This window comes from Mercenaria mercenaria, chromosome 7 (genome assembly GCF_021730395.1).
Source record: "Mercenaria mercenaria strain notata chromosome 7, MADL_Memer_1, whole genome shotgun sequence".
Lineage (NCBI taxonomy): Eukaryota > Metazoa > Mollusca > Bivalvia > Venerida > Veneridae > Mercenaria > Mercenaria mercenaria.
In genome coordinates this window covers 54,224,780-54,290,365 of record NC_069367.1, presented here as the reverse complement: position 1 = coordinate 54,290,365, position 65,586 = coordinate 54,224,780, and the positions used below count along the sequence as shown (strand labels likewise).

The window sequence follows — 65,586 nt, the reverse complement described above, 5'->3', positions numbered from 1 at the left end:
GTCCCCCTTGATGCATTCAGTAATTGCACAGGAAACAAAAATTATTTGCTCACTGTATACAAAAGTCCTACAGTTCTGGTTCAATGTGACCTTGACCTTTGACCTGTTGACCTCAAAATCAACAGGGGTCATCTGCTGTTCATGATCAACCTCCCTATTAAGTTTCGTGATCCTACATACCCAACTTTTTTCTTCTTAGGCGTCTTATCAAGCTATCCGCAGCGGGGTGCGGGAACAGCCGCCGCAGAGACTTTCTGATATCAGACAGACCTCTGATTTACATTGAAATATAGAAGGATTAAATTTTGTTTTGACCATTCTTATTTCCTGCTTTGATATTTAAATTTATCACTGTTCCTACCATAAAATTCATTTTCTTATCTTTCCACTGGTGTATTTTTTATTAATGTAACACTATTTCTTCTTGCTTCCAATTTCATTTGAAGTCAGCCATAGTATTTCCCTATGTCACCTATATAAAATGCAAGCAAACCACGTCTTTCGCTAACTTTAAAGGACATTTAATACTGTTTCTCCTCAGAAACAAATTTTATCACTGTTATGACGTGAAAGTATAACAAACAAAGAGAATGATGATACAAAAATATTCAAAGTAATTAATTAGCATCTTGCTTCCATTTTCATTTAAAAACGGCGTTCTCAAATTATTGTCCAGAAAGGGTTTAACTGTTCTGGGTCAATGTGACCTTGCCCTTTGGCCTACTGATCTCAAAATCTAAAGAGATCATCTACTGGTCATGACCAATCTCCGTATCAAGTTTCATGATCCTAGGCCCGAGCGTTCTCAAGTAATCGTCTGGAAACGGTTTAACTGTTCCGGGTCACTGTACCCTTGACCTTTGACCTACTGACCTCAAAATCAACAGGAATCATCTGCCGGTGCTGATTAACCTCTCTATCCACTTTCATGATCCTTGGCCAAAGCGTTCTTGATTTATTTTCCGGAAACCGTTCAACTGTTCCTGGCCAATGTGACCTTGAACTTTGACGTTATGACCTCAAAATCAATAGGAGTCATCTGCTTGTCATGACCAACCTCCCTATAATTTGTTTTGGTCCTAGGCCCAATCGTTCTTGAAATATCGTCCGGAAACTGTTTTACTGTTCCTGGTCACTGTGACCTTGACCTTTGACCTACTGATCTCAAAATCAATAGGGGTCATCTGCTGGTGATGACCAAACTCGCTATCAACTTTCACAATCCTATGCCCAAGTATTCTTGAGTTATCGTCCGGAAACCGTTTTACTGTTCTGGGCCACTGTGACCTTGATCTTTGACCTACTGACCTCAAAATCAATAAGGGTCATCTGCTGGTCATGACCAACCTCTCTATTGTCTTTCATGATTCTAGACCCAAGCGTTCTTGAGTTATCATCCGGAAACCGTTTAACTGTTCCGGGTCACTGTGATTTTGACCTTTGACCTACCGATCTCAAAATCAATAGGGGTCATCTAGTGGTGATGACCTACCTCCCTATCAACTTTCATGGTCCTAGGCCCAAGTGTTCTTGAGTTATCATCCGGAAACGGATTGGTCTACATACCGACCATCCGACCCGACCGACCGACCGACATCTGCAAAACAATATACCCCTCCTTCTTCGAAGGGGTGGGGGTGGGGGGTGGAGGCATGGTAACTTGATGGACTCGTACTTCATACTTAAAATATTTATTCCTCATCCTCACCCTCATCATAAGGCACAGTGTCCATAATTCTGGAACGAAGTTTTCATGAATTATGCCCCTTTTTGCATAGAATTTCAGGTTAAATTTGATGCACTGTTTTGACCAAGGGGATATGATTCAAATTTAAAATAACTGTTCTATACATCTGGCACATGAGCCGTAACCCTGACATTATCCCCCTTTTTACTTAAAACATGCTTTTGCACGATATCTCTGCTGTTATTATATTGAGTTGATTCAAAATTGACGTGTTGTTCCATATCATCGTCTGCTTCATATGACACAAGGTCCATAACCCTGGTATTAATATGTTATGAATCATGCACACCCCCCCCCCCACAACTTTTTTCATAGAATTTCAGTTTTAGCCGTGTTGCTCTGTCTCAGTTATTACGTAGTAGATTTAATTCAAACTGCATGATATGAAAAAATAGTGCATAACACTTGCAGAAATTTTCCACGAATTATGTCCCTTTTATACTTACTTTATTTTTTGATACATTTTATCTCTATTATAATACATTTTGACACATACTTAAACTATTGTCCAGTATCAATACTATCCATATTGGAGTCATTAAACACTCCAGTGACAGCTCCAGCTTCCTCAGATGCGCCCAATTTCACTATTCACCACCGAAATAGTGGAGCGCACTGTCTTCTGTGACAGCTCTTGTTGTTTTCTAGCGCGCCGCTACGCTATGGGTTTTGACGATATGAAGCTGTAATTGTGACGTAAATTAATATCAACGTACTTTCAGTCTTCTCTGTTTATTAGGAAAACATACATTGTATTCATATTCACCATGTATTTTGAACGTTTATTTAAGAAATAATTTATAGCAAAAGAGTGCTTTAACACTATTTATGCACGATGGGCGGTTTTACGACGTATTACCGCCCGAGTGTATAAGTAGTGTTAAAACATGGTTTTGCTGTAAATTATTTCAATTCTAATATGCCTTTAATCTAAAACAGTAGATAAAATATAGTAGCGCTCTTTCTTGGTCGCAACAAAAACTTTGACGTCACCGCACGTTAACGTGACGTCATTCTAGCGTTAGCGTGTTTTAACAGAGACAAGCATATTAGAAATCCTTTTAAAACCATTCTGGCTAGGTTTGGACGTCGTTGGAATAAAATGGCGCCGTTCAATAATCTTTGAAAATCGGCAGTCAGAATTTCAAAAAGAACATTTAATTGTAGCTTACCTCAAACACCAAAATTTCTAAACAAAGCATTATATCAGCCAAGAGTCGCTAGCGCGATTCACGGATTTACAAGAAGTTATGCCAACATTAAAGCGCCCCTGTTTTGCAACAAATGTTCTGTGCATTGAGATTTAGAGAGAAAATCATGTTTTTCTTACTGCGACATGTTGTACGCGATATATGAGGCAAAACTGATGAAAAACTATTCTTTTACTGCCAACTCTTACTATCTCGAACGGCAGCATATTGGCATACAGACACTAAATAGGAAAATGGCGCGAAAAAAATGGCGCATAATGGCGGATACAAAATTAATAGTCCTCAGTTTTTTTTTTGCTCTGTAGAGCTATTTTCCTTATTTTCTTTGCAATTTTTTTTGCTATAATCACATGACAGATCTATGCTTGACATGTAGGTAGCATTTTCATAATGAAATAACAAAATGACAGAATTTTTTAATGGAAACTTAGATCATACATCACCACTACAATTCGGGGTCTCATTTTTAGCTGATTTTGCAGTTTGTGTGTTTGACTGAAAATACTTTTCTTGCATCAAACATGACCCCCATTTTTCGTTTGATTTTTATTCATCAATGACAATATTCTTCAAGAAAATGTAAGTTACAGACATTTAAAAACGAAATTCTGATATTTCAAGAAATTTTAAAATTTGCATGTTAAAATATCTCGATATCAATTAAAAGGAAATGTAAAGTTAGAAATATTATGAAATCGAAACAGACTGAATCGTCCACAAAACTGTTACTATTTAACAGGGCATCAACTAAGGTGTTCCGTTAGGGCGTCGTTATTTAGTCCCTTCGACCTGTAGATTGATAAGGGGGACAGTGTGATAATACGATGATATGATGCTGTGCATCGATAATATGGCGCGAAAACGCGATGCAATATCTATATCGCACTCTAGCCACTGGCACGAGTATCGGACCTGGGACAAAAAATATGACCAGACTGATAAAAAACCCTGGTTTCCATCCTAAATGAGTCCACAATAAAAATATGTAGTGGAATATGAGCCCCCTTCAAACGATACATATGTATCAAGGGTTCATATTCTTTCCCCAGGTCCGATACTCGTGCCTGTGACTTTAGCAACGAACTTTCTCATCATATGATCGCTGGAATACGATATTACGATGTGAAAGTGCTATCGCACTATCGTGTTTTTGCGCCTTCGCATATTTAGAAAGTACGTTTAAGTAAGCTTGAAAATGTACATGTTATTTTTCGCCGAGCAATATGCATATATGTAGTAGAAACTGTTGATAAATTAAAAGTTTGTATTTATTTATTGTTTTCCTAAAATTTTGTCTTTTCCTAGTGAAATGTAGAATAAAACTTCTGTATTTTTCCGGACAATATGAATATGCACAAAATCCAAACATGTTTAAAAGTTCCTAGCAAAAGGCACGATATTGAAACTACAGAAGTGCCTGTGTAAAATTCTATTCAGACGTTATAAGTTTACAAAATGCATAAGTTTGGCATGGTACATGTAAGTCTACGGGCTGACAAAATGCTCATGCCGGCGAGGTGTATAGCGCCGACGAGAAGGGGTAGGTACGGGAGGGGGTCGTCTGTTCGTGTAGGAGAGGGTGGGGATGAGCGGGGTCTCCCCCCTGAAAGTTTTTGATATACATGTATGAACTGATGGCCTTAGGTGCATTGTTTGTCTAAATTTTGAGGGACTGGAGGATTACCCCCCATTTTTTTTTGGAGGAGGGGGCGGAGGTGAGGGGGGGGGGGGGGGGGGGTCAGGGGGCTCTACCCCTGGACAAATATGAAATGCCGGGATCTAGTTCATTTTTTTGTCTAAATTGTGAGGTATGTGAGGGGGTATCCCAGTCATTGCAGGGGGGTCAGGGGGCTCTATGAAATGTTGGAGTTTAGTGCATTTTTTGGGGTCTAAATTTTGAGGTATGGGAGGGGTATCCCTGCCATTTAAGGGGGGGGGGGCGGGGTCAGGGGGCTCTCCCCCAGGATAATTGTGAAATACAGGTATAAAATGGTGGCATCTGGTGCATTTATGGTCTAAATTTTGAGGTACTGGGAGGTGTTCTTCCCTCATTTTATGGTGATCAGGGTGTTCTCCCCTGGAAAATTTTGAAATATAGGTATGAAATGGGGGCCTCTGGTGCATTTTTGGGTTTGAAGTTTGAGAAAAAAAATCCTTTACAAAATAGTTGGGTGCAACTTTGATGAGTATAGCTCACTTCTCAGCCAACTGAGGACACGGGCCCGCTCGGCCCGGCCCTGGATTCGGGCCAGAGGTGTCATCCGGATAGAAAATGTGCAATTATTTTTAGATTTTACAAGGGACCATTTATTCTAGATCTAGATCTATGTCCCGACAACATTTGCCAATTCACGCCAAAGTGGTAGACTATAATTCTATAAAATCACTCGTAAACTGTGAGAGAAGTTACCCAGACAAGATCTCTAAACGCCACAGCGTGCATGTTTTAACAATAGTTACCCAGACAAGATTTCTAAACGCTGCATGTTTTGACAGTAGGCCTATGCTCAATTTCACTTCATTGCGATACATTTAGACTGTAAGTTTTTGTCAGATCCTTTGAATTGTTCATTCGATACGTAAAACCCATAGAAGTATTACTTAATATCCGACAACATTTGAAAATATTGATAACTTCAAAAACCTGACAAAAATCGTTGCAGGTCAGCTCATTCCCAGCTAGATCTAGATCTAGCGGGCTTTTATTTTAGTTTTATCAAGACTTTAAAAGACGGGCTATAATTTGACAGAATCTACTTTTTAGCGACACTCGTTTGGAAAACCTATAGCATACGCAAATGCCAATTAAGGTCTTGCAACTATTGTTCAGGTAGCTATGTTAGTTCTAAGTCAGTCCTCACAGACTTTTAGTTTTATTTTATTGTACAGATGGCCTACCATACAACCCACTACCAGCGCGCGCGATATGACGTCACACTTCGAGTTTCACGGTTTCCGCCTCGGCCAGATTATAAATTTTGGACAATAAAATAAAAATCTATTATGCAGAGAATATTTATTAGATAAAAATAATTTTAAGATAAGTAATCGATGGTATGTAACACGATATATCGTCAAAATTATATTTTATTTTTCTCCAATCAGCTATCAAATCAAATTTTCTCCATCTTGAAACAAACCGGAAGTTTTGGAAAGAAATGTCAAACTTTGACAGGTCAATATTTTTTTTGAGTGTTATGGAAATAGGACGAGCGATGCAATGATAACAACCCAGGTAAGTTTTATGCTTATTTTCTATCCAACAAACTCACCTTTATGCTTTGTGTTTTCTTCAGAATCCCATTGATTCCATTCAAATTTCCCGGGCCCTCATCCAGGTAGTTTTGGACTCTCTTCAACATTTTAATGCCATAAAATCAGTACTGATTACACTATAACAAAACAGTTGTTTTTTTTGATCAACAGACAAGTGATAATTTTAATGGGGAGTTAACTTCATGTCCTAGATTTTGACACGAAACAACCTTTTATTTTTTGTGCAAACCTGTCAACAGCTATATCATGTAGTTGCATTTTTCTGCTAGGTCTACATTATATTTGATTTATTTTGTCTTTTTACAAATTAGAAATCTACTAGGGGTCAAGTTTCCTTTGGTTTTAAAGAGAGAGAGAGAGAGTACGAAGACATTCAATAATTCAATAAAAAAATGCAAATAAAATTATAGATGGTACTTTCAGTTTGGAAATCCGTAGTTTCCAATCAGCACCATTTTATGCCTTAAAATTATGAGCTTGAAAGTCGATTGTGAACATTTCATTTTTTTGTGGACACATTTTTTGAAATCCGGAATCAAGGATCTCTAATGAAGAAGTTCATTCTTATATTTTAGAATAATAATAATTATAATAATAATAATAATAATAATAATAATAATAATATTTTATTAGACTCTAAACTTTGCAGTTTCTGGTCTATAACAATATACAATGTAAATAAAAGCAATATCAAAATCTCATCATGTTATTGAAACTTCAGTGCGGTAACTCCGTGCAACACATGAAGTATTACAAAAAAAGAGAGAAAAAAATGTAAAAATAAAATATAAATGAAGGTGCCGCTTCATCCTGACCCAGTCCGACCGATAAAAAGCCTCTTTATTGTTTCAATGCTGTATACAGACTTACATATATAATAATATAAGAATGAATGTTTTGTTAGTTAAATTATATAATGCATCTTCGCACAGCTGGGAAATATGTTTTAGTTTCAAACTAACACTGATAATAAACGAATAATTTGGTTTATACGGTGCCATTTAATTGTATTTGAGGTCTGGTGTTGAATATTTCACGATCGATGTCATTTGTCTCGAAAAGACAAACGAACAGTAACTGTTATTGCATTCCTTAAAATGATTCCAATGCTAGACTAACCGCATACGTTTCCGATCTAAAAAGAACGGATTTACTGTCAAAATCAAAATTTGTCACTCACAGGAAAAGACGATATCAGAGCAGTACGGTATCAGAGAGCATTGGAATGTTGAGACGTTATAATATCTCATTATCAAATGATTTCCACATAAATTTCACTTGCAAAGAAATCTTTATATTGTACATGTATTTTGACAGGGAATCTTACGAGGGAGATCTATAAACCATTGCAGTTCCCTTGACTTCTGACTTCTTTAGTTTATTTGAGCATTATGGATTTGTTTTTCTGAAAGGCACTGACTTCCAGATAGTACGATTTTCTTTAGATATCGGGAAATTATTGCTGTATTTAAGAAGGCTTGAAATTTAATTACTGGCAGTTTATATGTTACGGATACACATGAGAATACGTTGTTTTTACATTTTTTTCCATTCAAATTTGAAAAGCGTTTGTAACAGGTTACCGGAGGTAAACTGCCTTAATTATAATATAATATAATTAACACCCGTAAATATGTATTCCTCAGTAGCGGTTTGCTCAAGAGTGCTGGAAAGTTTTTATTGCCGCGGCGGCCCGGTTTCGATTCCTGACTCGGGCATGTTTTCTTCTTCTTGATGTGGCATTTTTAAGACAGTTTAGAAACAAAAACTTCTGTTTTAAAGAAAGATAATTTTTAGCCAAAATCTGGAGGTAAGTGCCTTTACAGTCAGGTTCTTTATTTGAGTGAAACCCCGATTCAACAATATACATGTAGATTAGATAAAAAAAATCCGTCATGTCATGTTAACTTTAAACTTTAACGAAAAGACACGTACGTCCTTTTTTCTGACCATGTCTCAATCTTTTTGAGCCCATCAGTGAAAAAAACCCTCAAAAGTCTGTTGTTTTTTTTGGAGTAGAGGTGTTTCGGACTACAAGGGTATTTTTACAAACGAGTAATTTATCGGTTTAGAGAGTTTTTTTGGATTAGAGAGGGTCGGATTAAGGAGGTTTCATTGTACGTCCTTTTCTTTCTGACATTCCCCCCATCTTTTTTAGCCCATCCGTGATTGCAAATGTCTGATTCATAATCGTCCATTAGCGCCTTATGGACATGAACAGAAAGCGACATTAATCATTTCCTAAGCTCAGGAAATAGTGGCCACTTCTTGCGCAGAAATATCCGCACATCGGAAACACAGATGAAATAATAGTAATGAAAATTGAATATTACACTGTAATACGAAAATCATACTACTGTTTGGTTGACTTATTCCGTGAAATTGTTGCCCATGGATTTCATTCTTATTTGTAAGATTTGTAAAGAAGTTATTCATGTTTTTCAAATGTGGTAACAGTAACTTTTTGACTTTTGACCGCTGCATTGGAACTTTATAATAACCCACTAGTGGGAAGGGATTGACTCTGTTGTGAAATGGGACGTATTATAGAAACACCTTCGGCGGCGGCAGTGGCGGTGGCCGGGGTGGATGGGTGGACGGCATCCACAAAAGTTGTCCGCTCTCTAACTTGAGTAGTTCTTATCCAGTGTTCATAAAACTTGGTTGAAATGTGTATGGCCATAATATATCGATCAGGTTTCATAATTAACTGGCTCATCTGAGTCTTATAGGAGTTATGGTCCTTAGTTAACCAAAACTGCGAAAATTGACAGTTTCTACTCTCAAACATGAGCAGTTCTCACCCAGTGTTCACTAAACTTTGTCACGATGTTTATGGGCGTAATATTGGCTAAGTTTGCAAGTTGGATAACCACCCAGGTTGTGTAAGTTGCTCTGGTGTTATGTCCCTTGAATTACTAATATTTACGAAAGATGAGTGTCCGCCGTCTGACTTAAGTGTTCGCCAATTTTGGTGACTTTGTTTATGGGCATAATATCTGGAGCAAATTCGATAACCAGCTGGAAAGTCCTAGTAAGTCTTGAGTTTTGGCCCTCGAATTACTTAAAATTGCGAAAATAGACGACTTTCGCTTCGTAACTTAACCATCAAAATGTTTATGGACGGCATATTATCTCTGCCAATTCCGATAATATTGTCAGATAGTTTTTGTTGATCTGGAGTAAGAGTTGAGAAAATTGGCTAGTCTGCTAAATAAGTAGAGTATTTTAAAGTCAAAAGTAATTTGCCGTGACTGGTGTATAGTGTTAGTTTGACATCTTGTTTCAAGTAGTTATTTTTAGTGAAGTTTATTTTTGTTCTGCTGCTGTCTCAGTAACCACTTGTGGGAAATGGATTGTAACTTTTTGTTCACCGAGATAATATGACAAGCAACACACAAGTTTAAAATCACAAAGCCGTCGGCACATTTTCGGCCTTGCGGTTTTCAGTTAAGTTTTTGTGTAAGTTTTGTATGTCATTTATTTTTTGATGGGTTTAATGTCACAACGACACAATTATAGGTCATATGGCGACTTTCCAGCTTTGATAGTGGAGAAAGGCCCCATGTGCCACTTCGTATACGGGTGTGCACCTGGAAACACCAGCCTTTTGGAAGCTAGCTGGAGGGCTTCCTCACATGAAGAATTCAACGCCCCGAGTGAGGCTCGAACCATCATCATAATCGGTGAGGGGCAAGTGATTCAAAGCCAGCGACCTTAACCATCTAGTCACGGAGGCCCCTGGTGTCATTTAGAGTCACAATATAGGAAATTTGTATATCTCTTTCTTACATTGAAGGAAAATTGTTGCCCCTTTTACACTTGTTTAAGTTTATGTCATTGTTTTCATTCAATAGACTTCTTTTTGCACAAAGGCTTTTGATGAGTCCAACGATGCTGTCTTTCGGTTACTCTTGTTGGGCTGCTACTTTTTCATTTGAAAATTTTCGGTCTATGACAGTTAAAAAACGTGATTAGCGAAACACGTTTATTGCTTTTACATGTTCCTTCTATGCTAACTACAAGACAGATTTGTAAGAGTACAAAAATAAATTGAGTCAACTGGAAAAATATCTTAGGACTGGTATTTGAAATAGAAAATACCCCCATCAGATATTCTAACTCATTGATCAGCTATACAGATATTTTCAAGTACTAATTAAAATGACAGAAAAAAATTGTTAAACAATGTGTGACTCAGACATTAACTGTAAATGATTACACGACTTAAAAGGGAATGAGTCTGATCTCAATCTTTGAACTCGGTCACCCTGTGAAGAATGCTGGAAATTTATGATTCATTTGTTATGGATGTTTTTGAACATACCGCAACATTTTTCAAATCCCCCTGGTACGTGTAGAATCAGGAATTCAATATCTTAAGAGTTGGCTTGACGTGCTTTATTTAGTGACTAAATGAACTTCATACCATCCCAAATAAAACATTCAGTACAGACACATTATAGAGGCTTGCATCAGATTTACGTCATTTGTTTCCATATCGATTGAAACTTCTAAATAAAAGTTTTATTCTGCATGTATGTAAAAGATGTTTTAAAGAGTGGTATCGAATGCCATAGTAAAATTTTGCTATTAAATAAAAAATTTGAAATATTAGCATGGTATCCGAGAACTGAACAAAATAATAATTTTAATTCGGAAGTTAAGACTAGTCTCTTTAGAAATAATTGTTTTATTTTGGAAAGCCACCGGCATCGTTAAAGCCGTGGACCTGTGATGACACTTGGCAGTTTCCGTGTAATTTTGTATTCTCGTTTGACAGCAAATATGGCTCAACTCGTGTTTTTAACTGTCAGTAAAAACCGGAAAATACCGAAATTTCGTACGGAAAATACGTAACTTGCCGATTATAATTACAACTCGAGTAAATTCGCACGTGCTGAACCAGCTGCGTACGGGCAGTGCGAATCGAAAATGGCCGATTTCGCGCTATGTGTTATCTCAGTTTGAAAAGGATAAAGACGAAATGATGAATTTAAGGACAGGAAAGAGGCCATAGCGGCGACTCAAAACTAGAACGATTATCTGAAGTAAAGAAGGGCAAAATGTTCTTTGATACTCTTTCTTGAACGCATTAGATAACAAATATAGATGCTTGGAAAGAAAAGGAAAGGGAAATCTATCGATTACAGTTGAGAAAATTATCCCGTATAGGGCAATAAACCCTTTTTCAAACCTGCCAATCGACCCAGTAATTTTGTACCAGTCTAGTCGAGAAGCCTAGCTTTGTTGAGAAATGTCTATCTAGTAATATGAAATATATTTCATTAAGTCATTTTAGAGATTTGTCTGTGTCTGTATGTACCTCTTTCTTTACAAATTACATAAATTTACAGACTGTTTTCTGAATACAACTGTCAGAGGAAGGAAGAAAATAGCTATTTTTCATACAGTCTTTAGACATTCTGCATTGAAAATCTGTAATGTTATCGTGGCTACTATAGAAAATTGATGCAAAATAGAATCGACATTAACGAATATGTTTGTTCCGGCCATGTATCCGTGAATTGTAAATTCATGAATACGCCTAATTTCAGGAGTTTTTATTGTTCTTTCATTCACAATGGTTTCTTCGATTTTTCAGAAATCAGGAGAAAAGTAATAATTAAAGCATTATAGTATTTAATTAATGTGAATTTACGAAAGAGAGGAAAGATCTGGTTTGTAAACTATCGAAATCGTCCCCTGATATCATATGAGTTATAATATAAGCGTAGAAACAGCGAACTGCTCTTGCGTTACTTACGCACTAGAGATCGTTTCACTTAATCAGTTCCCATTTTAGAAAATATGAGACTTACCCACAGAGAGATGTTAATTGAATATGTTCTGGCTTTGACATAAAAGTTATAGTTCAATTCAGTGGTCTTTGAAGACTTTATGAAGAAGACATATAGTTGTCAAAAAAGTATGAGGTCAAGTTTGGACAAGACAGTCGGGTAATTATATCCTCTCCCGTTTCCTTTATAATTTGAGTCTTAAATTACGGTTGCTTGGAAGGTTGTACAGTACACAGCTAAATGAAATCGGGCACTTAAACGTATTCTTTAAAGAATGCATACCTCGTATCTATTTGGTCTTTTTGACCAAACGTTTTTAGCTCGACTATTCATAGAATAATAGAGCTATTGGACTTGCCCGCGTCGGCGTTGACGTCCCGATTTGGTTAAGGTTTTGTACGTAAGCTGGTATCTCAGTAACCACTTGTGGGAATGGATTGAAACTTCACACACTTATTCAGTGTGTTAAACTGACTTACATGGCACAGGTTCCATAATTCTATTTTGCTTCTTTACAAAATTATGCCCCTTTTTTCGACTTAGAAATTTTGGTTTTTTATGTAAGCTGGTATCTCAGTAATCACTTGTGGGAATGGATTAAAACTTCACACACTTGTTCACTGTGATAAACTGACTTACATTGCACAGGTTCCATAACTCTATTTTGCTTTTTTTACAAAATTTTGCCCCTTTTTCGACTTAGAAATTTTTGGTTAAGGTTTTGTATGTAAGCTGGTATCGCAGTACTCACTAATGGGAATGGATTGAAACTTCACACACTTGTTCACTGTCATGATCTGACATGCACTAAGCAAGTCCCATAACTCTACTTTTTTTTCAAACTTATGCCCCTTTTTCGACTTAACAGTTTTTGGTTAAGTTTTTGAATGTAAGCTGGTATCTCAGTACTCACTAACGGGAATGGATTGAAACTTCACACACTTGTTCACTGTCATGATATAACATGCACTGTGCAGGCCCCATTACTGCACTTTGCATTTTTACAAAATTATGCCCCTTTTTCGACTTAGAAGTTTTTGGTTAAGTTTTTGAGTGTAAGCTGGTATCTCAGTACCCTCACTAATGGTAATGAATTGAAACTTCACACACTTGTTCACTGTCATGATATAACATGCACTGTGAAGGTCCCATAACTGTACTTTGCATTTTTACAAAATTATGCCCCTTTTTCGACTTAGCAGTTTTTGGTTAAGTTCTTGTATGTGTATCCACTAATGGGAAAGAATTGAAACTTCACACACGTGTTCACTGTCGTGATATAACATGCAGTGCAGAGGTTCAATAACTACTTTGAACTTTACAAAATTTTGCCCATTTTTCAGCTTTTGTTATTCATTCAATTGACAAGGCTGTTGAATAGTCGAGCGTTGCTGTCCTCCGACAGCTCTTGTTTTAATAGGTTTATGAAAATTTGCTATGCTTTCAAATCAGAATTGGGAATGTTCGGACCAAAGACGGATAAACGTGACAGATATCGAACCGGTGTGTTGCCGACAAGATGTCGGTCAGGCAAAAAACCTATTGGTACAGTGATATCAGTCAGATGTCAATTTTGTAAATAAATCTATCCGATGAACTAGATAAGCTGGTTGAACGATGCTGCTGGCTAGGCTGGGGACCATTTCTAACAAATTTAAATAGCTGCTTTTTACTTCATGCTCATATTTTTGCGTAGTTTACTACTATGAACAAACAGTCATATTTGACAGTGATCCCCTTGTGGTTTCTTGAAGAATTTGTTTCTTTTCACCATATTCCCCGTAAATTAAGATATGGCATGGCATATTACCCATCGGACATCTTAGCTAATCTTTGTACGCATATTCAGTCGAGATAGCCGGCTGATGTTTTCTGTAGTCTAATTGACAGTTCATAACTTACCATATACGTATCTTGACAACGTATCAAGTTTACTTTGGGAGGAGTCTCAACTCAAAGTAAAGCTGCGGGCTCAGTTCCGATACTGTGATATAGGTAAATCGATACAAGATGCTGTATTCGGCTCAAGTGGATTTTGTCAGATCGGATCTCACGAGGCGCGCAAGCGCCTTGTGTGATCCGTGCTTGCGAAATCCACGATTCCAGATCTAGCTAATGTTGTAATGACCTTTTTATTATATACCTCCACCTTTTTAGCTCACCTGTCACAAAGTGACAAGGTGAGCTTTTGTGATCGGGCAGCGTCCGTCGTCCGTCCGTGCATGCGTAAACTTTTGCTTGTGACCACTCTAGAGGTCACATTTTTCATGGGATCTTTATGAAAGTTGGTCAGAATGTTCACCTTGATGATATCTAGGTCAGTTTCGAAACTGGGTCACATGCGGTCAAAAACTAGGTCAGCAGGTCTAAAAATAGAAAAACCTTGTGACCTCTCTAGAGGCCATGTATTTAAAAAAAAAAATCTTCATGAAAATTGGTCAGAACGTTCACCTTGATGATATCTAGGTCAAGTTTGAAACTGGGTCACGTGCCCTCAAAAACTAGGTCAGTAGGTCAAATAATAGAAAAACCTTGTGACCTCTCTAAAGGCCATATTTTTCATGGCATCTGTATGAATATTGGTGAATGTTCATCTTGATGATATCTAGGTCAAGTTCGAAACTGGGTCATGTGCGGTCAAAAACTAGGTCAGTAGGTCTAAAAATAGAAAAACCTTGTGACCTCTCTAGAGGCCATACTAGTGAATGGAGCTTCATAAAAAATGGTCAGAATGTTCATCTTGATGATATCTAGGTCAGGTTCGAAAGTGGGTCACGTGTCCTCAAAAAGTAGGTCAGTAGGTCAAATAATGGAAAAACCTTGTGACCTCTCTAGAGGCCATATTTTTTATGGGATCTGTATGAAAGTTGGTCTGAATGTTTATCTTGATGATATATAGGTCAAGTTTGAAACTGGGTCAACTGCGATCAAAAACTAGGTCAGTAGGTCTTAAAATAGAAAAGCCTTGTGACCTCTCTAGAGGCCATACCCTTGAATTGATCTTCATGAAAATTGGTCAGAATGTTCATCTTGATGATATCTAGACCAGATTTGAAACTGGGTCACGTGCCGTCAAAAACTAGGTCAGTAGGTCAAATAATAAAAAAAACCTTGTGACCTCTCTAGAGGCCATACTTTTCACGAGATCTGTATGAAAGTTGGTCTGAATGTTCATCTTGATGATATCTAGGTCAAGTTTGAAACTGGGTCAACTGCGGTCAAAAATTAGGTCAGTAGGTCTAAAATTTGAAAAATCTTTTGACCTCTTTGACCTCTCTAGGGGCCATATTTTTCAATGGATCTTCATGAAAATTGGTCAGAATTTTTATCTTGATGATATCTAGGTCAAGTTCAAAACTGGGTCACATGAGCTCAAAAACTAGGTCACTTTGTCAAATAATAGAAAAAACGACGTCATACCCAAAACTGGGTCATGTGGGAACAGGTGAGCGATTCAGGACCATCATGGTCCTCTTGTTTGTTTTGTTATCATTAAAATAGAAATGAGTGAAGTTTTTGTGTGCGCTATTTATAGAACTGTGCATAGTCCGGCAACAGACAATACAAAGGGAACAATACGGACTTTTTTTTGCCTGTTCAGATTTACTTATGAAGTACAAACCTTATTTTTGATAGAATTTATATAAGTATATAATAAACCTGGACATTTGCTTGCTCATCAACAAGTGTTCTAGTTTAACGAAGACCAGTGTATAGTTCAGGACTCCCAGCATAGGAATGTGAATCAGATGGTCCCGAGTTCGATTCCTAACTGAGACCAATATTCCCCGAGGACAAAATAAAAAATACGGTCAATTTTCGCTTTGATTTGCCACATTGTTTGTTGGTGTTCAGCGATGGAATGTGAGCGTGTTATTTTGATCATGTAATTTTTTTCTTTTAAAGTTCACAAACATGCGTAGTTGGCATTATGTAAAATATCACTGTTGAACGCACTAAAACAATTTAAATGTCGCCAGGAAATACTAGTTTAAGGCATATTTCAGTTTTAAACACCGTGCAACGTAGGTATGTCGGACTGATAGTTGGTATTATCATAATGGCCGATTCAAATAGTCCTCATTTTATTTGGTCTGAAAAACTATTTTTCTGAAATTCTTTGCAATCAAGTGACAGATCTATGCTTTACATGTAGGTAACATTTTCGTAATGAAATAATAGCATGACAGAATTCGGGGTCTCATTTTTAGCTGATTTTGCAGTTTGTGTGTTTGACCGGCTGAAAATATATTTCTTGCTTCAAATATGACCTTCGCTTTTCTTTTGTTTTTTATTCAGCACTGACAACATTCTTCAGGAAAATGTAAGTTCTAGACATTTAAAATAGGTCCTGATGTGTGCTACAGCCTTTGGAAATATGTCAGTTGTATATAGAAAGAGCATCTATTTAGTGTGTTGTAACCTATAAAGGAACATAGGTAAAAATTGAAATCTGGCCAGATGAGGGTGGAAATGTGCTACTTTGATTAGAATTTGATAGAAAGTGACTACTTTATTGCAATTTTGCTGTAAATATGGATAAAACACAAAAATGTCAGATGTTCACTGTTTTGGGTGTATTTCTTTAAATAAACATTTGTAGCTAATTTCTAGCAGTCATAGGTAAAATTGAACATATTATTACAGTTTAAATGTGTAATTTGTTTGCAGATAGAGTAGAAAATGGGAAAACAGGGCAAAACTAGCCTACATTCAAGAGTTAGGATAATTGATAGAAAATTATGTCGCGACAGCTACTTTCGACAAAATTGTCTTACGTTATTGAAAATGCCATAAACTGGCACAATGTTAGAGAAAAATTGTTTTTCTTATAAAGAATACCTTGAGCACAATCCGTTACACTGACTATTTTAATTTATTTTGTGCAGCGCTAGATTTGCACCCGCGCAATAGCAATGTTTACGACTCTTGAACCAAAGTACACCATACGCACGTACCTTGTAGGATCTGGTACAAATTACATTTGCTGTCGAGCAAATTTTGCACAGATTTACTTTTTTCATCATGTGAACTAACAATAAGATACCTTGCGTAAACTGGTTTGAAATTTATTATTTCCGGCTGATTATTCAACGTATTATATTAACAAAAACTACTTTACAGCTGAAGAAGTGAATATTAAAATTAACGGCCAAGCTATGATATTTCTAAAGTTTTCTTTATTGAAAAAATGTAATAATTTTGAAGTGTTGCTTTACATATAAGTACCATTATAACGGCAAAATAATGAGAAACATTTCATACATCCGTCACTAAATAAAGTAATAAATTCCATAAGCCAAAGATTTAAGTAAATATATTTGAACCCAAGACCTTTTATTGAATGCTATCCAAATCTCTATACATATATTTACGCCTACGCAAATACCGCGCTGTCGGAAAGTTTTGCATACGGTGTAACTGGACTTTGGTGCCGTCGCTGCGACACACGTTGGTTTGAAATTTAGGTTCAGTTATGTCACAAGATATTTAGTTCTTGGATTATTTGCGAAGTTCACCATTTTTCTATTCCAGTTTTTAAGTTTTAACTCGACTGTTGGATTAAGTAGGAAGGTTATTGTACATGCACAGATGTACACGCCGCCATCTCTTTTCATGTCTTCAGTTTCACTTTATCGTGTGAACGTTTGCCCCTAAAATAGTATCATAAAGCTCCACACGAGATTAGTCCTTATACGGTTCATGCATATTCTGGATAAGGCACATGTACCCCAAAGGTCAAGGTCGTTGGGTTCAGATATGGTAACAGTGTTTGTTAAAATTCAGTCGCACTGTTCTGTGTCACTATATGTTTTTAACTCAACATAATTACACCCAACTACCAACATCCGCTACCTCTGAAAGTAAAATTTGTTAAACATGTTTTTATCATGCTCATTCTATCATTTCCAGTGTCTCTAGGGGCATCCGTGACCGATCGGTTATCGTTGCTAACTTCGATGTGAGGAAATCATTCAGCTGGCATATGGACGGTCACCCTAGGTTCCTGTCCGTGCCTGAAACAATTTTCCGAGAGTCTTTTGGGATCTTCCTCCACTATCAAAAGCTGGAATAAACTGTGTTCATGTGACACTAAACCCAACAATAAACTTTTTTATTTCTCCATATTGTTTCTGTTTCCCGAAAAAAAGTCTGTATGTGAGTTCCCCTTTCCATCTACTGTTTTTTTTGCACGGTCGTTGTCACTTGTCTACTGGCAATTGTTTTCAACTTGTGGTATATTTAATAATGAAAACATTTTCATACAAAGGGCATCCTTATTTACATGTTATTATTATTCACAGGTCAAAAGATACTTAAAAATTTGAACTGGAATTGAAACAGATGTTTTTTTAGAGACAGAAATTCTCTGCTAATGAAACTCGAGTTTGAATTATTATTTAGTCAAATTCATGTCTCATATGAGAAGGAATGAAATTAACATACATTTTGTTAGAATTTAGACCAACAACCGGAGCATGTAATTTCTGACCGCTGAGATATTATTGCAGTGGCTTATTGACAATTTTATGCTTAAAGGCGCAAAGTCTATCGCAGTACTAGGGGAGATGAACACTCGTTGCTATAGATCTGTACGATTGACAGCTCCAGCGCAGCTGTGTGAAAAAATGCTGCGCTGTTTGCCAATATATTTTTCATATCTTGGATTCTTATTGTTTCACGTTGGAGTATATTGGAGATGTGTTTAGTCTGATACTGGAATAATTTACCAAGCCGATAACTAAAAATAATGTGCAAATTGGTTATGAACGTCAATTATTAATTTACTGATATATTATAATACTAAAGCTATATATACACACAGGAAAAATTAACTGCTGTTAAAGATGTGTTTGGATGCCTACAATGGAAAACTTTTGAAGTTTCGCTGAAAGTATACGTTGTATGTAGCTTTATTACATTTCTATCATATTAATATATTTTTCCTTAAGAAATACCGTTTGGCTATTTACGTTTTTTTTTTTTAGAATAAATGCCACTATTCACGTGTTTTAATAGAAAATATGAATTCAACTATAGACTAAATACGATAAGCTATAATGAAATACGTTGAAAATCATTAACATGAGCATGCTTTTCGTTGAAAAGTTGCTTTGCTTTAAATTCATATCGGTAATAACTATTTATTATTTCACCGGCAACTTGTCTGAAATTAGGGCATTTGCCATTAAACCATGTTTCGAAGATACTTTTTATACAATGCATTTCACGGAAGATCACATATTTCAGTCAAACTCGGCGTAAATATGGCACCTGCAACTCCTAAGAGCCATCCAAAATGTGACCAGTATTAATGCGCAGAGAAACCGGTTCAGGATTTTTGTCCATATTGATACAATTAAATAGAGTTTTAGAAAATACGGAAATCTGTTGTTTTTAACTAGTGTTTCTTTTGCAATGACTTAAATTAACCGTTTCATCCTTAAAATATATGGGGAAGATAATAACAAACTTCTCTCCATGGAACAAGAGCGATTTCAACGATAACCACAATCTTCAGACCGGTTTTGACCTACCCACCGTGTCTCTTTTAAACTTTTCGCATCTTTCCCCCTGAGAGCTGGCCACGCTCGAAATGCTAATTATAACTAGCTTTAGCTATTTCAAAAAAACATATTCTCTAAAATATACACTTTTTGTCTTGTATAGTGCAATTAAATTGAGTTGACTGCTTTAGAAAATATAGCATTGACTTCCATTTCGTAAATAAATTTTCGCTGTTTATTTTTGCATTGATACTAGAATTTTATATAAAGTGGAACGATTTGGCTTAAGATAAGGTGGTATTTTTCTTGTTTTCCTTTTTCCTCGTATCCCGTCTTTGCCCCAGTCTGTTTTGGTGACCGAATAAATTTTCCTAGAATAATTATATATACAACCATTCGAATAACCCAGACGCGATTCCATTTCGTTTCCGGACTAACTGCTATGGTTTTTAAACTTTACACCAGAACTTTTTATCACCAGTTGAAGATCATTGATCATTTTTTTGGGCCAGTAGCTCTAAAGGTAAAGGCCCCAGGAACCTAAATTTTGCTATCGTTGCTTTGCTATGACTTTCAAAGGTTTCATACTAGGGGAAAATCCCTATTGTTCTTGTTGTCAGTGGCTCAAATGTCAAGGAGAGGCCTGTTTGGCCGAGTGTTTTAAAGTCGCTGACTTCGAATCCCCGCTGTGAGTTCGAATCCCCGCTTGGTATAAAGAATTCTTGCATGTGAGGAAGCCATCTAGCTGGCCTACGGAAGGTCGACGGTTCTACCCAGGTTACCCTCCCCTCAAATATTGGAAATCTGTTTGCAACTCTAGATTTCCAGACATTAATTTGTGGACTAATACAATTTTTCTTTTAGGGTAAAAGTTAATGGTCGCAAGGGTTAACATTACTTCCATTTAACACTTTTTTGTCTCGCTCACTTTTAGTGGAAGCGAGAATAACTTGGATCCGGCGGCTGCGGCGACGGGGACGGCATCAACAATTGAGAATAACCAAAAACCGTTACATATATTTCTTTTAAACCTTGTAGGATGATTTAGAAACGAATTTTACAACCCCGTTATGAGTCCTGGTCCCATAGTGACCTTCACCTTGAAGAAATCCTTAGCAGGTTTAGAATTTTTTATGCCTTTGAAAATTCACAAAAATGACAATTTCCCAAAAGCCTTACCATATATTGCTTTGAAACCTTGTAAGACGGTTAAAAAATCATTTTACACCCCATGGTGAGTTCTGGTCCTCTAATGATATGACCTTGAAGAGAGAAGCATTTTTATACGCCCGTCTCTGAAAGAGCGGGGCGTATTATGTAAACACCCGTGGCGGTCGGCTTCCAAAAGCATGTCCGCTCTCTAAGTCAAATAGTTTTCATCCGATCTTCACCGAACTTGGCGACAATGTTTGTTGGCATAATATCTCGGCCAAGTTCGATAACCAGCAAAGTCGCCCCAGGCACTCTTTGGTTATGGCCCTTGAATTACTCAAAATCTGCAAATTTAGCCTTGTCCGCCCTCTAAACTCTAAATCTCACAGTTTTCATACGATCTTCATTAAACTTGGTGACAATGTTTGTGGGCATAATATCTCGGCAACGTTCGATAACCAGCCAAATCGCTCAGGCACTCTTGGATTACGGCCCATGAATTACTTGAAAAGCTGCGAATTTAGCCTTGTTCGCTCTCTATTTATTTATTTATTTGGGTTTTTCGGCGCACCAACACAGTATAGGTTATATGGCGCCAAACAGGACTACAAATTTTGGTTTCACATCTCATTTTCATCGAAATAAAAACATGAGGTATGGAATCAAAATTTGCATACCTGCTGGAATCACACAGTTACAGCAAAACCAAGTTTGTCCGCTCTCTTAAGTCGAACAGTTTTCATCCGATCTTCCACAAACTTGCAGATAATGTTTGTGGGCAAAATATCTCGGCCAAGTTCGATAACCAACCAAATCGCCCCAGGCACTCGTGGATTATGGCCCTTCAATTACTCGAAGTCTAGGAATTTAGCCTTGTCCGCTCTCCAAGTCGAACAGTTTTCACTCGATCTTCACCAAACTTGCTGACAATGTTTATGGGCATAATATCTCTGCCAGTTTTGATAACCAGCCAAATCGCGCCAGACACTCTTGGATTATGGCCCTTGAATTAGGCCAAGTTCGATGACGGGCGTATTTTGTGAAAGTCTGCCACTCTTGTTTAAAGATTTTTTGACGCCTTTGAAAATTCACAAAAAAATGAAAATTTCTTAAATTCTGTTACATACATTGCTTTCAAACCTTGTAGGATGGTTCAGTCACTCATTTTACACCACATGGTGTGTACTGGCCCCCTGCTGACATTGACCTTGAAGAAATTAGCATTTTTTAGATTTTTTGACGCCTTTGAAAATTCACAAATATTACGATGTTTCAAAAACCGTTACATATATTGCTTTGAAACCTTGTAGGGTGGTTCAAAAACTCACTTTACACCCCATAGGGTGAGTCCTGTCCCCTTGTGACATTGACCTTGAAGAAATGAGCAATTTTCAGTTTTTTTGACGCCTTTGAAAATTAGTTTTGTAATTAGTTGTCCTATGTTTTCAGCATATACTGCCATTTTTAGCAATAAAGGTGCCTATTTCTACGGCAACAACTTGTACGCAACTCAACATTCAGCATACCTGTGTCAGTGTGCACTATAACACAATTAGGCTCTTTCTTAAATTTAAAGCCATAATATCTGTTCATCAGTCTGTGAGTCTCTCTGTTTTTGTGTGTGTATGTATGTCTGTAATGCTTCTTACCTAATTGTGTGCTGCACTTATCTCTAAAACTATATATTCTAGAGTCCTGATATTTAACAATTTCATTTTATCAGAATGTGAAGTTGTGCACCTCCACTTACCAAAATTCTAATTTTTGCAATAGTTTTAAAAGATATAACGCGAGTATAAAACCACCTAGCATAAGTCCAAATGCAGGGGATGGCCTTGCTTTAATTTCGTTGCAGTTGTTATCTTCTGTCTTCTTTAATTTATATAATATCTGTTATTATTAGAAAATAGTTGACAATTTTAGGTAACCAGACATGCAATGTCAAATCAATACATTTCTCATTATACTTGTGTATAAGCAAGGAAAAATATGAATATTAAAAACATCACCTACAGTTCTCATTGCATTTCGTCCCTTATCATGGAACAAATTTTTGTTACAATATTTTCTTCTATTTTTCTCTCCAAAACCTTGCCAGTTATATGTTTACGTATTAGTAAGTATCAGTTGGGAAATGTAAATAACAATTACCCCACTTTAATTTTGGATCTATGATTATTATGGCCCATGTAGGCTACTCGTTTTGATTTCTTCGCATGTTTGATATATAAATTTGCCATAGTCAATCGTAAGACGGCATCGTAAGGCGTGGAATCTTATTATGTTTTGATTTTTTCATTTTTTGTGCGTTAAGATGACAAATCTTCATTATTGCCAGTGATGTGTGTGCGTGAGTGTTTGTTTCAGTTATCAATGATATGAATATTGTCGAGTCTATAAGACTGAAAGTTCCAGAATGTTTTTAGTTTGATGTCAAAAACGAATACAGCAGCTATCCAAATGGAGAATACGCATAGTTACATGGTCAGAAAGATATCAATTTCAATATTGCACGTGAACCTGAACAGTTACAGTCATAAAGGAAGATAATAGAAAACAATGGTTTAAGTAATAATTTCTACTCTGTTAATCAGTAGACAGACTGACAGATATTTGAGAAAACAGTTATATCAAAAGTAAGATTTAACAAGAAAGTAGTATATTATATTGATCATATTAATTTGATGTTCATAATAAAGAAGATGCATCAGCCTCGTTATAAGCAAAGGCATTTTGACCATTTTAACATTTTTTTTTGTAGCCTAAGCAACTTTTTTGTTTATGCCAACAAAAATGATAGAACTTTGGTATTCCTGTTTTGACAGATGCGATCAATTATTATTTTCTAATGGAATATATTTAATTGAGCCAGCTTTGCGAAGATTTTTATACGATAAAACGATGTATAAATATAAACGTGTAATTCACACAGTTCAGTTCCTGAAGAAAATTCGATTAAAAATCGATTCACCTGCCCCTTGCCAGTACTAACCCTTATGATCTGCATTGTTCGCCATTCAGGCAGTATCTTTTTGATAAGCACCCCTTTTAACAGTTAATGGCACTGTCCAAATTGAAAGATGGACAATCTCATTATAGAAATTGAGCAGGGTAAGGGCTGAGGTAGTGGACTCCTAATGATAATTGGCTAGTTGCTTATCCTCAGTTTGTGATTCAGCATTCACCGGTTTCTAAGGAAAGTCACATGCGCTTTTAGCTGTATTTACGTCCGAAGAATATTGAATTATACCACGGAAGTACGTGGCCTTTAATGGTCAATTACTTTAAAGTCCTGCTCCGCGGCTGTTCAAATTCTGTTGTGTGTATGCAACCCATGATTACAATAGGTAGCAGTTAACGGCCACGAGCCACGCTTTAGCATGCAAAACCACAGGTATTTTATATAGAATTTTATATAAAATGCACTCTATGTTGACAGGCGTCACTGTTCATAGTCAAGATTTTCGTGCTTTTTCAGTGACAATTTAAGGTTGAAAGGTAGGACTGGAGCAGGTCTTAAAGTTCATGTTCATTACTACTGCATATTATCATGCTGAGTTGGTTGGGAGGTTTCTGCACTATTAAAGCTTGATGGTTTCGAATAAATTAAAAAATCATAAGCAGATAAGTCTTAGTCGAAAGTACAAAGATGAAATTTTGAAATTGTGATTTTGAAAAGTCGAAACGAAAATTGAGACAACAAAACAAGAAATGCAAAATAAGAAATTATTTGAGCCGTGCCATGAGAAAACCAACATAGTGGCTTTGCGACCAGCATGCATCCAGACCAGCCTGCGCATCTGCGCAGTCTGGTCAGGATCCATTTTGTTCGCTTTCAGAGTCTATTGGAATTAGAGATACTGTTAGCGAACAGCATGGATCCTGACCAGACTGCGCGGATGCGCAGGCTGGTCTGGATCCATGCTGGTCGCAAAGCCACTATGTTGGTTTTCTCATGACACGGCTCATTTCTATTATCCTGTCTCTAAAGAAACAATATTTTGATTATCCATTTAATTTCTTGTAATTTAACTCGGTCAAATACGAAACTTATTTTGTTTGGCTTTCCGTAGCATGGTCTGTCTAGGTAAGTTCAACATGACCTTGTTTTGAAAAATATTTAGATATCTCATGTTATGTTAAATTATATGTTATTGATATTTACTTTTCCTTACAGAATGATCTTACAGTTCAGTAGAATCACCCCGTCGTTAGACATAAGGACTGTTTTCATCGCTGCAAGGTGAGTTGAAAAACATCTTCAGAATTTGCCGAAAAATAAGTATTTATCTACCCATCCACCTAATTTGATCACGTGGTTAACTGACCAGGTGAAACCATGTTAATATTTCATACCCCAATTATCTCCGTATGTTGCACTGGTGGGGGTCTTAAAACAACATTTTATGATAATGGTAGTCCGAAATGATTCTGCCGATGGTTTAAATGACCGTTGAAACTGTTCCAGTGACCGCATTCAGATATTTACGTCGTTGTTAATAAGAGGAAAGTAGTAATAAAAATACCAAAATAAATTAACTTTTAAGCAGGAATATAACCATTATCATTAGCAGATAAGATATATGGAGAAATGAATTTACTTCGTAGGTTCAAGGATTCACTGGCAAAATCCGCTGGGTGAAAGTGACGCATGTTTGTAATTGATAATCTGAAAATGTGTTCATTATGAGACAGGATTTATCTGTACCGCGTAATGTTGTTAGCGTAATGGATTTTTGACAAGTATTTATTTTCTTACGTAATACAGATGCTTTCTTACAGACTGTATGAAAATACTGTTGGTCTGTTTTGCATACGAATCCAGTATCAGACGACTGTTGTATTATTTTATTGCGCTTTGCACGAATGGGCCGGAATAAAAATTTACTCGAACGTTTTAAGCATATTTGTTAGTGAAATTAGGAATTGAAGTAATATGGAAACATAAAAAGTAGACATTACCATATCTTTTCGCAGCTGGTCAACTTCTTTATTGAACATTTCAGATGTATCAATGACCTACTGTTTTCCAAGGACCAGTTTTTAAGGGCTGTCCATCCGAGTGCTTCTGGGTATTTAATATTGACCAGGACCCTTCTTCAAATCAGTGACTCATGAACGGATCATCTGCATATTTTGGATATGAAATCGATATGAATACGTCGTCTGGCGGCGAGATCGCCCCACAACATAACTGGGAGGTACTGTTGCTGCTGCCCTTGGTGATATTTGGCGTGGCGGGAAACATTCTGGTTTCCATGGCGGTTACTATGGAAAAGCGTCTACAGAGCGTGACCAACTACTTCCTGTTATCACTTGCAATCACGGACCTTCTCGTCTGCATTATCGTATGGCCGTTCAGCATTCTCAATGAATTTTTAGGTAAGTGTACCGATTTATGTATTGTCAGACACACCAGGGGTTTCAGTAGAAGAACTGTCTTGCACCCACACACTTTCACAGATTAAATTTATCCCATCTAATGCTTGCTGTATATCAGAACTGGATCGGCAACCAGTCCCTGGAATTCTTTTTTGATCTAATGGTTTACCGATATGACTTGGTATATCTATGAAATATCTCTGATTTTTGCGTTTGAACAATGCTCTTCGGGGGAAGAAATGATACATTTAACCAAAACTTTCCAGCATACACTATCATATAAATTATGATATATATATAACTGTACACGTTTTAAAATTTGAAATTTGCTAAAACCTTGACGAAGCAATGCACTTAAACGTGGGACACTGGGGACTTAGAAACAGAAGCAGCTTTACTTTTCATCATTCAGATGGCATGCCGTAACAATATCTAACTCGAATAGAGTACGCACTAAGCACTTATCAAGATTTTTGATCATTTATCAACTTAAAGTTGTCAGATGAGAAAATTACACGTACATTATATCGCCGAACAGCAATAGCCTACAAATCCACTTTCATTTAAGTTGTTCGTTTTTAGCGCATCTGATTTTTTGAAAAAAAAGATGAGTTATTGTCATCACTTGATCGGCGTCGGTGTTGGCTGGTAAAGTTGTATGTTTAGGTCAACTTTTCTCCTAAACTGTCAAAGGTATTGCTTTAAAACTTGCAACACTTGTTCACCATCATAAGGTGACTCTGTACAACAAGAAACATAACTCCATCCTGCTTTTTGCAAGAATTATGGCCCCTTTTGGACTTAGAAAATCAGATTTCTTGGTTAAGTTTTATGTTTAGGTCAACTTTTCTCCTAAACTATCAAAGCTATTGCTTTGAAACGTACAACACTTGTTCACCATCAGAAGCTGACTCTGTACAACAAGAAACATAACTCCATCCTGCTTTTTGCAAGAATTATGGCCCCTTTTGGACTTAGAAAATCAGATTTCTTGGTTAAGTTAGCTTTTCTCCTAAACTATCAAAGCTATTGCTGTAAAACTTGAAACACTTGTTTACCATCCAAAGCGGACTCTGTACAGCAAGAAGCATAACTCCATCCTGCTTTTTGCAAGAATTATGGCCCCTTTTTGACTTAGAAAATCAGATTTCTTGGTTAAGTTTTATGTTTAGGTAAGCTTTTCTCCTAAACTATCAAAGCTATTGCTTTGAAACGTGCAACACTTGTTCACCATCAGAAGCTGACTCTGTACAACAAGAAACATAACTCCATCCTGCTTTTTGCAAGAATTATGGCCCCTTTTGGACTTAGAAAATCAGGTTTCTTGGTTAAGTCAGCTTTTCTCCTAAACTATCAAAGCTATTGCTGTAAAACTTGCAACACTTGTTTACCATCCAAAGCGGACTCTGTACAGCAAGAAACATAACTCCATCCTGCTTTTTGCAAGAATTATGGCCCCTTTTGGACTTAGAAAATATCAGATTTCTTGGTTATGTTTTATGTTTAGGTCAATTTTTCTCTTTAACGGTCAAATCTATTGCTTTAAAACTTAAAGCGGTTATTTGCCATTAAAGGCTAACTCTGCACAACAAGTACCATAACTCTACATTGCTTTTTGCAAAACTTATGGCCCTTTTTAGACTTAGAAAATCATGGTAGGACAGTATACAGAGACAAAAAAATCAGATGAGCGTCTGCACCCGCAAGGCGATGCTCTTGTTTGTCTTAGGAATTATCTCAGTTATATGGTATATTTATGCCCGGTATCAAAGTGTCAAACAAATGTAGCTGATAGAATCAATGTGCAGCTTTAACGGATGTGCAGCTTTAATACACAGGCAATGTCACCACATATGAAACTGATATGCTTCTCTTATGCTTCTCATAGAAGACCTTTCATATGCTAATCATAAAAAAGAGCCGAATATGTTAAGCATATGGTAGCAATTTAAGATTTTCATTTGGCAATTTTATCAATTTCATATGAAATGATTAGCATCATAATTTCTTACACAAGTTGAATGTCATTGGATATCATATGGATATGGTACTAATATGGCAATGATTAGCGTATTAATATTTTTTATACAAATTGAATGTCCTTGGATATCAAATGGATATAATACTGACATTGCAATTTTATCAGTTTCATATGAAATGATTAGCATAATAATTTTTATACAAATTGAATGTCATTGGATATCATATGGATATGGTACTAATATGGCAATTTTGTCAGTTTCATATGAAATGATTAGCATAATAATTTTTATACAAATTGAATGTCATTGGATATCATATGGATATAATACAGACTTTGCAATTTTATCAGTTTCATATGAAATGATTAGCATACTAATTTTTATACAATTTGAATGTCCTTGGATATCAAATTGATATGTACTTATATGGCAATTTCATCAGTTTCATATGAAATGATTGGCATAGTAATATAATGTTATTAATCAAGCAATTTCATATTGGCCTTGTTATTTGTCCAAGGGTTGTCGTATTGGCCCGAGGCCGTAGGCCGAGGGCCAATACGATTGCCCGAGGACAAATAACTAGGCCAATATGAAGTCGCTTGATTAATGATAATATTATTATTCAACTTTCAACTGTTGACGGTAACACCGTAAGAACTCTGTGAGTTACCTTATGACAGCTATGTACGTTGAGGTGAAAATCTTGACAAGTTTTTTAGCTCGACTATTCGAAGAATAAGTAGAGCTATCCTACTCACCACGGCGTCGGCGTCGGTGTCGGCGTCGGCGTCGGCGTCACACCTTGGTTAAGTTTTTCGTACCAGTCCACATTTTGACAAAGTCTTTTGAGATAAAGCTTTGAAACTTTCAACACTTGTTTACCATCATCATGGCCAGTTATAGACAAGAGCACATAACTCCATCAAGGATTTTGGCTGAATTATGGCCCCTTTTGACTTAGAAATCATGGTTAAGTTTTTCGTACCAGTTCATATTTTGACAAAGTCTTTTAAGATAAAGCTTTGAAACTTTCAACACTTGTTTACCATCACCATGGCCAGTTATAGGCAAGAGTACAGAACTCCATCAAGGATTTTGGCTGAATTATGGCCCCTTTTGACTTAGAAATCTTGGTTAAGTTTTTCGTACCAGTTCATATTTTTTGTAAAGTGTTTGACATATGGCTTTGAAACTTTTATCACTTGTTTAGTATAATAGTCTCTATCTGTAGGAAAGAGAAAATAACTCTGTCATCTATTTTGGCTGAATTATGGCCCTTTTTGGACTTTGAAATTGGTTCTGTTTTCATACAAGTCCATGTTTTGTCAAAACTATTTGACATATGGCTTTTAAACTTTGAACACTTGTTTATCATTATGATTTCCATCTGTAGGCAAGAGTACATAACTATTTTGACTGAATTATGGCCCTTTTTGGACTTTGAAATTGCCTCATATATTGCCATTTAGTGCAAGACTTATCGAAATCAAAGTAATACAGGAACATTGTTTGTCTAATCTATTTATTTCTTTTGTCTGAATATCCGTGGAAATATTTTGACCCCATTCTTCAATCAATTCTTCGAATAGTCGAGCGCGCTGTCATCAGACAGCTCCTGTTAGACGTATTTTAGAAATCAAGATCATTTTCGCCAGTAAAACAGAATGAGTTGTACGTAGGTACTTGAGAATAATTCTGAGAGATATTTTTAATGCTACATAATCAAGAGTAACTAGAACTTACCATATTTTTTGGAATTCCTATTTATTTTCTTTAGCGAGTATCTTATCATTTGAACTGTGATAAAAAAACTGCTTTAAAGGTCATTTCCTTTTAAGCTGCAAGCAACGAGACACAAAATTATACACATATGTGTTGATCAAGATAATACAACCAACCAAGCACATATTATATAGTCCCATGCCTCGTTTAATTCTTATCCGAAATTGTTTGCAGTTCACAACTGACACTCTTGTTCGCCAATTTATTCATCCACTTTCCAGCATTTGAATCGCTATTTATCATTGCACAAATAGTCCACACTATCAAAATGTCTGTTAAAGATAAGTCTCATCCTTTTAATTAATCTGAGTTTCAATATTTTCTTATTATTTTCCTTGACAGCTGCCAGAATTTCTGACAGGAAACACCTGCATTTTACGCAATACCAAAATAAGGGAAAGTATCGTTGTAATCTCTGAAGAGACATACATTCCGCTCAGTCATACTTGGTTATTAAATGAACATGTTGGATGATTTTTTGTCAAAATGTGAAAAAAATGTAATCTACAACTCTGATGTAAAACAAAATGGCGTCATTTAAAAATCTAACGGAAGTGGCTTCTCCGTATTGGCCCTCTCTTTTGAACCAATCAAAATGCTTGAATTCCGTATTGGCCCTGTTTTTCTCATATTGGCCCTGTTTTTCTCATATTGGCTCAGTTATGTTTTGTATTAGCTCTGTCTGTTTCATATGATGTTTGCAATTGATCTAATACAGTGTGTAATATTGTAAAGTTGAATAATAATTTTTTATACAAATTGAATGTCCTTGGATATCATATGGATAGAATACTGACTTTGCAATTTTATCAGTTTCATATGAAATGATTAGCATAATAATTTTTATACAATTTGAATGTCCTTGGATATCAAATGGATATATACTGATTTGGCAATTTTATTAGTTTCATATGAAATGATTAGCATCATAATGTTTTTTTTTACAAATTGAATGTCATTGGGATATGGATATGATACTTATATGGCAATTTCATCAGTTTCATATGAAATGATTGGCATAATAATTTTTTATACAAATTGAATGTCCTTGGATATCATATGGATATGATACTGATATGGCAATTTTTTCAGTTTCATATGAAATAATTAGCATAATTATGCTTTTTTTTATAAATTGAATGTCATTGGATATAATATGGATATGATACTTATATGGCAATTTCATCAGTTTCATATGAAATGATTGGCATAATAATTTTTTATACAAATTGAATGTCCTTGGATATCATATGGATATGATACCGACATGAAAGTTGTATGCTAGATACTCTCATATACGCTACTTATATGATTCTCGTTTTATGTGTTTTCAGTTAATAGCGCTTTTCATATGCGGCACATATGTTGCTCTTTTTATGCCCCCGAAGGGAGGCATATAGTTTTTGAACCGTCTGTCGGTCTGTCTGTCCGCAATTTTCGTGTCCGGTCCATATCTTTGTCATCGATGGATGGATTTTCAAATAACTTGGCATGAATGTGTACCACAGTAAGACGACGTGTCGCGCGCAAGACCCAGGTCCGTAGCTCAAAGGTCAAGGTCACACTTAGACGTTAAAGGATAGTGCATTTTAATGGGCGTGTCCGGTCCATATCTTTGTCATCGATGGATATATTTTCAAATCACTTGGCATGAATGTGTACCACAGTTAAACGACGTGTCGCGCGCAAGACCCAGGTCCGTAGCTCAAAGGTCAAGGTCACACTTAGACGTTAAAGGATAGTGCATTGATTGGCATGTCCGGTCCATATCTTTGTCATCCATGGATGGATTTTCAAATAAATTGGCATGAATGTGTACCACAGTAAGACGACGTGTCGCGCGCAAGACCCAGGTCCGTAGCTCAAAGGTCAAGGTCACACTTAGACGTTAAAGGTCATTTTTCATGATAGTGCATTGATGGGCGTGTCCGGTCCATATCTTTGTCATTCATGCATGGATTTTAAAATAACTACGCATGAATGTGTGGCACAGTAAGACGACGTGTCGCGCGCAAGACCCAGCTCCGTAGGTCAAAGGTCCTAAACTCTAACATCGGCCATAACTATTCATTCAAAGTGCCATCGGGGGCATGTGTCATCCTATGGAGACAGCTCTTGTTATATGCTAGTCATTTGTAATTCCCTTTCATATGCAGTCCACAATTTGGTCAAAGGTCATATCTTGAAAAGTCGTGTCCCTCTTTAGTTCAAGGTAACTCGATCCTTGTACAAAATCTTCTTTATAAAAAACAAAAACAATTGAATATTGATAGATCTACCTTTGATTTTTTTCCACAAAGAAGTCATTGCTATTTGTTTACATTTAATCATGAGAATATATGATAATTACATTCAGTTACAAACATTTAAAATGACAGCATGTGATACATATGCTAAAATTTAGGGAAAGAAACACCCCTTAGTGACACACACACAAGAAGTTCAAAATATACAAATATCTACATTTCATTTAATAATTGGTTGAGGTTTCAGTCAAGAAAAAAAATGACCATCAGGGAGCCGTGGGCTTATGCAAAATGGTTGTACCCCTTCTTTATTTCATATAAGTTACAACGGTTTTGCGCTAAGCCCGCGAGACGAAGCCAGGTCAGTAGTTTACAACGAGAGTCAATAGTCATTTTCTGAGAATACATTGGCAGTCTGAAAGGTTGGTTAGTTGAATATAGTTCAACCTGTCTACTGCAGACACCACTGAAATTAAATGACCTAAAATTTTTGAACAGGAGATGTTGCTCTATAGGAGAAAGCATGTGCTTTTATATATAGAGAGGTGTTTGCTGTTTTGACATGTCGTTTACAGAAACTATATTGATACTGTAAAAATAGTTACCAAGGAAGATTTACATATTTATAAGATTTCATCAACATTTTCGTACAATAATAACTTCCAACAGCAATATGACATCCAAGTATCATAAAAACAAAAATAGTTACTATCAAAGTAATATTGCAGTACTACGGTAAATAATTGTGTATCAAATATGCATGAAAGAAACTAACGATATTACTCGTTAAATCGGTCATAACGGCCGCTGTTGACTTATCCATACTAGTCAGATGATTTTAGCGGCAAAAGTGCCCTAGAAAGCATCCAATGAGGGCTGACATATTAATGCCCGAAGACAATACTATTTGTTGAAGCTTACTTTGATAGTCGTTTCCAATAGTATAACAGTTATGTAAATTAGAGGGGTCAAATAATCATGCTATGAAATTCTGCTTTTGCGAATTTTCTGTGTAGCTTATATTTCAATAATGTACTCGCGTCTTTTCTGGATTTTTTCCCCATAAAATGTATTATGAAACTAATTTTTAGTCATTTGTATCATAGCTTGGTGTTTTTTCTTAACAAATTTGGTGCAGGTAATTCGTATACACTGAGTACAGGGTGCGGTAACTAAAAGTGTGCAGGTATTAAATACCCACACGCTAGTTACCGCACTGTTGGATAGGAAATTGTGCCAGCGTGTCTGGAAAAGTAGACAGCGAAGTGTATTTTATTGATTTTCTGCTCTAGCATTGGTTTATTTTACCTGGGCTTTACACATTTGAACTGCTGTATATGGCAATGTGGAACGCCTACAACTACCATATATGGACGGCTATGATACAAAACAGAAAGAACATTAAAACTCTCGGGTAAACGATTTATACTTGGGGGCTACGCCCCCTCGTACAAATCGTTTACCCTCGAGTTTCAATGCTCTTTCTATTACTTAGAATTTATGCAATTCTATAACAGAACATGACAAATAGAAGAAAAAAAAATGTCTGAAATTAGGGTCAAAGGTCATGCACTTTATCTATTCACGTTGAGACAATGTCAGTCTATAGATGCGATTAATTAATTTAATAATAATAATAATAACATCTTTATTTTTAGAAGGTAGCACATGAAAATATAGATCAGTACAAAGTACAAATGATACATCTTAAGTTTAAATGTGGCCTTCTGAAAAACAACAACAACCAAATAAACTGTCACATAACCTAATTAAATATCACATTCATCCTTATTAATATCACATTCATTCTAAGACAAATACCCCTAAAAATAGATATTGCCTTTAAGTATCCAATTTACACAATTTTCATTTAGGCAATCAATTATAATAATCATATTATAATGGCATAGTTATAATTCAGCCGATATAAACAAAGGGATTCTTTAGGTAGTCAACTGCAAGATATACTTTTTATATTTCTTTTTAGCTCATCTGATTTAAAAAAAAAATGATGAGTTATTGTCATCACATGATCGGTGTCGGCGTCGGAGTTGCCTGGTTAAGCTTTATGTTTAAGTCAACGTTTCTCCTAAACTATCAAATCTATTGCTTTGAAACTTGCAACACTTGTTCACCATCAGAAGCTGACCCTGAACATTAAGAAACGTAACTCCATCCTGTATTTTTCAAGAATTATTGCCCCTTTTGGACTTAGAAAATCAGATTTCTTGGTTAAGTTTTATGTTTAGGTCAGCCTTTCTCATAAACTATCAAAGCTATTGCTTTAAAACTTGCAACGCTTGTTCACCATCATAAGCTGACCATGTACAGCAAGAAACATAACTCCATCCTGCTTTTTGCAAGAATTATGGCCCCTTTTGGACTTAGAAAATATCAGATTTATTGGTTAAGTTTTATATTTAAGTCAGCTTTTCTTCTAAACTATTCAAGCTATTGCTTTGAAACTTGCAACACTTGTTCACCATCATAAGCTAACTCTGTACATCAAGAAACATAACTCCATCCTGCTTTTTGCAAGAATTATGGCCCTTTTTGGACTTGAAAATCATGGGTAGGACAATTTTTCTATTATACAAAAAAAAATCAGATGAGCGTCAGCACCCGAAAGGTGGTGCTCTTGTTAAAAGATGTTAGAGAACATGTGGAGCGAATTTCATTTGGTATTGAATTCCAAACATTTGCACCATTGTAACAAAAGGTTTTTTACCATAATTTGTACGATATTTAGGTATAACTATGTCATTATGAGCAGCAAATCTTAGATTGTTTGTTTCATTGCTGGAAAAGGTTAAAATTTCAGAATATATGAAGCTGCTAAATTGTTACAAGCTTTGTAAATAAGACAGTCCGTGTGGAAGTTACATCTTCCATTAAATGACATCCACCCAAATTCTTTCAACATATCAGTTTTTGTTGTTTGCAACGTTTTATTCAAAATTATTCATGCAGCTCTACCTTGAATTTCCATTATTTTCTTTAAAGAGCTCTTATTTCCTTGATACCATACAGTACAACAATAATCAAATATTGACATTATATATGCATTATAGAATAACTTTTTCATTTCATCTGTCAGATAGTACGATATACGTCTCAACAATGCTATATTTGAGTTAAGTTTAGTGCAAATTGTTTCAGTTTGAACATTCCACGACAATGTCTATATAAATGACTAATAGGAAGTCCGATGCTTATGGTTTATCTATACTGATGCTGACTACGGTCAAAACTGATACAGCTTAAAAAAAAATAGTTTTTGCACCTTGACATTTTGTATTACTTGCTTGGAAATAGTTCTTTACAATTGTTACTTTTTTGTTTAGTACACACACAAAAAACCTCTGCATTTTGTTTTGTTTGGATTAAGTGACATTGTCTGCTCCTGAGTATATTATGTTTTGTTTAGTTTATCATTTAAAACCTACGTTACATTATAGCACTTAGACTGACAAAAACTTTTATAGATACAAAATGAGCATGAAGTTTCAGTGCTTAGTTAACAAGCATATCTAAAGTTAATGATATTTGAATAATTCTTCATGGAAGATGTTTTAAAGTGCATCCTTTTGCCAGATGCAGCTTAATCTTACATACGTTACTTATTTAGATTATATCAAAACACGTAATTGTTGTATTATATAACCTAGGTGACTTTTCATGTAGGAACGGAGTTAAATACTTCCGACGGATTTATATGAATTCTTTGACAATACTGGATATTGTATTGTAAAAATGAGTTAACTAGTACATGTACATGTTTTTAGCGACTCTCACATACAGCCGACATCAACTCTCATGGAAAACTTAAACAGTATATTTATCTGCTCGCAATTTTTGTTGATATATTCCCAGATGCCACTTAAAAAGATACGTTACCATACAGATGTATTTTCAATGTTTATGTTACATGATCGTTACTGCGAAAAAAATACAGTTTCAAATCCTTTTATTGTATGATAAACATTTAATAGCAGCAATCAGTTACTTGTTTCCATGGACGTATGCTTTTCGACTTTCGTGGTATAAAAGGTGCAGACAAAAAATATTTTTAACATAATAGCCATTCCATTCAGAAGAAATTGCATATCGATGCTAATTACGTCTGATGTTGTTATCTTGTTCCTTTAATGAATACGCTGATACTTGAATGAGATTTAATGCAACAGACTTAGAGAAAACTGTTCTAGATATAGACATTTTGGTATTTTTAGCTCACCAGAGCCAAAGGCTCAGGATGAGCTGATCACTCACTGTCCGGCGTCCGTTGTCCGTCGTCCGTAAACTTTTAATTTAAAGGATATCTCCTCATAAACTGCTTGGCCAATTTCATCCAAACTTCACAGGAATATTCCTTGGATGAAGCTCTACAAAAATTGTTCAAAGAATTGAATTCTATGCAGAACTCTAGTTGCCATGGCAACCGAAAGGAAAAACTTTAAAAATCTTCTTCCCAAAAAACAGAAGCCCTAGAGCTTAGATATTTGGTGTGAAGCATTGCCTATAGGACCTCTACCAAATTTGTTCAAATCATGACCCCCCGGGGTCAAAATTGACCCCGCCCCAGGGGTCACTTGATTTTACATAGGAAAATCTTAAAACAGCTTCTCAAAAACCAGAAGCCCTAGAGCTTAGATATTTGACATGTAGCATTGCCTAGTGGACCTCTACTAAAATTGTTCAAATCATGACCCCGGGGTCAAAATTGACCCCGCCCCAGGGGTCACTTGATTTTACATAGATTTCAGTAGGAAAATCTTCAAAAATTTTTGAAAAATAAACCAGAAGGCCTTGAGCTTAGATATTTGACATGTAGCATTGCCTAGTGGACCTCTACAAATTATATTCAAATTATGACCCCCAGGGTCAAAATTGACCCCGCCCCAGGGGTCACTTGATTTTACATAGGAAAATCTAAAAAAATCTTCTCAAAAACCAGAAGCCCTAGAGCTTAGATATTTGACATGTAGCATTGCCTAGTGGACCTCTACTAAAGTTGTTCAAATCATGACCCCGGGGTCAAAATTGACCCCGCCCCAGGGGTCACTTGATTTTACATAGATTTCTATAGGAAAATCTTCATTTTTTTTTTTGAAAAATAAACAAGAAGGCCTAGAGCTTAGATATTTGACATATAGCATTGCCTATTGGACCTCTACAAAAAATGTTCAAATTATGACCCCCGGGGTCAAAATTGACCCCGCCCCAGGGGTCACTTGAATCTTCAAAAGTTTTCTAAAAATAAACCAGAAGGCCCAGAGCTTAGATATTTCACATGTAGCATTGCCTAGTAGACCTCTACAAAATTTGTTCAAATTATGACCCCCGGGATCAGATTGACCCCGCCCCATTGGGTTACACTACCGTCCATGAACAGGCTCAATCAAACCGAGCCTGCAACATTTTCGTTTTTGTCGTGTTGAGCGACCTGTGAAGTTTCCACTTTTCTCTATTTTATTATCACAGCAGCGTTGTTTGCCGTAAAAAGTCTCCCCGTACATTCAATCAGGGCTGTTATATTTCAATCTTTCAGATCCCCTTCCTAAATTCCAGTTTGTTTAGTTCTGCCCATTGTTTTCTCGTTTGGGGCAAACCCATTATTTTATCTGGGGACCAGACGCCGCTCTTCATGGAATTACACGCCTCAACACGTGTATCATTGAAGGTTCCATGTTCACCGCCGTTTGAATACATCTGCGGATGTCTCTAAATTGCTTTTTGTACTTTTAGCATGTGTAAATGTTGGGTTCTGCTCAACCCGGGGCTAGAGGGCGTGAACGGTAGTATGCATTTCCACTACCGTCCATCAATCAAACCGAGCCTGCAACATTTTCGTTTTTGTCGTGTTGAGCGACCTGTGAAGTTTCCACTTTTCTCTATTTTACTTGATTGTACACAGAAAAATCTTCATTTAAAAAAAAAATAAACCAGAAGGCCTAGAGCTTAGATATTTGACATGTAGTATGGCCTAGTGGACCTCTACAAAATTTATTCAATCATGACCCCCGGGGTCAAAATTGACCTTGCCCTAGGGGTCACTTGATTTTACATAGGAAAATCTTCAAACATTTTCTAAAAAAAAACCCCAGAAGACCTAGAGCTTAGATATTTCACATGTAGCATTGCCAAGTGGACCTCTACAAAATTTGTTCAAATCATGACCCCCGCGGTCAAAATTGACCCCGCTCCAGGGGTCACTTGATTTTACATAGGGAACTCTTCAAAATGTTTCTAAAAATAAACCAGAAGGCCTAGATCTAAGATATTTAGATAGATAGATAGATAGATTTATTTCTGCATAAAATGTATACAAAACATGGTAAAATGGCAAATATTTGACATGTGGCTTTGCCTAGTAGACTTCTACAAAATTTGTTCAAATCATGACCCCGGGGTCAAATTGACCCCGCCCCATGGGGTTACTTGATTGTACATAGAAAATTTTTCAAAATTTTCTAAACATAAACCGGGAGGCCTAGAGCTTAGATATTTGACATGTAGCATTGCCTAGTGGACCTCTACAAAATGTGTTCAAATCTTGACCCCCACAGGGTCAAATTGACCCAGCCCCAGGGTTACTTGATTGTACATAGGGAAATCTTCATTAATTTGCATAACATAAACCAGAAGGCCTAGATCTTAGATATTTGATATGTAACATTGCCTAGTAGACTTCTACAAACTTTGTTCAAATCATGACTCCCGGGATAAAATTGGCCCCGCCCCAGTGGTTACTTGATTGTACATCTGAAAATCTTCCAAAAAAATTTCTAAAAATCATCAGTTTGACATTTGAAACATGTAGCTCTTATTACTCAGGTGAGCGATCCAGGGTCATCATGACCCTTTTGTTGTAATTTTAATGCATGGATGTATATTTACATAATTATTATATTGGCATAGATATTCACTATTACAAATAATGTAAAGGTAAAGGTCACATGTGGCTTAATACAGTTTCTTTTTGTTGATACATGAAATTACTTCAATGTTAAAACATACATGACAAAACATGTGTTTTTGATCAGTTTCCCACTTACTCAAAAATGATATTATGATTGGAATTGATGATATATATAAAAAGCTATTAACAATTATTGATTTCCAGAATATGGACACAGACACAAGTCACAACTTCATTGTATATAAAGATAAATAGGTAATACAGCATTATTACGATTGCAATATAAAACACGGTGTGTATGCATATCGGATCCCTCTCTGTGACACGGTGCATATCCATATCGGCGGACTCTTTGCGAAATCTGCTATATCGGCGATTTCTTAGCGTCGGCACCGGTGATTCTTTGCTAAAAAACAATGTCCAAGTGGGTAGAGGAGGCGAAAAATCGAGCTGCCATCCATGATCATAAGTATTCTGCTCAAAAATAAGTATAGCACGGAACATTAGAATGTCTTTACTATGTGTTGTAGTGTTTACATTTTAATTGTCATCTATTTTGCTCGCAAACACGGTGAAATTAGTTGATGGTGTACAGACATGGAAAGGTTCAATAACTCTACTTTGCATTTTGTCAAAACAATGCCCCTTTTTCGACTTAGCAGTTTTTGTATGTAAGCTGGTATCTCAGTATCCATTAATGGGAAAGGATTGAAACTTAACATACTTGTTCACTGTCATGATATGACACGAGTGCAAAGGTTCAATAACTCTACTTTGCAGTTTTACAAAATAATGCCCCTTTTTCAACTTAGCAGTTTTTTGGTTAAATTCTTATGTTATCAGTACCCACTAATGGGAAAGGATTGAAACTTCACACTTTGTTCACTGTCATGAGCTGACAAACACTGTGCAGGTTCCATAACCCTGTTTCCCATTTTTACAAACTTATGCACCTTTTTCGACTTTTGTATTTATTCAGTTGACAAGGCTGTTGAATAGTCGAGCATTGCTGTCCTCCGACAGCTCTTGTAATTTTACGAATTTCCTGTGGACGTCTTTTTTCTAGTTCCTGACTTTGAGATAACTCCAATGCTGAGAAGTTTGTTTTAGAAATATGTTTAAAAATGCTGTATGTTTTGAATTTTTTCACATATGTTCTGAATTTTGACACCAATATGCTTTTTGGCTAAGATAAGGTAAAATACCAAACGTAGACTACAAAAGTGACAACTTAAAATATCTTTTTTTTCCCTGACATTTATGCTATAGTATACTAACAGTAAAACAATACAGTCATCGATATGGGTTCGAGCCTCATTTGGGGTGTTGAATTCTTCATGTTGGGAAGCCATCCAGCTGGCTTACGGAAGATCGGTGCCCGCTCGTGATGAAATAATGCACGGAGGGGTACCTGGGGTCTTCCTCTACCATCAAACCTGGAAAGTCGCCATATGATCTATAATTGTGTCGGTGCGACGTTAAAACCAACAAAATAAATAAAAACAATATAGGGTATGGTACACAGTAATGACCATAACACGTATTAAAAGTTACTTCAGAATTCCAGATGCAGTACGATTATTATGATATTTTTGTGTGTTTTATTTTCTGATATACTATTAATTCCATACCAAAACGTTTATGTTGGAATAAGTTCAACCACAAATGTTACACTGACCAGCATAGCTGATGTTTATTAGTCCCCTACTGGTTGAAAACCAGTTTTGGGGACTATAGGAATGCACTTTTCCGTCACTCTGTCATTCTGTCATTCCGTCATTCCGTCCGTCCGCAATTTCGTGTCCGGTCCATAACTCTTTTATCGATGAAGGGATTTTATTATTACTTGGCACAAACGTTCCCCATGATGAGACGACGTGTCATGTGCAAAACCCGGACCCCTAGCTCAAAGGTCAAGGTCACAATTGGAGGACAAAGGTCAACAGGGCTTTTTTCCTGTCATGTCCATTACTCTCCCATCCATGAAGGGATTTTAATATCACTTGGCACAATTGTACCTCATTATAAGACAATATGTCTTGCACAACTTTCAGACCCCTAGCTCAAAGGTCAAGGTCACACTTAGTAGTCAAATGTTAGCATGGCATGAACAGGGTCTGTTTCGTGTCCGATCCATAACTCTTTCATCCATAAAGGGATTTAATTATTGCTTGACACAAATGTTCCCCATGATGTGACGACGTGTCATGCACAAAACCCGCACCCCTAACTCAAAGGTCAAGGTCACAATTGGAGGACAAAGGTCAACAGGGCTTTTTTCCTGTCCGGTCCATAACTCTCTCATCCATGAAGGGATTTTAATATCAATTGGCAGAATTGTACGTCATAATAAGACGATGTGTCATGCATAACTTTCAGACCCCTAGCTCAAAGGTCAAGGTCACACTTAGTAGTCAGATGTTAACATGGCATGAACAGGGTCTGTTTCGTGTCCGGTCCATAACTCTGTCATTCATTAAAGGATTTCAATATTACTTGGCACAGATGTTCTCCATGATGAGACAACATGTCATGCGCAAATCCCGGAGCCCTTGCTCAAAGGTCAAGGTCACACTTAGTAGTCAAATGTTAGCATGGCATGAACAGGGTCTGTTTCGTGTCCGATCCATAACTCTTTCATCCATAAAGGGATTTAATTATTGCTTGACACAAATGTTCCCCATGATGTGACGACGTGTCATGCACAAAACCCGCACCCCTAACTCAAAGGTCAAACTTACAGGTCAAAGGTCTAATTCAAGAATGACTTTGTCTGGAGCATTTCTTCTTTATGCATGGAGGGATTTTAATGTAACTTGGCACAAATGTTCACCACCATGAGGCAAATTGTCTTGCGCCAGAACCAGGTCGCTAGGTCTAAGGTCAAGGTCATACTTAGAGGTCAAAGGTCAAATTCAAGAATGACTTTGTCCAGAGTATTTCTTCTTCATGCATGGAGAGATTTTGATATAACTTGGCACAAATGTTCACCACCATGAGGCACACCTTTTTAGAATTATGTCCCTTTGTTGTTACTATAAATAGATAACATTGTAAGTTTTTAATTACTGGCCGTAGGGAAAAATCGAGACCACTTTTCTGTGGAACAACATGCATGTTACATCCAATATTTAGGTGTATTTTGATCTATCTCTACCTGGTAAAGATTTTCTTGTGGACTTACATTTTATAGATTTTTTTTTTAGGATTAATTTCACTTTGTTGTTACTATAAATAACTTTTATGATAACTTTTTGTATAATAGGCCAAAAAAAAATTCCAAATGAAAACAACTACGTTTTTATATATGCAAATTTTAATCCAAGTGCTTTGTTATATTTTATATTATATTGTATATATATTACAATATTGTTTATACATCATTGACAGATATCAGTTTATTATGTTATACTGCAGTAGAGAAAATTAGGTGCCTTCCAGTAGGGGACTTTGTATTGCATGGCAATACTTCATTCACTTGTTTTATCATGGAGTAGCACAGTGGTAGTGTACTCTAATCACATTATGAATTTTATACAAAACTGTGATTTTAAGAATTGAAGTCAGCCATATACATGGTGACCCTCACCCTCTGAATCGGCCAGGTCGTTCACATTGAACACACTAGAGATCTTTTGTACTGATTCTCCAAAACAAAACATTATTTGTTTAAAATTGAGAAGTATGCAGCTGTTCTTGTAAATAAAATGAGAAAAGTTAGTGATTTTATGTTATCATCTAAACTCGATTCTGCCTGAACTACTAGATGTCAACAGTCTTTGTAATCTCACAGAACGATGATAGAACATATTACACATCAGTGAACTCTAATTACTTTTTAAATTGCTCTTGACATACAACCGACTTTCAAGTAATGATGAAGAAATTTTGCAGTTCTGCAAACTGTACACGCATAGTGTCTTGTCACGAATATAGCGTATTATTACCCATGCGTGATCCAAATTGCAGTATTCAGCTGCTTAAAGGATGAAAACGGTCTTTAACTCAGTCACTAAAGAACGCTTTGGCCTATAGTCATCAAACAATAATTGTCTGTGGTCAGAAAATGATCCCTATTGTTTCGGAGGTCGGTAGGTCTAATGTCACAGTGGTCTCTAGCCTGAAAAGTATGCCTGCTCAATTACTTTAGAATGCCTTGGCCTATAATTGACAAGACAGTAGATGGCCCCTATTAATTTATATGTAAGTAGGTAAGAGGTCAAGATCACATTAATTTTGAGACTGAAAACAAATTTCCGCTTGATAACCAAAGAAAGCTTGTGCCTACTGCTTTTTAACTTCATTGATTTATTCATTTATTGTATTCAACAAAGGACCGCTACGGTTATCGTGTCAGGAGTTAGGTCCATGTTTCGGAGAAAAAAGCTAGAACATCATTAAATCATAGAAAGAAAGCATTGTTTTACATGAAAATTAAACAGCATATAAAATATGTATATTATTCTACAAAACCATTGTCAATTTACTCATATATTTATTGAATTCCGGAAAGGGACTGCATGAAGGGGCCACACTTCTGGACAGTTCAGCTTCTTTAAAAACACGCCATTTTTAAAAAGCTGTTAAAGGTCCTCGTTTTGATGCATTTGCAACCATGTAGCAGTGTTTAAACTTTACATAACTGGGTAAAACATCGTTTTTGACATTTGTCTATATTTAATGCTTTACAAATGGCATTCTTCTTTAAATGGGGAAAACTCGTTTAGAATATTTTAAGTATCCAATTCTATGGGACAGAACAGTAAAACATGTATTGGACAGATAAGTTGTTTGTCAAGATGTTGTTCATTTGCCGGATATTCCCATCTGCACCTACAACCAGTGACAGAATCTTTTTCTTGCATACCATGTTAAAGAAATAAAAATAGAAATAAAATCAATCGAACGGCTTTCTTTTTAGAACTATTTCTTCTAGCTGCGTATTTAAACAAAGCGCGGAAAACCAACGTCCGTAAACAGGAAAGACGTCATGACATTTCAAAGACAAATGACAATGTTTAGTTCCGGTTTTGTTTTATCAGTTGCAGCGTAACGTTATGAATTTTTGATATGGTATGCAAGAAAAAGATTCTGTCATTAGTTGTAGGTGCAGATGGGAATATCCGGCTCTCGGGTAACTGTTTACGCGGTTACTCGGATGGAGCCTCGTAACCGCCTAAACAGTTACCTTCGAGGCCGGAAATTCCCATCTGCACCTAAAACCGGTGAAAGAATCTTATATTCCAGCACCGAAAAAAAATACCGGAAATCCCCATCTGGTATGCAAGAAAATTTTATCTTTGCACGTCGTTGTTCGTCTGTACGTCAGACTGCCAGCAATATTCGGCATTTTTTTCTCACCGTATTAGTGCAGCTATTAGATTGTCAGTTTTTAAACAGGTGTATTATCAAATAATATTTAGGTACATTTGTGTTTATGACATACTTGCATATTATGCTACGTAGGGAGTTTTCACATTATATTTCAGAGAAATAAAACTAGCATAAAATGTATTTTATTGCTGTCTTTAAATACTTGATGAGACTATTGATATGGAACATTTTCTTAAAGAACATACTGGAGATTATAAAACTTTGTGTAGAAATTATCATTCAAGCGAGTTACAATCTTTGTTGAAAACGTTCATGTAAATGTTTAGAAAAAATAAAACGTTTTTTTTTATATAGGTTAGTGTTCGCGTTTTGCACACGCTGATCGTGGTGTTCATCAGGTAGGGTCAAAATATATGCTTGTTACATATTCACATTTTTTTGTCTCATTGAAATGTCTTGACCATTCTAAGGGCAATATCCTCGAGAAACCATGTTTACGTTCTTCACAAGACTGCTGTCCGTTGTCCACTTTACTAAATTACATCGTTTTATATGATAGAGAGATAACAACACTATTCCATTTCAGACTTTATGCTAGAATAACGAAACATAACATAAACGTTTTTAGCAGAGTTTTTCTAATTTGTCAGGGACATAACATGTATAATATATCTCTTTATTAGGAGACACATAAGATATCTGGAGACTGTTAGTAAAAGTATACACAAGTTAACTTGTAGTCAATCTTTAAACTAACGGGAACACATACATTGTATTCAGCAAGTGATCGGTTAGCTGTCTGTTCAGTTACATTTACCGGTACTTTATTAGTTTATATAAATGAAGATCGTGACTTTTATCTTCTCTCTGCTGGCTGATTTGACAATAGACAAAATGTCTAGACTTATTTTCCTCAGCTGCAGATTTCTGTTGGTAATATGCAAGATACTGGTGTAAATGGAATCCAGGACACTGGTAATGTTAAGTTACCGCATTGATATACATATAACTGAATCGAAAATGACACTGACAAAGTAACTAGAGTAAGGATAATTGGACCAAGGACTTTGAATGATAATCTATTGAAAAGTAAGATTAATGAAAGAGAAAACTTGAATGACAATGATTCCCGTTGCATAACATAGATTTCAAAACTAAAATAAAATCTAGTAAAATAATACATACAGAGACGAATTTTACCTGTGGATATGACACTGTATAACTTGTAGCGGGATACTTACCTATTATCATATTGCTGAAATTGGACATTCCAGCCTGGCTAATAGCCTGTTTCTATACTATTTTGTGAAAAATGGACATAAAACATATCTCAGTGAAGGATAGTCATATAAGTCACAGTATTACCCTTGAAAGAGTGAGAATACGAGGAATTTGCTCGAACCACTGGCAATTGTTTCTGATATTTCCGTTGTTGATAATCCGTCTAGATTATCAGTGTAGCATATCGCTAGGTGTACACCACAGTTTTTAAAATGTTTAGCAACCTTATTAAGAATAGAAGAATCTGATAGCTGGTACATTTAATACAGCTTAACGATTAGCCTTTTATATTTAGAAAAAAAAAATAAACAACACCAAATTATTGAAATGAAGGGATGTTTCACATGAAAATTGAACATACTTATAAAACATGTGTTACTTTACAAAGCAATTGTGAGTTTACTGATATATAATAATGGAAAAGGACTGCATAAAAGGGCCACACTTTCGGACAGTTCAACACCTTTAAAACCCCCCATTTTCAAAGAATTCTTACATGTCTTCATTTTGGTGCATTTGCAATAATGTCCCAGTGCTAAAACTTCACATAACTAGTGGAACGTAGCCGTCAGTCTAATTTGCACGAACATCCGGTAAATCCAAGAAAATACATTAAATTTATTTGCTATTCTTAGTATGCCCTTTTGTGCAAGAAACTTACATGTTTTCTTTTAAGCAAATGTAATGTAAGGTGGCAGGGGAGCGGTTTCGTAGTTTGGCCCCGGTCGATTTTCTGTATAAACAGGACAGGGTAGATATAAAGGCATATCTATCTTACTGGTTATTTATCATTATTAATTCTTTAATATATCTGGGGAATGAGGAACGGTTAATGATTCTACATGGCGGGTGTTTTAAAATTCCTAGCTCCGTACTTCCGGTTGAGGCTAAAACATAAACATCAGAACAAAAAGTCGGCCAGACGCTCGGCTGTCATCCATCCACTTTTTTTCAAGTGAAAATTAGGGAAATAAAGTGGTGGTTGGGAGACACATTCCACACCACCTGGGTATGCATCTATGTTCGCACTATACATATATGCTACGAAATTGGATTTAAAAATACAAAATGGATGAATGGCAGAGTTCAAAGTGAGGCCCGGTTAGGCTAATTTTGGTCTATAAAATTTGGGTGATTTGGCCAGTTTTCACTACATCTGGCATGGAAAGCGACAGGTGCATAGGACCGGAGAGTCGTCTTTATGTAGTCTATAGTATCTGCAATAGTCCATAGTAGTTTCAAAGAAAAATAAGCAAAAACGAGATTTCTATGGATATTTCAACACTGGTACCCACACGTCAATGTGGAATTCGCAAATCTGCACTCCCCTGCCACCTAAGGCTGTCTGTACATATATCTCTGTAATGATTTGTACTGGGGTTAACAACCGTTCTAATATAATCACTTTCGAAGGAAAGCTACTTTCGAAAGGATGTATAAAATTTCGTAAACCTCGAGGGCTATGAAATCAGATTTTCATGATCTTCTTATAGATTTTTATTACTTATGAGAACGATAAAGATGTATTAATATTTGCACTTAAGAACTCAAATATGTATTGATAACTCTGAGGGGAACATTAATACAGTTTACTTTTCTAATCTTTTCAACTTCAGAAATTGTTTTCAGAAATTGTTTTCTGGAACAACAGTTAAAGTCTGTCATTGTTTTCTGGAACAACAGTTAAACTCTGTCAGGCTATCTTAAACAATATTTTTAACTTTGAACTTTAATCTTATCGAAAAATAAGTAAAATACAGCTTGTATATGTATTTTTTTCAATTTCTAAAATGGGAAAACCAAAGATTTTACTGCATACGTTAAACACTCCAGTTCATTTTTGTATCCCAATGGTAACTTTATAATTGCATAGTAACTTATATTAAAAGTTTTGTTTTCTCATTCTGTTATCTTGATTCATTTTGTCCATTTTTTACATATTTTAATGGTAATACAACCCCCAAACTGTTAGCTAATAAAAGCTGGCGGATTAGTACAACTGCGCTTTCCGTGGGCATATTAGTATTTCATATGACGGAAATGGCATGTGTAACCATGTCAATCCGACAGTCTTTGTGATGTCCGGAATGCGCGGCCTTTCATGGAAGTTGCATATAGAGTCGTATACGTACGGAAATGCATTTGGAAAGAAAATTTCGATTATTGGCACTTTTGTACCATTGGCACCGCTCTTTTTCAGAGCTAACATTTTGTCTTCTGACAAATCCGAGTTATATGGAAAATCTTTTAGTTTAGGTGAAGGCAACTGTTTTTAACTGTAATCCTTACACAAACAAAAAGGCGTAAGGTACTCAAACGAAAACAAAATATAGAATATAGAATTGCAAATTGAAGAAAAATTAGCTGAAGATCTTGACTTGATTTTCTAGATGATTTTTCCAGTTATCATTATAATTATCTTCTAACTGGTCTACCTACAGAGTTTATCTAATCTGATAGATTTCAGGGGTATGAAGGCGCTCACATACAAGTGTTAGAACAAATTAAACATTGATTAGCTCTGATATTTGTTTCGCTCTTGGAAAGCAATCATCCCGGAAGTGATAATGAATGAGTTTCAAATAATAAAATCAGCAGTTGTACAAGATTTGGATGAAACACTATCTGTCTGGTATTTTATCAAACTTACATTAGCTTTGTATATTCCGTTGTCAGATTAAAAATGTTTGAACTCAAATTCTTGCTGAGGTCAATGCTCATCTAAAATTCAATTTCTTCCTTCTAGTTGAAACTTCTGCATTCGTTTTATATATCGAATCTGCTAGATTTCGAGAAATAATAAATAATAATAAAAAAACCCCAGTTTTGTCCAGTCCTAGACGCTGTAGGTAGTTTGAACTTGAGCTATGCAAAGGAAGGACCTATAAAATGTCAAATTTGCTGATTGTAAGGTGACATTCATTTATACACACCAAGTACTAATGAGTATGAGGCATTCCTCAATAAATAACTTCAAATATAACTGAAGCTTGAACCGTTCATTTCATAGCCGGCACCGTCTGTGCAGCAGTATCATGTGTGATGTCTGACGGACGTATCATGGTATGTAGAGAGCACTAGTTGGTTAATAACATTTGCATTGTTTTTACAGTAATAAAATTTAAACAGAAACATCATGTTTGATTCCCGTTTACCATGACGGGTTTGCCTGGTTATATTTTAACACTTTACAATACTTTTGATTTGAACCTAATTCTAATAAAAACTGGAATTTCTTTTTTTAGCTTGGTTAAGTTTTACGTTTAGGTCTACTTTTCTCCTTAACGGTCCAAGCTATTGCTTTAAAACTTGGAGCAGTTATTTGCCATTAAAAGCTGACAATGCACAGCAAGTACCGTAACTCTACATTACTTTTTGCAAGATTTGACTTGGAAAATATCAGATTTCTTGGTTAAGTGTTGTGTTTAGGTCCGCTTTTCTCCTAAACTATCAAAGCTATTGCTTTAAAACTTGCAACACTTCTTCACCAACAAAAGCTGACTCTGTAGAGTAAGAAACATTGCTCCATCCTGCTATTTGCAAGAATTGTGGCCTCTTTTAGACATAGAAAATATCAGATTTCTTGGTTAAGATTAGCGTTTAGGTCAACTTTTCGCCTTAACGGTCAAAGCTTTTGCTTTAAAACTTGGAGCAGTTGTTTGCCATTATAAGCTGACTCTGCACAGCAAGTACCGAAACTGTACATTGCTTTTTGCGAGAATTATGGCCCCTTTTTGACTTAGAAAATCAGATTTCTTGGTTAAGTTTTGTGTTTAGGTCAGCTTTTCTCCTAAATTATCAAAGCTATTGCTTTAAAACTTGCAGCTCTTATTCACCATCAAAAGCTGACTATGTACAGCAAGAAACATAACTCCATCCTGCTATTTGCAAGAATTATGGGTCCTTTTGGACTTAGAAAATAACAGATTTTTTGGTTAAGTTTAGCATTTAGTTAAACTTTTCTCATTAACGGTCAAAGTTTTTGCTTTAAAACTTGGAGCAGTTATTTTCCATTAAAAGGTGACTATACACAGCAAGTACCGTAACTGTACATTGCTTTTTGCAAGAATTATGGCCCCTTATGGACTTAGAAAATATATTTTACAGAGACAAAAACAGCAGATGAGCGTGACTGTGTATGCACCCGCATGGGGAAGCCCTTGTTTTTTTTCTCGGACAGTATTAAATTTATCATAAAGATTTCCGATGACAAATACAGGTCTAACTATAAAATGGTAAAGATTAAAGATAAAGATAAGAGATTTCCTACTATTACAACAGCAATGATTTGTATATGAGTTTCTTAACGGGGGCAGACCGAATTACTAATGTTAGATGAACGATGTCCAACCATTTTACCTTTCTTAGAATGTTCTGTATATGTACATAGTATGTTATTATAAAAAGGAAGGAATAAAATAAGTTTAAATCAAATCAATGAGTTTCTTAAAAGGAAAGACACCTTTAGTTGAATGCGAATTAAGAAAAGTCTAAAATATTAAGTATTTACCACAAAAAAGTATATGATTCTTGTCAAAGAACTACTTAATCGAGATAGGTTGCTTTGTGACATTTACAGAGAGCTGATAATAAAAAAACGGATAGAAATGGAGTCTTAAGTATGTTCTGGTCAGTTTTCCAAACGTAGCATGGCAAGGCCTTAAAAGGTCAATGACCTCGGCATATTATACTTTCACAACACCAGTAGTTCACTTTGCTAAATTACTCCGTTTAATATGATTGATACCTAGCTACATACGTCTACTAAAGACTTAGTGCCAGGATAAAAAAAAGTAGTATTTTTGTTATTGGACATGAACATCACGCGCAGAATTTCTCTGTTAATTAAGAAACATATGAATCCTTTTAGTTTAATTTGACCAATCAGCAATGTCGCGAGTACAGCGATTTTTATAATTGTATCTCAGTAGCAACAGTATATATTAGATTGAAGAGACAATCTTCTCATCAAACGTGTCTACATAACCAGGAGTTAGTGGACTCCCAGTTATAACTGGTTCAAATCTTGGCCCTTATTTGACTTTGAAATGTTTAGTTTAAGTTTTGGATGCAAGTTGTCATTATTGTCATAATAAATTCTTATTTGTAACATATTATAATGAAATAAGAAATCATGTTATTCTTGCAAAGTTACAGCCCTTGTTTGACTCAGAGAAGCTGTCTGGTATAGCGCTCTCTCTGAGAGACAGCTCTTGTTCCAATCCGTCTCAACACAGGAGTGTTGTTTTAAAACAGCAAAACAGACTGGTGCTTTCAAGTCCACACAGAATTTGTTACCATGCTTTTTGTGCGAGAATTTGCAAACTCACTAGCAAGCTGAGACCCAGGTTGTTATTAGGTTAGACAGTAGGTCAAGAACTTCATCATTTGGCCAGAATTAAGATCCTTCTTAACTTGAAAAAAATGATTTTCTTGATTTAAAGATTTTGTTCAGGTTCCCTTGTGGAACAATAGTACTAAATAACCAGGCAGCACATGTTGGCTAGTCGGATAATGGCGGAAAGAAATAAATCCTCATTCAAAGTGGCATTTTTTATGTTTTATGTAAAGCAAGTTCCAGTTTTTATTTCATTGTAGGCATTTTAAAAGCATGTTCAAGGAGATTTTTTGCATTGATAGAAATGTAAACAAACCTGATTACTCATGTGTTCATACCCACTTTTAAGCTGTCAGTTTGGGAGATATTCCATAGTGTTGACCTGTCAGACAAGAAATCTCTAAGATAGATGACCTCTACTGTTCTTGGCGTTTTCAGGTGGTTTATAGGTCATTTAAGAACATAAGGCTAGTAATTCTTTGTTTTTAAAATGGGCAGCTCTCAGAAGAATTTTAATTTGATATAGAACATGTAGCAAATTTATTTGCTACTGTACAGCCTTGTCTTGAATATTAAGAGCTATAGCTTTGAAACTTATATATTTGTTTATAATCAACGACCAAGAACCCTAACTCTTCTGTCGGATGTAATTGAATCACTTACAGACTAGCATTGGCGCCCGCAGATGCTTTTGTTGATTGTTATCACCTAAATTATTCTGTCGGTTGGTTAGATCTATTCTGATAGATGTGATCTCATTGCTCTCAGATATCAGTGTAAGAACAAATTAAACATTGATTATATCTAATTGTTTTATTTCTTCTGGCATAGCAATCATCCTTCAAGTAAAATTAAACAGATTTATGTGCAGAAAATTAGCGTTTTTATAGATGTGTTGTGATAGTTTAATTCCCAATGCAATACCTAACCAGACATGTTTTGTCTCTTTGCATCATCCAGACAATTTAAATTCCAGTGCGTGATGAAATAATGCACGGAGGAGCGCCTCCACCATCAAAGCTGGAAAGTCGCCATATGATATTATATAATTGTGTCGGTGCAACGTTAACACCCCCACCCCCCACCCCCAAAAAAGCCAGTGGTCTCGAAAAATCACGATATTTTCAAGAGAGCTGTTGTTTTAACATAACTACCGAACAGTTTGCTTAAATAGCTACGTTTAACGTAGTCGAGATATAGAGATGTATTCTGAAACTCATTTAGAATAAATAAAATCTTACACATCGGCTAGTCCATAGGTAAGGCCGCTAATTTCGAATTAGTGGCCCCTCACCTATATGTTTTGAAACACCGCTTAAGGTGAAAATTTCTTTCATCTGAGGAAAGTCAGGAAACCATCAAGCTGCATACGGAAATCGTTGCTTCTACCCAGTAAAAAGGCCATGTCAGAAATAATCCTTAGCTTGAAAGTGGTCATATGATTTAGAATTGTATTGTATCTTCAGGCGCATTTTTAACACATCTCAAATTGAAATTGTGCAATCTAATATCCTTATCTTATATACAATTTTGCTTTAATTCATTGCATTTTATATGATTTAGTTTCCACCATTAACCGTTGTTTTTGATAAGTTCTACTTTTTATCTATGATTTAATAGTAATCAGTGAACAATTCTGTATTAAGCAAAAGGACATACTTTGATAATCACACGTCTTATTTAATAATTTTCATGAGTATATTCCTTTGTAGATAAATTTCAAACATTGCAAATACGAATGGAGTTTGAATACCAGCTATCCTTGACTTCATCTCGTTTTACGAGATTTGACTCGTATTTCTTTTATTTTGCGCCATAATCCCATATTCGTACTCAGTAAAATACCTGCCTTTGGTAGAAGGGTTCAGATTTTCACATTGTCTGTCACCCATACCCATACCAAACAATTTTATGTGTTGAATTCCTTGTTCATAGTAGAACGGAAATTGTTCAAACTTCGTCTTAATCAGATACTCAGATAATTGTAGATTTAGATGTTTGTATTTATTTCTTTTGTATTTGCAGGTTATTGGCCTCTGAATGTAGCGCTCTGTGATCTGTATATTACGTCAGACGTTCTTCTGTGTACGTCATCGATTCTGCACCTCTGTACAATATCGTTGGAACGATTTCTCGCTATCAGGAGTCCTTTAATGTTACGGACGCGGACTAAAACAACGACCAGAATAAAAATCTTTCTTGTTTATCTCGCCGCATTGGCAATAAGCAGTCCAATTATGATACTTGGCTTTGTTAATGAGAAGAATATATTGAACGGAAACCAGTGCGTGCTAAGTAATAAGCATTTCATAATTTACGGGAGTGTAAGCGCTTTTTACATTCCCTTAGGGATCATGGGGATTTTGTTCGGTTTAACGATACATCTGTTGAGAGCTAAATCGAAAATGTGTGATCCCAACGAGAGCAGAGACGGCGACGTGATAATGAGAAGATTTAGAAGCAGTGGGAGTTTGAGCTTTAGGAAACGTTCTAAAGCTTTACAGAAGGAATATGCTAATAGATCTATGTCGCCACTGACTCCCATGTCATCGCTAGATGGCAATGAAAAGTTCTTTCGCCAACAATCAACGACTAGTAATGACACTACTGAACAAACTGATCAGGTAAAGCCATTATTTTACAAAGATACAGATCAATCGGACAGTAGTTCATCAAGAAGTGGAAGCCCTGTCTCACAGCAGCTCAGTTCTCCAGAATGTCATAGCACGGATCAATCTACTTCAACTGATTACCGTATACACTTGGAAGATTTACGGCAACAAAGCATTCCCGAAGATGAACTTTATGACACGGGTACCAGTACAGCCGTCACGCGATCTCTCTCTACGCATGATCAAGGGTTAGCCAATCAAAAGCTAAGTGATATGAATGATAACGAGACTGTCGAATCAGGAGTTATAAAGACATTTAGTGCGCCATCAAGATTGCATGACCTTGTGAAAAAGCACCATGGGTTAGGATCTGCACGATCTCCAAGCAGTTTTATGTCTATGTCTAAAAAAGATTCACTCCGACAAAAACAAGTGAAAAATTCCGTTAGAACAGAGCAAAAGGCGAGTAAAACTCTGGGGATTTTGTTCGGTTGTTTTGTGTTTTGCTGGGGACCATTCTTTATTGTGAACATTCTCACAGCAATATGTGATTCATGTTATTTTGACCATCTTATGGTCACCATATTTGTTTGGTTAGGTTATGTATCCAGTACGCTCAATCCCATTATATACACTGTGTTTAACAGAACTTTTAGAACCACAATTATCAAACTCATGAAATGCCAGTATAAACGTGTACAAAAGTCAATGAGGATCAAAGCTATATGTGTAGGTCTTAACTACAACGTTCCTGAACGTAAGGACGCCGATATGCGTATACCATTATGACACACGCTTACAAAAGTACATGAATGGATGGAAAAGTAATATTGTACAGATTGCAAGAGAGGAACAGGACAGAAGTGATAACGTCTGGTTTGTTAGAAGATTTCAGATAAAAATGATTACGTCAAGATTGAGAGAGAAACCCGAAAATAATAAAAGTCGTGATTGTTGAGGCGAAATTCAGACAGAAAAAAATGAGTACGCTAAAACTGAAAAAAGGGATTTTTAGAAAGAAATTCAGATAGAAAAAGGCTTACGCCAAGACTGAAAGAGAGAAAAAATGTTATATCAAGATAGCAAAACTTACGTGGTTCATGTTAAAGTTTGTATAATGAAATTTAATTTTGAATTAAGTTAGTTTATGATGAAATACTTAGTAGGGCTTTTGAACCATTAAGGATGTATGATTGAATTGTTTCTACAATTAGAAATTTGTTCAAACCCTGTTAGCTTGGAAAACATTAACTTCTTAGACATTAAGAGCTGAAAAAGCACAGGTCACTGCACTTGTTTTTTATTTTTAGGGCATTTACTTTACCCACTGTTTAAGCATTTCTGAAATTATGTACATGAGAGAAATTTATAAAACACATAATATTCCACTTAATTCTGGTCTCTTACAGGTTTACTACGAATACATTTTGATATCAGTATTATATAAGCATAAATGTCACAACTAAATCTCTTTCATTTTTATGTTAGCATAATCACCCCACTAAATTTTTTCATTTTTCATTTGGGATATTGGGACATTCTGTTTTAAGCTTGAGAAAAGTTTTGAATTTTAAACTTCTGTAACGATATTTTAATGACTTTTTTGAAGTTAAGGCATAAATAAAAAAGATTGTCAATCAGCATTATAACTCGTAGTTTTTTTTCTGTTTTCAATTATGTTCGATTATTTTGTCCAGAGAAACAGAGAAGGAATTTTCAAAATATAAATCTTGACACAAAACTGTATCACTAGCTACTAGCTCTACAATCTAAAGTACAACACCTCTAGACACATACACATTTTATATCTGTCTGCGGCTTGAAGAGTTTTACCAGGATTCTGATTGATGAAATTTCTATACCTAAGGGAAAACTTGTTAATGACATATCAGATATCGATTTATGGACCGGAGCCCGTATTCATCAGCGTTTTAAGAAGGAATTTAGGCTAAATTATTTTATCTCAAACATTGTTTAATAATCACAAACGACACAATAGAGTTCAATGTTATAAGGCCTAAAAATTGTTTGTTTCCGGTATCCCGACCTACCCTAAATTTTTGCCCCGACCCTAAATGTTTTTATGGCCTTGGAGATTTTTTTTTCAACTGCACTTTTTATGCTTTAAACATGGTCAGTGATGTTAGAAATCAACCTACTGATGCTCTAAAGGCATAACCCTCATATTTGTATTCATTTTTTGACACAGAAATAATTTCCGAAAAGTCTCACTTAATAAAAAAAATCCTCCACCCCACTCCCAAAAAACCGAACTATCTACCCTAATTTTTTGAGCATGTTACCGGAAACAAACACTTTTTTTGTTAGGCCATAATAAACTAAAGTTACGGCAAACAGAATAGTTGTTGTCCAACACTGTTATAAAAAGTAAGTCTGTATTGATAATGTCCATTTTGTTTGAGGATTGCGCGCTAGAAATGATATATGCCTGATGATTGTTATTTCATTTCTCACAAAATATGTCAGTATAATATGCATGTTAAATGTCGAAAGTTAATAGAAAAGGTATATGTTAGTCTCTAAACAACTTCCTGGTTAAAACGTTTAGTATTATAAATCTCAAAAACTCAAGATGCCGCAAAAGTTGTCAATCAACAACTAGGATGATGTGTAAAAGTTTTTGTTAACATAGTTGTACATAGAAAGGTTTACATTAAAAAAGCAACTGTTAAAATTACAGAACTCGTGAAAAGTTTTGATAAATTCAACAGAATGCGACACTGATGTAATTTATCAAGAACAACACTACATGAAAATTGTATAACTTTGTGAAAATGAAAATCTTCATTTCAAGATAAAGGAAAAAATGCGTTATATGATTAAATCTTATGAAATCGTTTTTGTAACTTGTTTGCAACTAAATGTTAGCATTTAGAAAGATGGAAACCAAAGGAGCTGATCAAAATCTTAGTTGTTCATTTGATAATTTATCAAATAGTTAGAATTAGTAATGCTTATCCATTGAAAAATAAAGTCACAGGAATCCGTTTTTACTTTTGGCAACTTTACTCTTTCATATGAGAACACAGTCACGACTATTTAGTCATGTCTTGAGTCAAATTGTAAGTACAATTAAAAATATACGTTTTCATAAACTTTTCCACTTATTATGGATTCCAGGTCTTAGACTGTTACTACAATGACATTATAACAGTATTATTAACCCGTAAATGCCAAAATCTCTTCATTTTATGTTAGTCATTCTGATAATTTTTTTTCATTTTTCAATTTCGGATTTTAATCAAAAAGTTTATAAAAGAAACTTAAGAATTGATTTTTAAACTTTGTTAAATATATTTTAAAAGTAAAATAAGATTGGTTAAAATTCAGGTCAAATGAGTTATTCCGTGTTTAATATATGTTTGATTATTTTTGCATGGAGAACTATTTCAAATATATGTTTCATTACATAAATGGTATCTAAGTTTTCAGTGTATAAGTAAGCACTTTACAATTAACATTATATATTGTACGGCTAAACAGGATTCTAACTGTAAATTCTTTTACCTAAGAAAACTGTAATAATATCAGAAAATGTCATATGCCGGAGCGTATTCATAGCTTTCATGAAGGAATTTAATAATTAGTTTATCTAAACATTTTTATAATAAAGCATCACAGGTTAATGTTTATAAGGAATAAGTTTGTTTTCGTAATGCCGATACCCTAAATTTGGCATAAATTTTTTACCTGGTAATTTTTTTTAGCCAACTTTTCAAGAATAAGTGCAGAAATCCGACCACCCGCCGTCCCTCCCACACATAGAAGAATACGAGTTTCTACCGTCAATTTTTTGAAGCTTTAGAGATAAACAATTTGTAAGCTATCAACACGGAAATCAGTGGTGGTCCACATAGCTAGACAAATTAACTGTCAGTTGTATAGTTTGCTTGATTTGAGTATTGCCCCTTTAGATAGAAACATGCCCTTTGATATGTTATTTTTTTCACGTACCAGTAATCATACATGACAAATGCTTTAGGAATAGAACCGTTTTGTAAAAACTTTTAAATTTGGTTTACTCAAATTCCATAAATTCCAAGAGCGCAATAATTCCATACAACGACGGATGATTAAGGGTTTTTGTAACTAGAATTGGTTATATTTCGTACCAGGTTCATATTTGAAGCTACTTTTGAGATTAAAGCATTCAAAACTTGATAAATCGTTCACCACACTATGTTCTTGTGTATGTATCAGAACATAACTATCATGAAATTTTCTCTTATTAGAAATATTATTTTGTTCAGTTCATATTTGACAAGTTTTTCGATAAAGCTTTAAACTTTCATACTTGTTTACCTCCCATTAACCGTATAAGCAAGTGACACATAACCATTAGGTATTGCCTGTAAATGGCCATGCAATCGTGAGTATTCGTCATTCATATTATGACAATGTCTTTATACAGTTTGAAACTTTCACGCGACATCCCTATCAATAGATATGATAACAATAACTCAAAAGTTTTCTTTAGGCCCATTTTGTTAAAATTTTTATTTTTAACAATATTTTTTGGAAAATTTGAAATAGGCCATTTGAACATTAACCCGTTATAATATCTCTATTGCTGGTAAGCCTTTGCACATTGTGACTCATTTGGTACTTTTGTTTAATAAATTGGTTCTGTTTTCATAAATTATGTTTTTACTATTTACATATGGCTTACAATGTCACTTGTTATTCAGTTATGATTTCCATCTGTAGGCAAAGTAATAATATTAGAAAATTATGCATAGTGGACCTAATTGGACATCAATTGCCTTAGTGAAGACTTAATGAAATCAAGGTAATAGAACATTATTTTGTCTAATCTATTTTTGTTTTGATACATTCCGTGAAATATTATTGACCCTTGTATCAATAAAATCTTAATAGTCGACGCCTGTCATAGCATTTGTTTAATTTTAAGATTACCTACAATGTACCTCACCCTGCAAAACACGGTACATAGTACTTCTATTTTAGAACTTTTGTTTTGAGAATGTTTATATCCTTCATTGTTTTTTGGCCATTTTTCTCTGGCTATATACGTATTTTCTTGAGTTATATTTTTTCGTAATTTTTGAATATTTGGTATGATACAAAGCGATGTAAATAAGCAACGTGTATTGAAAATTACTGTCATGGTAATGAATTACTGATTACCCCATTGTGATATTTATTATATTGATATTTGTAGTTAGGAATACGTATACAAGGGACGGTCATAAGGTTCCAGAGAAATTTCCCCACTGGCTGAAATATGTAATCGGATTCATATGCTCATTTCACAGGTAGTCATTTAGATTTCATTTTCGAATACACTATGGCAATGTCATGTACAAAAAATACTCGGCCCAATAGTGAATTTACGATACCATTTTATGACGGTGTATGGAAAACAGAATGTATCAATGTTTCAGTTTTATTTATGAAGTAATACTCTATGTTCAGTAACACCAAGACGTGTATTTTGGCAGTACCAGTGATACGTCGGAATCCTAAAACTAATTGATCAGTTGTATTGTATTGCTTAAACTGAACTGAAAATAAAGTATGACTTTGAAGACGAAATTGAAAGAAATTCTACTTTTGTTTAGGTACCTGTGAATCCTATATACTTCATCGTAAGCGTTAAACATGGCGAGATGAATTCCATTTTTTTTATATCTTGACTGAAATATGGGTTTTAGAAATATCTCAGTGGTATTGAAATATTATCGTTAAAAAGTATAATCCCAATTCAAATTACAAATCAATACTAGAACGGCTGCAATGTATACACATATCTATACAAATATGCTAGTATATAGAATTGCTAGAGAGCTTTTAATACTTCACAGGGTTCACTAAACCACCGCCAAAGGCGGAGGGATATTGTTCTGGCATTGCCTGTCCATCTTTCCATTCGTTCGTCCATCCGTCAGAAAGTCATATATAAGACATGGTCTTGAGTACTTAAAGACCCATAAGGCCTTACATTTTCAATTAAAAACAGATAATAAAGCTGTCCAGATAAATGTTATGCGTAATTATATGGTAAGAAAAGCACGTTAGAGCTGTAAACGGAGGTAATGATAACATTGTGTTCAATAAAACTTTGTACTATGTTAGTCAATATTCAGACTTTGACAGATATTAAAGCAAACAAGTATTGAAAATAGATTTAAACTAGAAAATAATACATTTTATGTTTATAATGAAAGATGTGGCAGCCACAATATGAACGAAGCCATCATGATCCTTTAAATAAAACATGGCAGAAATATGAACTGCTGTAGAAAAAAGCCAACCTGACAGTTTCAGTCAGATGACTTAAGTAAGGCAATATTTACATGTATATATATATTACAAATATAGTGTTTTTACACTGTTTTCTTTTGGTCAGACATTGTTGAAAGGATTTCAATAAACTTGGTAAACTTAGTAGAAAAAACTTAACTACTATAGGAAACTATGTTCCTACAACTTTCAGTCACATTGCTTGAAGGAGACAAGATTAATGCCCATTATACGTATATGTATATAATATATTTATAGTGTTTTATTCCATTTTCTGTCTTTTTGGGGCCATATCTACGACAGTATTCGAAGAATTGCAATAAAACATTTTACTAATCTGAACTGTTCCATTGGGAAATGTGCCCCCCTGCAATTGTCAGTTAAATAGGTTTGAAATCCCAAGAATTATAATTCCTAATACTTACGTAATGTTTTATATATTCGGTATTTTTTGCGGTATTTTTTGCATTTGTCCAATTCTATGGGAAACTGTGACCAAGCTTAGCACAGCCGTAGCTTTCTTGGACATTGACATAACGCTGATATCAATGTCAAGGTCTGTGCTACTAAATATAGATAATTGTTTCTGCTCGACACCCTAGTAATACAAACTAAGTGTAGTAGGTAGCTTTCATGGAGACCAAAATGTAGTTTTATTTTTGGTTGTTTTAGGCAAGGTCAAGGACAGTGTTATTAAAATATAATGAATATCTTTAGTAAGTAACTTAAAAGGTTGCACTTTGGTTTGCTTGAGACACATGGGTCTAAAATTGGTGAAAATGTTGTGTTTTACTTCCAGTATTTTCTGTTAGAAATGAGATACTTTTGTTTAGAATATATAAGCTTTTGATGTAGACAAAGAATGCTTTTTTTTCTTTTGTGAACCCTTTATTCCGTTCGACGTGGGATATTAGTTCACGGTATATCGAGCTATGTGTTTTTACTTATCGCTTTATATTCTATTTATGAACAAAGTTATCCATCTTAATTATGAAATAAACATTCAAGATGGAATTTCCTGAAACTTTTTGACCGTTGCTCATACATTTATATTTCGAGTTAATCGTGGAACTGTAATATATCGCTTTGTCTATATTCATATATAATAGATTCCCGATCAGCTGTCGATCTTTCATATTGTATAATGCAATCACTATTATTGTTTTAAATTGTTTTGTGCTATTTCATTTTTAAAATGTCAAGTTTACATTTAAGTTATTTATTTATTTCACTTTATGTTTTTTTTCTGATGCCAAATTGTACATACTAAGAATTTTTATTTTCTCTTTGCCAAATACAGATCGTGAATAGAATATTGCGTCTTCATTTTCATTTGCCAGTGTTAACAGAGATATACCTCTGGAAGTACATAAGTGGATTCAGTTACAATCCCTTTTCCAAAAAGCGAAGGAAGATATGCTTATGACCTCTATTTGTTCATCCGTGCTTGTGTCCGTCCAGAGTACTCTCCAGAGCTAAAACCCAGAACTGTTGTATTTGACAATGACAGGAAATATTTAAAAAAAATATTATCCGTCCGTCATTCCGACCATGAGTCAGTCTATTATCCACCCAAATTGGAAACCTGCAACTTTGAAATGATAAGATGTTTTTTCATTAATGTTTGTACATCGCATTTTGTAGAATAATATATACATTTTTATTCATTTTGAGGGCAGAGCAAGAAATGCGGTTGCTAAAGGAGTATAAAATAAGAAAAAAAAACCGTAAAGAAGGATCCTGCATTGACTTTCGAAGGACAAGTTACTTTCTAGTGAATAGGGATAGTTGGCAATATGGAAAATGTGCACGCCTTTTTTAGCTCACCTGGGCATTGTGATCGCTCGATGTCCGTCGTCTGTCGTCTGTCTGTCTGTCAACATTTAGTTTATGTATGCGATAGAGGCTGTATTTTTCAATTGATCTTCATGAAATTTGATCAGAATAATTGCCTTGATAAAATATAGGTCAGGTTTGAATATGGGTTATCTGGGGTCAAAAACTAGGCCACTAGGTCAAATCAAAGAAAAACCTTGTGTATGCGACAGAGACTGTATTTTTCAACTGATCTTCGTAAAATTTGGTCAGAATGGTTGCCTTGATGAAATCTAGTTCAATTTTGAATATAGGTCATCTGGAATTAAAAACTATGTCACTAGATCAAATTAAAGAAAAATCTTATATAAACAATAGGGACTGCATTTTACACTGGATCTTCATGAAATATAATCAGAATGTTTGTCTGGATTAAATCTAGGTCAGTTTTGAATATGGATTATCTGGGGTCAAAAACTAGGTCACCCGGTCAAATCAAAGAAAAACCTTGTGTATGCAATAGGGACTGTATTTTACATTGGATATTCATACAATGTAGTCAGAATGGTTGCCTTGATCAAATCTGGGTCAAGTTCAAATATTGGTCATCTAGGGTCAAACACTAGGTCACTAGATTAAATCAAAGAAAAACCTTGTATATGCAATAGGGACTGCATTTTACACCGGATCATCATGAAATTCGATCAGAATGTTTGTCTGGATATAATGTAGGTCAAGTTTGAATATAGGTCATCTGGGATTAAAAAATAGGTCACCCAGTCAAATCAAAGAAAAACCTTTTGTTTACAATAGGGGCTGCATTTTACACTGGATATTCATGCAATTCAGTCAGAATGGTTTGAATATGGGTAATCTGGGGTCAAAAACTAGGTCGCTAGGTTAAATCAAAGAAAAACCTTGTGTATGCAATAGGGACTGCATTTTACTCTGGATCTTCATGGAATTTAATCACAACGTTTGTCTTGATGAAATCTAGACCAAGTTTGAATATGGGTCATCTGGTATCAAAAAAAGTTACACGGTCAAATCAAAGAAAAACCTTGTGTATGCAATAGTGGCTGCATTTTGCACTGGATATTCATGAAATTTGATCAGAATGTTTGTCTTGATGAAAACTAGGTCGAGTTTGAATAGGGATCATCTTGGGTCAAAAACTACGTCACCCAGTAAAATCAAAGAAAAACTTTGTGAATGGAAGAGGGGCTACATTTCAGACAGGATGTTCATGAAATTTGATGAAAATGTTTGGGTCATGTTTGGTCAGAAACTACGTCACCTGGTCAAATTAAAGAATAACCTTGCGTTTGCAATAGGGGCTGCAATTTTCACTGGATCTTCATGAAATTTGATCAGAATGTTTGTTTTGATGAAATGTAGATCGGGTTTAATAAATAGGGTTCATCTGGGGTCAAGAACTAGGTCACCAAGTAAAATCAAAGAAAAAATCTTTGTGAATGCAATAGGCTACATTTTAGGCAGGGTTTTCATGAAATTGGATGAAAATGTTTGCTTTGACGAAATCTAGGTCAAGTTAGAGTATTGGTCATGTTGGGTCAAAAACTAGGTCACCTGGTCAAATCAAAGAATAACCTTGTGTATGCAACTGGGGCTGCATTTTTCAGTGGATCTTCATGAAATTTGATCAGAATGTTTGTTTTGATAAAAGCTAGGTCAAGTTTAAATATGGGTCATGTTGGGTCAAAAACTAGGTCACCTGGTCAAATCAAAGAAATACTTTGCCTATGCAAAAGAGGTCGCATTTTAAGCAGGATATTCATTAAATTTGATCAAGCTGTTCTCAAGTGAGCGACCTAGGACCATTTGGTCCTCTTGTTTATTTTTGTTGCTACGACAACAAATAGACCAAAATACGTCAAAAGCTTGATCCTGTTATGACTTAAAAAGATATTATTTTAAAATAAAAGACCTGCAGTACATGGATAGAAGACAATATGAAAAATCAGGATATCTTTTTATTCTATTACAATGGCAAAATGTTTTCCGATTAATCGAATCGGAGAGGGATCAGAATCGGACCGATTATTCGATTCTGCTTCAGCCGTCCGACTCTCATCACTACTTATTAGGCTGTCCGTTCGTCCGTCCGTCTGACTGTCTGTCCATTGGTCACAAATACAAATGATGGATTCTACCATAGATTTAAAAGTGCATTTTTATGAAATCATGGGTATAGATAGAAGGCATTACGAAAAATAGGCACATCGTTTTATTTGCCCGTTCGTCCATCTGTCTTTCTGTTCATATATTAGTCACAATAGAAAGATCGCAACGCAATTTTTACAGTTATTGATGGGTAGTTAGTTATTTGCAGATCTTTCATTTTACTTCTGATGTAAAAAATATTGAACATATGATAAGTGCACCTTTCGGTAGGTGACCATCAAGACTTGGCAAATGCCTTGTATTTTGATTATCTCCCTTTATTAAATTGAGCTTGACCGATGTATGATTCAAAGCCATGAAGGGAACTTGTCTAGTTTTCATACAAAGTAGACATTAAGTTTTGAAACTTTTTCCCAGTGAGGTCCCTTGCCATTTTCAGCGTCATGTTTTGGTTAAGGGTAGCATAAAAGATACGAAAATACACCACCTCAGAGCTGTTGCATTTTCTAATCCATTGGGATTATGGAGAACATAGAATTCCGTTGAAGCCGGTGCTAGAGGGCGTAAGGGGTGTTGAACATTTCAATACCTCTCATGAACAAACTCAATCAAACTGAGTTTGCTATCATGTTACTTGGTTGCGTTCTATATCTCGTAAATTTCATTATTTGTCATGAAATAGTTAAGCGTGCTGTCTCTGACAACAATTCTTATTGAACTAACTCACTTTCTTAAATGTAAATCAGAGAATAATTCTAAAACTTTCATGGCATTTTATCAAACAGAGGACATTGTTTCATGACCATGGTTCTTAAATTATACCTAGGGGTAGGGTATAACATGTACAGTTGCATTTTCTTTCTGTTCTGGTGCCAGTGATATGAAGTGTGATTTAGTGACCTAAAACAAATCAAATACCGGTCAACGAAATAAAACGAATAATGTCTCAAACTTGCCGAATCATTTTTTGAGAAACCATTTCGTTCACGGCGTCAATTTCCATACCATTTTAACTTTGTGCCAAATATGTATTTTCTTAAACGGAACAGATCTTGTAATTTTACAATAATCAAAATTCTGAAGAAACATTAATTGTGCAGTAAGAATAACTCTTGTCAAGACAGCTCCTCGAAGAAAGAAAATCCATCATAATGAAGAGAATTTCCGCATATTGTCATGACATGCATATACTATTCAAATTCAACAAGTTTAGGTCCTTTAATTATTACCACATCCGACAACATAGACATAACTCTGTCAAAGCATTTTCTAGTCACTTCATTAACGCTCATTATTTTACATTTAAATAGCTTTGTAAATATTGAATACAATTTTAGGAAACTTAATGTTGATGATTGAAAAAATATGTTGATATGTTAATGTTTTGTTACGGTTCTTTTTTTTCTAGAATACAGTAAGAGCTATAGCTTCTAAACTTTGTACACTAGTTGCAGCACTGAAAAATGCGTTTATAAAGTGTAACTTGGTTATTAAAGAAGTATTTCCTGCAGTCCTTTATACGATAGTTAAGACTTTTCTGTCGTAAATTATTTTCTGGGCGTTTAAAAATTCAGCAGTCGAATAAAAATTATTTGTCATTATTGTTTTGCGCCTTTGTAGAAATGTTATGTTGTAGAAATGTTATGTGATGGATTTCACCTTTTTTATGTATAAAAAGTTACATCCATTACATATTAAATGATGATCATACTATAGATTTGTTTTTCCTTTTTAGATTTTTCCTCCTGTATCACTCTTAGAGGT

General features: G+C 35.4%; 1 protein-coding gene across 1 annotated transcript; it reads left to right on the top strand.

Moving 5' to 3' along the window:
* Positions 1-6,076: 6,076 nt before the first annotated feature.
* On the top strand, positions 6,077-54,518 carry LOC123554137 (5-hydroxytryptamine receptor 2A-like). The gene is made up of 4 exons (XM_053548416.1): positions 6,077-6,193; positions 24,873-24,938; positions 25,702-26,077; positions 52,991-54,518. The coding sequence occupies exons 3-4, from the start codon at positions 25,810-25,812 to the stop codon at positions 54,364-54,366; spliced, it is 1,644 nt and encodes a 547-aa protein (XP_053404391.1). The 5' UTR covers positions 6,077-6,193; positions 24,873-24,938; positions 25,702-25,809; the 3' UTR covers positions 54,367-54,518.
* The last annotated feature ends 11,068 nt before the right edge of the window (positions 54,519-65,586 follow it).

What these genes read in the sequence shown, in the direction of transcription:
- LOC123554137 (XM_053548416.1), top strand. Translation starts at nt 25,810, where the DNA reads ATGAACGGATCATCTGCATATTTTGGATATGAAATCGATATGAATACG. An exon ending in CATTCTCAATGAATTTTTAG is followed by an intron (nt 26,078 to 52,990) that starts GTAAGTGTACCG and finishes TTGTATTTGCAG; the next exon opens with GTTATTGGCCTCTGAATGTA.